General features: G+C 41.8%; 2 protein-coding genes across 2 annotated transcripts; both read right to left on the reverse strand.

Moving 5' to 3' along the window:
• Window positions 1-257: 257 nt before the first annotated feature.
• Window positions 258-8527, reverse strand: TTC1 (tetratricopeptide repeat domain 1). Its single transcript, XM_075859872.1, has 7 exons — window positions 8140-8527; window positions 4299-4359; window positions 3314-3426; window positions 2277-2313; window positions 2038-2186; window positions 797-851; window positions 258-709 (listed from the first exon to the last, which is right to left on the reverse strand). Exons 1-7 carry the CDS (start codon window positions 8428-8430, stop codon window positions 576-578), a joined length of 840 nt encoding a protein of 279 aa, XP_075715987.1. The 5' UTR covers window positions 8431-8527; the 3' UTR covers window positions 258-575.
• Window positions 8528-14355: 5828 nt separating this feature from the next.
• On the reverse strand, window positions 14356-30024 carry ADRA1B (adrenoceptor alpha 1B). The gene is made up of 2 exons (XM_075859873.1): window positions 28939-30024; window positions 14356-15680 (listed from the first exon to the last, which is right to left on the reverse strand). Exons 1-2 carry the CDS (start codon window positions 29879-29881, stop codon window positions 15196-15198), a joined length of 1428 nt encoding a protein of 475 aa, XP_075715988.1. The 5' UTR covers window positions 29882-30024; the 3' UTR covers window positions 14356-15195.
• Window positions 30025-72089: the final 42065 nt, after the last annotated feature.

The following is a 72089-nucleotide window of genomic DNA, read 5'->3' on the forward strand; positions in this document are numbered from 1 at the left end:
GATTACAGTACAGGATAGTTGTCCCGCGGCGAGGCAGGGACTCCTAGCGTCGTACATAACTATGATGCTAGGAGCCCGGCTCCCTGCAATGTGTCCGGTCCGGGACTTGCGGCCGAAATACATTCCGTCCATTACTGACCGAACATGCTCGTGTGAACCCAGCCTTAGGAGGTGACGTTTAGTTTCATTCTGGATCTGGCTGCAAAACTCGTCCTCAATAGGTTTAACAATTCCATTATAAAATCGATCAAACAGGATTTCTTAAATAATTTATATAGATCCGAATGGTCCGTACACACAGAAAGGACAAACATGGTGAGATACTGACTGCTACTTGCCCCCGATACTCTTCCCAAATCACAGCCAGGTACAAAATGATACAGCGGTGGTAAAATGAAAAAATAAAAACGTATATGTATTACTGAGAGGGGTGGGAGCCTTCATTTTAGAGGACTTCTAGGATAAATTCAATAAAAACAAATAATGAATGCGGTGGCGTTATCTGATAATATCCTCGGGAGCAGCACAGGGGACTCGAGTCTATTCTGACCGTGTAAAAATCCGCAGGATACAGATCATGTGTTATTGTTTTGATTCTGAACAAAGTTGATAGAATATGAGCCGGTCGTGGCGTCCTGGTTGACTTGGAAGTTCTGTGTGGAAAGCCCAAAAGGCTTAAGGACCAAGTTTCCCAAATCCTTTAATTTACCTGAAAATAAGAAACCACAATGTAAGATTTTGTCTGCTGAGAGGGACGTGCTGTTCATGGCGCAGAATCGGTGTGCGCTTTACTTACTAATCATTTCCTCCTTTAATCTCTCATTTCTTTCTTCAATCTGCCGGGGCAAACGCTTTAAAAAAAAAAACATAAGTAAATTTCACTACAGAAAATCTTCACTCACTTCTGATTTCTGAGTTATTCCGATCTTGAGCATTAAAGGTCATATCCACAGGACGGGTCGGGGTTCCACCTGTGACTCATCTATCGGGAAAACAGGCTTCCCATGATCCCCGTTTTTCCACGTTAAAGCAGCCAAATTTACCATTGAAATCAATGGTGAGGTGGCTGCCGTTGCGCTCGGCTCTCTCCAATGACGTCTATGGGAGTTATAGAAAAAAAAAAAAAAGCTGTAAATGGGAACTCAATTTAAGAGAGGCAGCATATAATGCCACCAGTGTAAGTGAATGAGGTCGAGCAGCAATACCAGATACAGCCAATGGATAAGTCTTTTTCGGGTTTAAAACGCTTAAAGGGGTTTTCCATTCCTAAGAAATCAACGGCATATCCTCAAGATAGGCCATCAATACCTGATCGGTGGGAGTCAGACTTCCAGCACCCCTGCTGATCAGCTGTTTTGAGGGGGCCGCAACCCTCGTACGTTGTAGGGCTAGGTTCACACAAGCGTTTCCGTTTTGCGTCCGCAAAAAAAGCAGTCTTTTTGCTGCGTTGCAATTCTGTGTGGCATCCGTGTGTCATGCTTTTTTTTTTTACTTCTGAAGGAGGTGTTTTTTTTTCCCCCTCATAATTTCTTTAGCAACTGGTGCGTCGGTGTGCTGTCTGTGGTTTTCATGCACCCATTGATTTCAATGGGCCGCGTGGTGCTCAACAACGCACAAAAATAGGACATGCAGTAAGCATCACGCAGCGGACACACGCTGCGTGAAAAACAACGCATGTCTGAATAGTCCCATTGAATTACATAGGTTCGTATGACAGCCGTTGTTTTAACATCCGTAACACGGCCGTCAAATACGCTCCTGTGAATCAGGCCTTACAGCCTTCTCCCATTGCGGCCCCTTCAAAACAGCTAAACCGCAGGGATGCCGGGAGTCAGACCCCACTGATCAGGTATCGATTCCCTATCCGGAGGATAAGCCATCAAATTTTGTAGGACTGGAAAACCCCTCTAGGATGTTTTATGCCCACGTTTGGCATTTCTAAATAAAGAATAGGTGTCATGTCTTTCTACAAGTACTGCTGCCACGGCGACATCGGTGGCGGACATCACTTTCACTATATGTTATTTTTCTCCTCACCATGCATGCCTCTTTGGCTTGGCGACATGACAAGTCTTTTTCCAGGACTGATTGGTAATCTGCCAGAGCCTCATCAAGCTTATCAGTCTTCTCGTATAGTTCAGCCCTCCTCAGTAAGGCGCGAATATAATCAGGATTTAATTCGATTGCTGTGAACAATAAAGATCGGACAGTAATCTTAATTATCTTCATTATGAGATAAGGGCGGAGGGGTGTATATAAAAATAGAGCCTACATACCTTTTGTACAGTCTGTTATTGCAGGCTCCATCTTGTCCTGTGAAATACAGTGAGCGCAGGTTACACTGGAACAAAGGTTTTACACTGGGAGATTATCGGGCAACAAAGAGTGAATATAATTGCCCAGGGCAGCGATCAGCAGATGAACGATCGTATAGTTTAAAAAAAAATATTATCGTTGTTGGCAGCACATCTTGGTGTGTAAACAGGGAGACACGCTGCCGACATGATGATAATGTATGGGGACGAGCGATCGAAGTAACCACCGCTCGTCCCCATCCCTAGCTCCGTGTGACAGGCGCAAACGAGCGCCGATCAATGATGTCTCGTTGATCGGCACTCGCTGCACCGGCCGGTGTAAAAGGCCCTCAATTATACGTTTAGCCCCCAGATTAGGAGGATCCTCCAAAAATAAGCTGACTACAGGGTGTTCCTGCTGCTGGGATCCCCAGGGATCGCTGTAATACCCAGGGGAAAATGCTAAATTGACGCACAGCGCCACCACAGGAGAAATGAAGCATTACATGGTGAAATCAATTGACTATGTGTGGAGTTCAGACGTGCCAGTTCCTCCAGAGCAGCAATAGACGCTTTGTAGCCAAAGGGAAGAGAAAATTGTCTAACATGTCCAGAAAGATGCGCTAAATGTATGATACAGCGTGCGCCACTGTGATAAATTTAGCACAGTTTCTGCAAGTCTCGTCTAGTTTTATCCTGTCTATATTTAAGATTTAATTAAAGGGGTATTCCCATCTCTGAGATTTATGGCATATTTACAGGATACTTCATAAATGTCCGCTAGATGAATGGGGGAAAGCTGCAATACTGTGATCCGCCACTACGAATGTGTCAGCATAGTACAGTACAGAGCGGTGTAAGAAATGAAGGAGAAGCCCTCGCCGGAGCACTGCGGCCTCTTCAAACAGCTGATCGTCGGGAGTGCCGAGATTCCAACCCCAACTGATTAGATATTCGGAGGATACTCGGAGAACCTCTTTCACATCAACTGGCATTTCCATTCATACGGTAACGTTTACCTGTTTTAATCTGGCAGCCGCTCGGTTAGAATATAGAATAGATCTTTCTTTATGGTAATAGGCCGGACATTTCAGAAGTGCCTGAGAGTAAATGTCTTCAGCTTCAACGTAATCTGAGGAAAAGGCAGAAGAATAAAATACTAAATAAGATCGGGTAAAACTGCTGTAAAGAAGAGGTCCGTGATATGGAACTTGAACGGTAAGTATATTACATTTTTGTATTTAGGAGCTAATTGTTACGGGTTGGAAACCATCTTAACAAAGACCTGCCAGATCCTCTGACATATAAAACCAGCACGATGGCTTACCAGCCGCTGGTCTTCTCTTTCCTACTGTCCGTCCTCGTTCCCCTGCAAACGGTCCTGTTTGTTTCAGTGACCTGTAAGAGTAACTTGGCAGTCTATTCTTACAGGTCACTGAAACGAACAGGACCGATTGCAGGGGAACGCGGACGGACAGTAGGAAAGAGAAGACCAGCCTACGGTCAGTGCTGCAGTGGCTGGTAAACTATCCAGCTGGTTTTATTTGTCAGAGGATGTGGCATGTCCGCTTTAAATTAAAAGTTTATTTTTCAATGAAATGGGCCAAACTGGCATGTAAGGATATGCCTAGAAAAACAGTCAAAGGACCGCTGAACTCCAGCGCACGCCACATCCCCTTCATTCTGCTGATCAATAAGGGTCTAGGGTCTGACGTAACCAATCACACATTGATGGACTATGCTAAGGATAGGCCATCAACGTGTATTCCTCCCAACTCTCTATGTGGGTATTTGAAATTGGGCTCTCTAGCGAATCACCAGGGTGGATGCCTTCTGAAAGGGGGTTGTCCAGTTGTGGCAATCCCTTTAACGTCTCCGGATAGATGGCTGGCACATAGACCCAAGACTAAATTCACAAGGCGGATTTTTCATATGGGAAAAAAATCTGTGTGAATTTTCCTCCGTGTGAACAAAGCCTTACAATAAAAGGACAATGGCACTTACTTTCTTTCTTGAAGAGCTCATTTCCTTCTTCTTTTAAATGAGTGCTTTCCTTTTTCCTCTCCTGTAACCAAAATGGATAATATTATCAGGTCATAGCACAGGACAGCCTGGTATCAGTGTTGTCTTATCTCTACTACAATCAGTCAGAAAACTACTAGTTTGAACCTTTAAAGGGGTTTTCCAGGGAGAACTTTTATAGTAATACTCTTACCTACAAATTTAATAAATTTGCTAATATATAGTCTGTATTAAATATGTAAGCTTGACTTTCTATTGACACCACCTCTGCCCGGCCGGAAGATCTGCTTTGCACGCAAGTGTTTTTTTTCTTCTGACAGGCTCATCATGAGCAGTGATATTGTCAGGTCCGTATTTCAGGGTATCTTCCTTTCCCCTGTTATTTCACACCGAATAACCACCTCTGTAAATTGAAAGCTGAAGGCATGCCTGGAAAGAAGTACACCACACAGACAAATGTTGGTAGACATCTTTCCCTCCATCAGACAAGAGGAGAACTGCCCTTTATTCAGAACAAAGAAACACACAGAGAAAAGACACATGCCCCTCCCTAGAGATGTGGGACTTGCTTAAGTCCCATTGGCTCCTCAGCTGTAACTTCTCCTGTACATTCTTCTGCACACTCCTCTTTGCATTCCAGGGGGCGGTGTCTTCCATAGGCGTGTTATGCTTGCTCTTTGTGCTCCATGAATCCAATCTCTTTGTGTAATATACATATATATAAAAGGATAATATTTTTCAAACAATATACATGGTAATGATCCCTGACAATATTGACACAGTCACTTAGTTACGTCGCGCTAGTGGGACATTCTCCACTAATTTTTCCTCCCCCTCGGTGTCTATTCTCCATCCTCCTTCCCCTTGATTATTTTTTTTAGCCGCCCAACAACTTTCTCTGCGTGTGGTCACTGAATCACGTGACCGCACCTCTGTTAGATGCGGAGAGGCTGAAAACATTGATTCAGCATTGCATAGCGAGACACTCACTGCGCTGAATTTTTTTTTTTCGTTTCACGGTCGCGCACGCCGGGATGCAAGACCGGCCAGATACAGGAAAAAGAAAAGGAGTGCAGGTAGTGAACAGATTCTAAGAATAGCAGCGAAGAAAAGTGTCTAATTACAAAAAAGAAAAGAAAATAATGCATTTAAAAAAATTGCCAGAAAACCCATTAAAGGGGGTTTTATTACACTGGGGAATTATCGGGCAAACCATCGTTCATTGGTTGATTGCATAGTTTTAAAAAGTTAAATATTATCGTTGTTGGCAGCACATGCCTGTTTACAGACGAGACGCCGACATGATAATGTATGGGGACGAGTGATTGGAGTAACAAGCGCTCGTCTCCATCCATAGCTCCTTGTGACGGGAGGAAACGAGCGCCGATCACCAATGTAACCAGCCAGTGTAATAGGGCCTTTAGAGGGGTTTTCTGAGATAAAACTTATGTGTCAGCGCTTTTAACCTCGGAATGTTATTACATTTGTAATGCACTTACTGTATCGATATTGGCTCCGTCTCCTGATGCTGCCATAGGGCACATGACTGGTGACGTCACTCTTTGCCCGCTGTTTTTACTAGTCGTCTACTTATCACGTGGTCAAGCTGTTAAGAGTTTCCGCCTCATATACGACATGTCACTAGTGACTTGCCGTGTATTGGGCTGTTTGGTTATACAGCCAGGAACGCACATGCGCGATCCCTGCTGTTCTCTCGCTTGTTCACTTATCTTCTAAATACAGGTCATTAAAAAAATATATATATAATTTAGAATTAAGACATGCGTTCAGTAAGCAAGTGAGCCGACTCCTTGCAGAAGTCAGGTCCAAACTTCCTGGTTACGTGATCCTGGCTTCCCCGGTGTTTTCCTACAACTCCCCTGATTAAGGCAGCTCTGTCTGAAATAGCGCTATCTACCCATTAATATATCAGCATATTATTTTTGGACAGGTCTTCTTTAAAGGGGTTGTGCCACAAAACACATGTATCCCCGATCGACAAGATATAGGATCTGACCGCTGGGACCCCCAGCGATAAAGAGAACAGGGTCCCCCATGAAAAGCATGGGACTTCCGGGTTCTGTGCTCGGCGTGTTTGTCCAGCAGCTCCATAGAAATGAATGGAGCGCCGGTCACGCATGCGCACCAGCGCTCCATTTATTTTTATGGAGCTGCCGGACAGAACCCACAAGTCCCATGCTTCTCATGGAGCACTTCGGGGGACATTCGGTTTCCAGTTCGCCTTATCCTGTAGATCGGGGATACATGTGTTTTGTGGCACAACAAAGGAAACAGCAATTTTTGCTTTTTTTAATCACCGCATTCCAAATGTCACATTTTTTTCCATTGACGTAGCCCTATATGGAGCTTGTTTTTTTGCAGGACCAGTTTTATTTTTTTTGTCACCATTTCTGATTACATATAATGTAATAAATAACTTTAAAAAAAAAATATATATATTTTTTTGGGGTGAGAAATAGAAAAAAAAATGCAATTCCTCCATTCTTTTTGAGATTTGTTTTGATGCCATTTGTTCGTGCGCTAAACATTACATTAACTTTATTTTGTAGCTTGTTACAATTACTGCGATACCAAATTTATATACGATAAATTTGCACGCTAAAAACACTTTTTATTTTAATAATTTGTTTGTGTCGCGGAATTCAATAACTTTATTTTTATGTTGACGCGGCTTTATAGGTTTATAAGGACAAGTTGACGTTTTCATCGTTACGATTGCAGCAATACCAACGTCTCCTTGTTTTGGGGATATTTTTTTCCATCATAAAACACGTTTATTTACCTTTTTACAATTTTTAGTCCCACTAGAGGACATGAACATGCTCTTACATAACACACTGCATTACTTCTGTATTGTAGTGCATTATACCTGCCATGTTGTACCGATAGACCTCGCCTATATAACAGGCTCACCAACATGGCAGAACTAAGGGACTTCATCAGGCCCGTGCCAGACACCGCGACCTGCAGTCGATTTGCGGGGGCTTCCCGTTTAAAAACTACTTGGGTGCCCCGGTTGGTATGGACTGTGGCATCTATAGGGTTAAACAGCCAGGATCAGTTATCTTTGATCACGGTCGTTGCAGTAGGGTGCAAAGGGGGTGTTACACTGGGCGATTATCGGGCAGACAAGCGTTCTTATAATGCTCGTTGCCAATAATTGCCGTGTGTAATCAGGGAAGCGATCAGATGAACGAGCAAACGCTCGATCATCTGCTGGTCGTATATTTTTTAAAAAGTAAAATATTATCATTGTAGGCGGGACATCTCCCTGTGTAAACAGAGACGCGCTGCCGACATGATAATAAGGTATAGGGACGAGCGATCGGAGTAACGACCGCTCATCCCCATTCATAGCTCCGTGTGACAGGAGCAAACGAGCGCCGATCAACGATGTCTCGGCGGGTGTAATAGGGTTAAGTTGTACGGTATGTTACAGCTGCTGACGGCAGAGGTGCAGCTCCTAAACCAATCCCCACACCATACATTTAGGACGTTGTGCTCGAAGGGGTTAATATGGCAGCCTATCTGCGGGTCCAGCTCCTGGGATCGGTGTTAAACGGCTGATGTTTCCAGGGGTGGCTGCAACAGCCCAACTAGACATTTCCTACTACAGAGTTGTATTGTTACATAGCAGCCATTCTAATGGATAACCGATCATTCAATTCATGGATTACATCAACATGCCCCAATAGGAAAAGGGGTTGTCAACCTGCCATACTAATCCTAGTCTTCCCCATCCATCACTGACCCCTTGTTACTCATTCATTCTCCTGGGGGGTTCCCTCATCCCCCTAGTCACCTCTCTCTCCTCCTCGGTAAGGTCCTTCTCCATCTCAAGCAGTGTCTTCTCATCCAGCTCCACATCTTCTCCGACAGGTACAGCTTCTTCCTCCTCAGCGCATACAGCTTCGCCATTCTCTGACTCGCTTCCAGAAACTTCTACCGTCTCCTCATCCGGCACTGCAGTCTCCTCTCCCTCCGGTACAATTTCCGTCTCCTCTAACAACCCGTTCGAGTCCACAAGCTCCTCGGGGCAGTCATGGAAGTCCTCCTCTTCTTCACCGGAGCGTCCAACCTCCGGAGCCTCCATCTCTTCCAGCTCCTGTAGCTTCCGAGTCACTATAGCGATAGCTAAAACGTCACTTCCGCGACTGTAAGATACCTAGAGTGTCACTTCCGGGGTTCATTTCCGGTTACGTGACGTCATGCTGTAAGCTTTAATGGTATTGGTTAGTAACGTTCTATTCTGAAGACGCTGCGGCGGCATATCTTAAATAAACTTTATTGCAAGTAAACAATGAACTCAGGCTTTGTTTCAGCCTATGGAAGGAGTCTTGACAGGTCCTTGTACAGCTGATGACAGGGCTGCTGTGTGCTGAACATCTGGAAATATTTTGTGAAATTAATTTGTAATTATTATTATTTTGCTCCAAGTTTATAAAAGGGGAGATTTTTCGAAACTGGTGCGAAGGGTAAGTGGTGTAGTTGCCCCTGCTTGGCAACCAATCAAGTGTCTGCTTTCTTTTTCCAAAAGACCTCCGCAAAATGAAAGGTGAAATCTGATTGGTTGCTATGGGCAACTTCTCCACTTTTCTTTTGCACATGTCTAGTTATAAGAATTATTTTCATGGTAAATTCCATGTAAACACTGCCCACAAGTACTGGCCACTTCATGATGACAGCCATAGTGCCTCCAGTACCAGCAGAGTGCCCGCAATAAAACAGTGTCAGCAAACTGCCCCCCTTCCCATTGGACTCCATGGCAATATAAAATGAGCCTCCCAAAAAAAGCTGAGACTCCCTTACTCCCAGAAGAGCAGGCAAATCTCCCAAGTGCCTCACGTCCTGACAAAATACTCACCTTTCCCATTCCTGCAGACCTCACTCCCCGACACCTTGTCTGCGGTAGCCCCTGACGTTACTATCCATATATGGAATGTGATGTCGGGCTCCTCCTGAAGTGGGAATCCCCGGCCACAACATGACCGAAGCTCTGGCTACTGATTCCGCTCCCAGAGGGAAACCCAATGGCGCTATCTAGGGGGTAGGTTTGTTTACTGAGGGGGTGGCTGTCGCACTATATAAGGGCACAATGTACAGGGGACTGTGTGTGGCACTATCTGCCTGGTCACTGGCACTTTATATGTGGGCACTGGCACTAGTGGCAGCTAAGGGGGCATTATACTGTATGAAGGCAGCTAAGGTGGCATTATACTGTATGGGGGCAGCTAATGGGGCATTATACTGTATGGGGCAGCTGTGGGGGCATTATACTGTATGGGGCAGCTATGGGGAATTATACTGTATAAGGGTAGCTATGGCGGCATTATACTGTATAGGGGCATTATACTGTATGGGGCAGCTATAGGGGCATTATCTTGTATGGGGCATCAGTGGGGGCATTATACTTTATGGGGGCTGCTATGGGACATTATACTGTAGAAGGGCAGCTATGGGGCATTATACTGTATGGGGCAGCTATGGGGCATTATGCTGTATGGGGGCAGCTATGGGGCATTATTCCGTATGGAGGTATCTATGGGGCATTATACTATATGGGGGAAACTATGGGGCATTATACTTTAGGTATCTGTGTGGGCATTATACTGTATGGTGGCAGCTAAGGGGGCATTATACTGTATGGTGGCAGCTAACGGGGCATTATACTGTATGAGGGCAGCTATGGGGGCATTATACTGTATGGGGGCAGCTATTTGGGCATTATACTTTATGGGGGCAGCTGTAGGGGCATTATGCTGTATGGGGCAGCTGTGGGGGCATTATACTTTATGGGGCAGCTGTGGTGCATTATACTGTATAAGGGCAGGTATGGTGCATTATTATGTATTGGGGCAGCTATTGGGCATTATACTGTATGTGGGCAGCTATGGGACATTATACTGTATGGGGGCAGCTATGGGGCATTATACTGTATGGGGGCACATGTGGGTATTACACTGTATGGGGGCAGCTATGGGGGCTTTATACTGTATGGGGACAGCTATGGGAGCATTATACTGTATAAGGGCAGGTATGGTGCATTATGCTGTATTGGGGCAGCTATGGGGCATTATACTGTATGGGGGCAGCTATGGGGCATTATACTGTATGGGGCATTATACTGTATGGGGGCACATGTTTGGGCATTACACTGTATGGGGGCAGCTATGGGGGCTTTATACTGTATGGGGACAGCTATGGGGGCTTTATACTGTATGGGGACAGCTATGGGGGCAATATGCTGTATGGGGGAATTTGTTTGGGAATTATACTGCATAGGGGCATCTGTGGACATTATACTGTATGGGGGCATCTGTGTTGGCTGTATACTGTATGGGTGCATCTATGGGGGCATTATACTGTATGGTGGCAGCTAGAGGGCATTATACTGTGTGAGGGCAGCTATTTGTAATTACACTGTGTGGGAGGCACTATGGGAGCATGATACTGCGTGGGCTGAACCGGTGTGTATGGGTGGGATTAGAGGCGTGGCTATGCGTGCCGCATTGGTTGTCCCTCTTTGCGATACTTGACAGTTGGGAGATATGGGTCTTGTTTTGGGTCTGTATTTATTTTGGAGTCAGGTCTATTTTGGTGGGACCTGTATAAATTTAGGGAACCTCGCTTGGGGTCTGTAGTAATTTTGGGGTTTGATTAAGGGGCGTCATATGCACTATATGTGATTCAATGCTGTAGGTTGTGGGCTTGTCCTATATAAATCAGGGGGCATAAGAGAAATATTTTGCTCCGTGAACTGCTCCATACAGCGCTTTTCAGAATCCCCCTTCTCAAAAGTTGCAAATATGATATAAAGCCACACGTGAAGCATAGTAAAATCACAACAGGCCTTCAATTGTTCCCTATTGTGAGAAAAGTTGCAAGTGACTGCAGCCTTTGTGGAAGAAGAGATACAATTTTCATGGCGAATAAGGCACAGATGCCCTTATAACAAAGTTCCTAACACGTATACCCCCATAAGGTATGCTAGCCACGGATGCCTCCATAATAATGTGCCACCAGCAAATAGTGTGGTGTGATAGTGAATGCCTTCAACAAATGCCCCCAAAAAGGTTTTGCCACAGATACCCCATAGATTGCCTGCTACTGATGCTCACCTGAGGGCCCCAGCAATGCACTTACCTGCGGCGTTTGCTGAGACAGAATCTTTGATATCTGGATATTGGGCATCCAGGCATCCTGGTGGCGCCAGCATTTGGGACGTCTAGAAGCGGAAACTGTTCTTCCATCGTTTCCGATTTCATACAGGGGTATATGGAGGTTTTTATGTCATACCATGCTCCATAAGATGCCATATTACAGGAGCGCTACCCTGGATGAGTCAGTGATGGCTTAACTTGGACCTGGCTGTCTGTAAGAGTGCACCCTAAGAGTTTGTGGCATGTATGTTTGCACTTTATGGCACTATCCTGGCACTGTATGACAACATTTGCGCACTCTGTTGCACTTTAATGTGCATACTATATGCCAATGTAATTAGAACTTAGTATGATGCTGTCATTTGTGAATTGTCTGGCAGCGTAAACTGGGCACTGTAATAAGATATGGCAGTATAATGTGGGTACTATGTGGCATGAGTATAGTGTATCGTTTTTGCTGCATGGAATAAAAATACACACAATAACTATTACACAATTTACACAAAAATTATAATAATTTTATTATTACATCTCTTATTTTTACAATGTGGTCATCCGGCCAGATCACTGAAAATGATGTATAAATAAATTGTATACTTTTTTATATTGGTTTGTAGAACCAACATCATTGGGATTTAGATAAGGCAACTGCTGATTCCTGTAAATTTCCGAACATCAGCCGACGTCTACTTCTTATTTCTAGCAGGATTGACTTTAGTCATTTCTAGCAAGGTTTCATTTATATATATTTTTATTAGTTGTAATATTCAATAATTGATACACCAGAAAAAAAATAGAATTTTGAAATATATACCAAATGCACACAATAAATATTTATTACACACAACAACTATACAATCATGATATTGTGTATTTATGCCCCTCTTATAAAAAAAACAATCGGATACGCATGTAACCTTATCATTGCATAAGCTATAAATTGCATCCAGTGCCTCATGTTAGGTCTAAAATATAGTAAAACAGTTAAAGGGCTTTGTTTTTGTTGTCCTGTCAGAATGTAAAAATATATTCAACCGTTTTTAGTCGTACGCAGAAGTGAAAGGGCCCCATAGAATAAATTAGAATGGGACCCCTTCTGGTGCTGGATGAAAGCACTACACCCCTAACCACCAAGAATATAGCACTCCATCTGCTTTCCATGATAAGTATCTGATCCTTGGGGGGGCCCACTGCTGGGACCGCATCGATCAATCGAACAGAGGTCCCCCACCCCCCTTTTCTCCTCACTGCACAACCAAAGTAAGAACTTTGAATGTAGCAGTAGATGAGCATGCTCGGTGCCGCTCCATTCAAAGTCTATGGGACTGATGGAGACAGCCGAGTACAGTGCTTGACTATTTCCATCAGTCCCATAGAGTTTAAATGGAGTGGCAGTGTGCATGACCGTCCTCCACTCCATTCAAGCGCCTCCTCTCTGCAGGGGGTATAGTGAGGAGGAACGGTGGATTTGGGACCCCCGTTCTAGTGATCGGTGGGGCTGCCAACAGTAGGGCCCCCAGCGATCAGACAATTATTATCTATCCTGTGAATAGGTGAAATATGTCCATTCTGGAAATACCCCTTTCACCCTGTAGGGACAATCTGGGCCTCGGCTCCCTCTCTTAGGAGCCCCATAGTATCCACATAGTCCGCCTCGTCTATGGTACTTTCTCCCTTGGTCATATATATATATGTATATATATATATATATCTGCTTAGCTATGCGGCCATATTGTAGCTAGACATGTATTACTGTATAACTAGTCAGATATGTAATTCAGGAATATGGAAATGGGACAACCCCTGTGGGATCTACAATGGCGGCCATATTGGTTGTTGTTCACCTGTGACGGTAACAGGTAGAACTAAGAAATGGCTGAGGGGAACGTTTAACACTGAGGATATAAAAGATTTATAGTTACTGGTGATTTTATTGTATTGGAATTTCAGGAGTTTATGGATATTTAGATGTAATTATAATATAAGGGACACAATTCATATTTAGATAAAATAATAGCTAAGCGATCCATTGAACACTGAGGGGGGGGGGGGGGCACTAATTAACCCTTGCAAGTTTGTTCCGCTCCATTTCCTTATTGTACATCTACTAAGGGTAATAGGAGCTCTGCGGAAGAAGGGGGAGGGGAGCTAAAGTTTTTGTATATGTGAAACGTACAGGGAAACGTCTTATTTTTGCAATATAATCTATAATAGACGATTATTAATTATAGTCAACGAAAAATACCAAATGTAGCAATGATCAATTCTTGTTAGTAGGTTAAATGCAGGAACCGCCATAAAATAAAGGTTCCTCATGCATGAGATTGGACATTTGTAAATTCAATGATGGAGGTTATTATCCCACTTATGGGTGTAAACAGGAGTCTTCGTAAACGGAAGCAAAATGCCAAATCGTGATCACTTTGTGTAAATGCACACGGTTATAAAGTCTTAAACATTGAAGGTTTACTGCTAGGATATGCTGTTTAACCCCTCAGATGCCACGGTCAATAGCAACCGCTGCATCTGAGCAATTCTGTCCCCTGATCGCCTTCCCCCCGCAATGAAATAGAAGAGAGACAATTGGTTGCCATGGCAGTCAGAGGTCTATAGAAGGCCTCCAGGTCGGCCATCAGTGCCCTCATTTTCAGTCTTGCCCGAGGCAAGGCTCAATAGTAGAGCACTGATAAAAGATCTAATGATCACATGGTAAAGTCCTCTAGGGGGACTATAAGAAAAAGTAAACAAAAAGTTTTAATAAATGCAAAAAATAAAATAACAATGTAAAAAAAAACTTTACCATTTTTCACAAATAATATATAAGTAATAAAAAAGTTAAAATAATTGGTATTGCCGTGATGAAAAGTGTTTCTACTTTGTAAAAGTAGTAAAAGATTTAAAAAAAACTCTATAAATTTGGTATCGCCGTATTTGTATTGACCCACAGAATAAAGTTAACATGTAGGTTTTACCGCACAGTGAACGCCGTAAAAACAAACCACAAAAACTCTGGCGGAATATGGCTTTGTCGATGAAAAAATTAAAAAGTTATGGCTCTTGGAATGCGAAGATGGAAAACAAAAATGAAAAAACAAAAATTGGCCGTGTCCCCAAGGGGTTAAGGTAACATCACAATTACTTGTTGTTATGACTGTTATCTCCTTAGCTGAATACAACCTGAACAGTGGGACTAACAATGGCAACCTTAAAATATATATGTACCGTTAAACGAAATTAGGCTAAGTAGCCATGTTTTAATAACCCATTGTGAATGATCCACTTGAGTAATTTTAGCACACAGGTCTGTCAATCATATAGAAGTTACATAGTGTACATAGATCAAAGACAAAGCAGCTGCCCTTGTATATACTGCTTTATGCAGAGTCCATCAGAAAGAACACAACAGACGGTCAAGACGGCGCCAACTACTGGCTGTAAGTTACACTGCACATAGAAAGCATTTTCTGCAGTATTCCAAAAAGTTCTCTTCTTGTACCTCAATCAGCCCCTTGGGTTTTGGCAAAATGTAACCATCTACCTTGTTCAGCCACTATTCACCATCGTCTTACTTTCACTTATATGTCCTGTTTTAAGACATCCAACAAACCTCGGACGATAGTATGTCCCTATCAGTCCATGCGAAGTTACAGGACCAATACTTGAAACACATATTTGATCTATAGTCCTTCAAGAAGATCTCAGGTAGCTATGGAGCCTGTGCCGTGAACATTACTGTCCAAAGGACTTGGGAAAGTGAAGATATTGTTTGTTCTGTCCTGCTCCTTGTGTTCTCCCATCTGCCTTTGATCTGAAGCCACTGGAATATAGGAAGGTTTCCAGTCTTGACCGGTGCTCTCCCTTCGAGGAATTTTTCTCATATATCCTGGACTATGAGCAACGGACAACACTGTCTTCTGGCTGCCATTCATAAAGGCCCTGTCATCCATGGATTCTTTCCTTGAATGGGTGTAGGTGCTACTAGTCCGATGGCGAAGCTGGGTTCTCCGTATAGCAGATTGTCTCCTTACTCCCCAATGACATCTCAGGATACGTATGAAGGCTCTCTTAAACTCCTTACTAGAACAAGGGTAAATGACTGGATTGAGGCAGCTGTTGAAATATCCAAGCCAGAAGGTCACTTTGTGGACTGTTAATGGTGGCTCCAACGCTTTGAAGATTGAACCTGGGATGAAATAAACAACAGAATATTAGTTACTATTCCATTTTCCAACTTATTTTTGAGATTCTAGGTAAATCGAGACCCTACTCAAGGTTATTGGGTATCGAGAGCTGCTGATATACCTTACATTGCTGTTGAAGGATCCTATCGTATAGCTTTTGTATGGGAGCTGCTAAAACCTCTTGTACATATGTACACTTCCACCCTTTATTGCCCTAGACCAACACAGATAAAACCATTAACCCCTTTGTCATCCTAAACTACCAAGAATATTAGGAGTTAACCCCCTAAACCATCCAAGACCTCCAGGTATATTACGTATAAACAAAAGACAACCTTAAAGCACCATGAATTTGCATTCACTAATCCCGACCACAAAAAATATTAGGTATTACCCTTAAAGAAATTTAGACCGCTAGAATACTCTCTACTAATACAATTTATATAATACAGCAGTTTCCATCTTGGGCACTAACAAATTTGGAACCCCCCCCTGTTAAAAATGTCATGGTGCCCTTTGAAATAAGCAAATTGATTCACCAAGTTTGAGATTTAGACTTTGTGAATCCACATGAGGGACCTCTATACGTTATTAGATTGATACACCAACTTTTAGGGGTTGTCTCATAAAGACAACACCTTTCCCTATGCCCTATTTAGGCATATGGATATTATAGAGGGGGGGGGGGGTCCCTGCTTGGGACTTGCCTATATGACCCAGGACAGAAAACCACTCTGTAAGAACAGCTCCCGCACTGGAGTACCCGGCCCGTATTTTTGCGGCCGCAATTCACCTGTAAATCTGCGGTCCATGTACACAACTGTGGTTTCCACGGTCCGTGCATTGCCCAGGAGCCTGGACCGCAAAAAGATAGGACATGTCTTATTACGGCCGTGTTTTGTGGTCCAGGCTCATAGAAATTAATGCACGCGGCCATGTGCACGGCCCGCGATTTACGGACGGCCGCGGGTGACACTCTGTGGCCGCCGGATCCGCATATCACGGCCCGTGCACACCACTACGGTCGTGTGCATGAAGACTTTCAGTCGTGTGCATAAGACTTTACAGCAATTTTACTGCACCAATATAGTTTCACTGTGGAGCCCTAACCTAATGCTGACATGTTTGTGTGTCTGGTAAACAGCTGGATCTGAAACTTTTGCAGGATTGAGAAAGACACACAGCAGGCTCCAAAGTGTTTTTGTCCTGAAATGTTTATTGGCTTGAGAAAAAGACAAAATTGGAAATGTAAAAATATCCCAGAAAGTGACACAACAGGTATTTAAATCTGTTTACTGAAAAAACACATAGATAGATAGATAGATAGATAGATATGAGATAGATAGATAGATACGAGATACGAGATACGAGATAGATAGATAGATAGATAGATAGATAGATAGATAGATAGATAGATAGATAGATAGATAGATAGATAGATAGATATGAGATAGATAGATATGAGATAGATAGATAGATAGATAGATAGATAGATAGATAGATAGATAGATAGATAGATAGATAGATAGATAGATATGAGATAGATAGATATGAGATAGATAGATATGAGATAGATAGATAGATAGATAGATAGATAGATAGATACGAGATAGATAGATATGAGATAATAGATAGATAGATAGATAGATAGATATGGGAGGTAGATAGATTAGATAGATAGATAGATAGATATGAGATAGATATGAGATAGATAGATAGATAGATAGATAGATAGATAGATAGATAGATAGATACGAGATAGATAGATAGATATGAGATAGATATGAGATAGAGATGGATAGATAGATAGATAGATAGATAGATAGATAGATAGATAGATACGAGATAGATAGATAGATAGATAGATAGATATGAGATAGATAGATAGATAGATAGATAGGAGATAGATAGATAGATAGATAGATAGATAGATAGATATGAGATAGATAGATAGATAGATAGATAGATAGATACGAGATAGATAGATAGATAGATAGATATGAGATAGATATGAGATAGAGATGGATAGATAGATAGATAGATAGATAGATAGATAGATAGATAGATAGATAGATAGATAGATAGATAGATAGATAGATAGATAGATAGATAGATAGATAGATAGATAGATAGATAGATAGACAGATATGGTATAGATGATAGATAGATTAGATAGATAGATAGATATGAGATAATAGATAGATAGATAGATAGATAGATAGATAGATAGATAGATAGATATGAGATAAATAGAAACATATATAGATATTAAATAAATATACATATTGGTAAAAATATTTACATTTATATACTGTATGAATTAATCAATCAATCAATGGTCAATGAATCAGAAATTTGGCCCAAAAATTAGTCTACAGAAAGACAGATATAGAGAGACAGATGAATAGGTGATATGAGATAGAATATAGATGCAAGATAAAAATAGATAATTAGAAAACAGATATTTTGCCTGTCGAAAGGGACTTTTGTACCTCGAAGGATTGTAAGTGTATTTTTCAGTTTAGTCATTAAGCCTATTCTCTTGAATCCTTCTAATAATTTAGTCTTTTTCTGACACAAAAGTTTCCAACATGAGATTTCAGACAAGTGTTGTACTTTATGGTCTGTTCCTCTAGGTGGCGATGTTGCCATTCTAGGTCTATGTACCTATGATTATTATAGTGAATCCTTCATCTAATTAAGACAGTTGATTGCGGTTAGAGAAAAAAGATGATTTATGTATGACACAATTTTTTTTTATATTCAGAGAACTTGTTCTTTGTTTAATAATTGCCATATTTGGATACGTGATTTTAACCCCTTAGTGACCAGCCCATTTTAGGCCTTAATGACCAAGCTATTTTATTCGTTTTTCTATCGTCGCATTCAAAGAGCTATAACGTTTTTATTTTTTCGTCTACATAGCTGTATGAGGACTTGTTTTTTGCGGGATTAGTTGAGCTTTTTAATAGCACCATTTTTGGGTACATATAATTTTTATATTAACTTTTATTAACCTTTTTGGGGGGGATTATAAAAAAAAACTGAAATTCCGCCATTGTTCTATGCGTTTTTAAATTGACGCCGTTCACTATGCGACGTAAATAACATGTTACCTTTATTCTATGGGTCGGTACGATTACGGCGATACCACATATGTGGAGGTTTTTTTTATGTTTTACGACTTTTGCACAATAAAAACACTTTTGAACTAAAATTATTTGTTTTTGCATCGTCGCTTTCCAAGAGCCGTAACTTTTTTATTTTTCCATCAATGTAGTGATTTTTTGGGCTTGTTTTCTGCGGGACAAGACGTAGTTTTGAATGGTACTGTTTTGGGGTACATGGGACTTATTGATTCATTTTTATTATGACTTTTTTGGGGGGCAATGGAAAAAAATTGCAATTTCGCCATAGTTTTTTGCGTTTTTTTTTTACGGTGTTCACTTTGCGGTTTAAATTACATATTAACTTTATTAATGGAGTCATTACGGTCGCGGCGATACCACATATGTTTACTTTTTTTTTTTTTTTACACTTTTACTAAATAAAACCACTTTTTATGGAAAAAAATTATTTTATTTATTTTTTTACTGTACTTTTTATTAATAATCTTTATTTCACTTTGATGACTGATTTTATTAGTCCCACTAGGGGACTTTACTGTGCGATGTTCCGATCGCTGCTATAATGCTCTGGTATACTTCGTATACCAGAGCATTATTGCCTGTCAGTGTAAATCTGACAGGCAATCTGTTAGGACGTGCCTCCGGCGCGTCCTAACAGGCATATGTCCAGGGCAGACCTGGGGGCTTTTATCAGTCCCCCGGCTGCCATGACACCCCATCGGAGACCCGCGATTGCATTCGCGGGCCGCCGATGGGTGACAGAGGGAGCGCACTCCCTCTGTAAACAAAGTTAAATGCCGCGGTTGCTATTGACGGCGGCATTTAACGGGTTAAACGGCCGCGATCGAAGTAAACTTCGATCGCGGGCGTTGGAGCAGGAGCTCAGCTGTCATCAGACAGCAGAGCCCCGGCTCCTGCCTGCACGGGAGACCCGTGCAGGACTTAGACTAGGCTGACGTGAAAAGGCGTCAGCCTAGCCTAAAGCCCATTAGTGCATCACGTAAAAAGGCGTATTAGTGGTCACTAAGGGGTTAATTTTCAAAAATAGACTATGATAACTGGTACATTAAAGCAGACAGTCTGGAGTCAGCAGGGTAGATATGGCACCCACTGATTGTTGCGTGAAGATTTTTAAGTGTTACCTATGAACAAATTTGTAGTGTTCCAAATGGAAGAGGTTTTCCTAGAATCGGCAATAATCACCTATCCAGAGGATAGATGATCATTTTCTGATCGCTGGGGTCCCCACTGCTTGGAACTCCACTGATCGCAAGAACGGGGGTCCTGAAACCCCTGTTCCTCCTCACTGCTCGACCGCAGTAAAGAGGACATTGAATGGAGTGACGGTCGAGCATTTCAAGCTCCTCTTCACTGCAGGGGGAGCAGTGATGAGGTACGTGGTCCCAGCGGAATGGCCCCCAGTAATTAGAGAATTATCTCCTATCTTGTGGATAGGTGATAATTGTCGATTCTGGGACAACCACTTTAACTGTGGCAACTTTGCAAATAGTTTTACTAAAAATTTGCTACTGTTTGGTGTATATAGCTCCTATGTGTCTCCATAGCAACAGACTACAAACAAGCTTTGTGCAGTCTGATCCCTCTGTCTTCTTGGTAACATACATTTTGTATTATTTAGCAAGAAGTAGGGGACAGATGGAAGGTAATATGATTGCAGGATCAGATTACACCGGATTGGTTTGTAGTCTGTAACCATAGAGGTACATAGATCTGCATAGGAGCTGTAGACACAAAATGTCAGGATATTTTCAATCAAAACTTGATGCAAGGTTGCTTAATTTTTTTTATTTTAGATACATTATAGTAATAAAAAAAAAAAATTTGTTCCAAAGGTGGGAAATTATAGCTGGCCATACACATGAGATAGCTGTCGGCTGGACAGCTATCTCTTCTGATTTCCTAAAAAACAAGCACGTTTGGATCAGCTGACCTTGCATGTCTATTTCAATAGTGAGAGGATGATAAGCTGCTGACAAACATTTCAGGAAGCGCTTATCCCTTGGAGAAAATTTGGCTTAGGCATGTTAAAATCCAACAAGCCCGATTCTTCTTTTATTAAATTTGGGACCATGATGGATTTTAGCACCTGATGTGTTGTGAGATCTATGCTGTGTGCTCAATCAGATATCTAACCACTGCTGCTCGCTCTCCCCTCTCCTCCTTCTTCACTGAAACATTAAAGAGGCTCTGTCACCAGATTTTGCAACCCCTATCTGCTATTGCAGCAGATAGGCACTGCAATGTAGATTACAGTAACGTTTTTATTTTTAAAAAACGAGCATTTTTGGCCAAGTTATGGCCATTTTTGTAGTTATGCAAATGAGGCTTGCAAAAGTCCAAGTGGGTGTGTTTAAAGTAAAAGTCCAACTGGGCGTGTATTATGTGCGTACATCGGGCGTTTTTACTACTTTTACTAGCTGGGCGTTCTGACGAGAAGTATCATCCACTTCTCTTCAGAACGCCCAGCTTCTGCCAGATCACGCTGTGACGTCACTCACAGGTCCTGCATCGTGTCGGCCACATCGGCACCAGAGGCTACAGTTGATTCTGCAGCAGCATCAGCGTTTGCAGGTAAGTAGCTACATCGACTTACCTGCAAACGCCGATGCTGCTGCAGAATCAACTGTAGCCTCTCGTGCCGATGTGTCCTCGCTCATCCGACACGATGCAGGACCTGTGAGTGACGACACAGCGTGATCTCTCGAGAACACGGCTGTGTCTGCACTGCCAGAAGCTGGGCGTTCTGAAGAGAAGTGGATGATACTTCTCATCAGAACGCCCAGCTAGTAAAAGTAGTAAAAACGCCCCGATGTACGCACACAATACACGCTCACTTGAACTTTTACTTTAAACACGCCCACTTGGACTTTTGCAAGCCTCATTTGCATAAATACAAAAATGGTCATAACTTGGCCAAAAATGCTCGTTTTTTAAAAAATAAAAACGTTACTGTAATCTACATTGCAGCGCCGATCTGCTGCAATAGCAGATAGGGGTTGCAAAATCTGGTGACAGAGCTTCTTTAAGTCAGAAACTGCAGCTGCATCCCCCTCCTCCCTGTCTACTATTTATTGTTTTCCTCTAAAGGATTGTATGGTAACTAAAGAGGGGATCTACAAACTGCTGGAGGGAGAGGAAGATGCCGCTTTTCACTTATAATATCACAAAATTATATATATTCCCATGTGCTACTGATTTCTGCAAAAACACTGATAGGTACGCTTTATTACAAACCCATAACAAACTGGAAAGTTCCAACCACAACCAGCAGGGGAGCCCCAGATCCTAACAGTCTGTGTTAGCATTGCATTGATAAAATACAGATGGCCAAAAACAGCAGCCTGCATTCTGCGGACTGGTCTCATTGGTCAGTTATGAGTTAACACTTATTTCCTCAAGTTGTCTAATCTCTTTAGTATGTTGGCACATTTTTCCCACTGCAAGTACTGGTACATTAGGATGGCAAACATTTACATCTATTTTTGCTCAAGTAATGAATCACAAGGAAAGATTCATGTCACCTCTTGGCTTATTAAAGTAAAGCCTTACCCCGGATTTATCTCTGTGTATTTATTTCTAGTTTGTTTATTTACTTAGCTGAAATCCGGACAGTTTTGTTTTAATTGAAGCAATTTTTAATTATACAATTCTAAGCTGCGTGGGATTATCTGGCATATAAAACATATCCGCAGTAACCCATTAACCGGTTCAGGACCAGGCTCCCTTTAGTACATTTTAGCATGCGTTAGTGAAACGACGGCTATAACATTTTTTATTTGTTGGGTTAGCTGCGTGGTTTATGCAATGTTTTTTCGTGATCAACGCAGGTTTCCTTTCTTATTATTTTTATACATATATTTTTTTGCTTTTTTTTTAGCATTTTTAGGCTTATGGTTTAATAAAAAAATAGTGAAACAAAATAGCTTTTTTACTTTTTAGCAATTTTTTTGTTGGGTAATAATATAGTGTTACCCTAAAATAGACTTTTTATTTGTGATCGTCATTGTCTACCATAAATTTTGATATATTACATGTCTATTTTAGGATAATTGGATCGTATTGTTTCTTTTTGGTTTTTTTTTACTTTCATTTTTTTATTATTATGGTCTCTCTCTTAAAGGGTAACTAAACATAGTGACATGTCAGAAGTTTTGATTGGTGGGGATCCGAGCACTGAGACCCCCACCAATCGCTAAAACGAAGCGGTGAAAGCGCTCGTGTGAGCACTCAGCCACTTAGTTTCTGTTCGGCTTTTTCTGGAAAGCCGATGTATTGGAGTACGGGCTCATAGACTTTCTATTGAGCCCGTACTCCGATCCATTGATTTCCGGAAAAAACCGAACAGAAACTAAGCGGCTGAGTGCTCACACGAGGACTTCAGCTGCTAAATTCGAGCGATTGGTGGGGCTCTCAGTGCTCGGACCCCCACCAATCTAAACTTCTGACATGTCACTATGACATGTCAAAAGTTTGTTGAACATTTAGTTACCCTTTAAAGGTCAGAAAAGACCTTTGGGGACTTTATAATTTCATTTACATTTTTGTATACTATACTTTTCCACTGTAACCGGCGATGCACGGCAGGGGTAATCAGTAACTATTGTCACAGATAGGGTTGTGCTGGGTCTAGTTGTACACAGCAGCAGCATCCTACTGCCAGCATCCTGGCGATCATGTGGCCAGTCACATGACCGTCAGGAACAATAAAGACAGCGACCTCTATTCTATACACAGCGCTCATTGAGCCCTGTGTATGTGTCTACAGAGAAAACCGTCTTCTCTGCAGCGTCCCTGGAAGTCTCTGACGGGCCGGGCCACAGGCTTGAACCCCCACAATATATATAGTGTGGGCCATTCTCAACCAGTTAATCCAAAGGTCTGGTCATATGCCAGTAGTAACACTATCTGATCCTTAGGAACCTATCAAAACCTACAAAAATTCTGACGTTTCATTATTGTATTCCTTGAGGTCACCAGGTTGTAGGACATCTGTCAAAAATCAGAAAGATGGTGAACAGAAACATGCACTATGAAGGGAAGGTCCCAATGCTAAAGGAAAATATGGCACCCCCGATTATTCTGAATCCCCTTCCCCATGCTGCAGGGGCCATGTAGTATTACAGACCCTGGAAGAAGCTGGAGAAGATCTAACTGCAGTTTCACTCATTCTCATGTGTTGATTTCAGAAGCTGTGTCTGAGGGTAGGCATGGATTAGTCTGGTTCCTATAGTAGAAAAGCATAAAAAGCGCCACCCCTAGGGGGAGCTCACTGAATACTTGAGTTTATTAGGATCAGTATAAATCCATATATACTAAGCGCCCTCTAGTGGTGGCTGCAGGCAGACTGAATTTGAATTGAAGCCCTCATTTAAGGAGTTAAATAAAACCCCAGAACCCCTTTAAGTAATGTATGTGCTGAAACAAAAATTATTTCTGAGTCAGAGAAAGTTCATAAGCTGAAGTTCATGCCTGTAACACTTTTTCTGTATCTGGCAAAAAAGTAACTTATTCTGTTTACTCCAGAGGATCTCATGCTTACAAATAGAAAAAAGAACTGGAACTTGATTTGGATATTTTGTATATTAATTCTAGAAGCTTCTATGATATGATTAATATGTCTTCACTTTTCACACCGCAGATAGTAACGCCTCTGGAATTAGTTTGGAATCCTAGGGGTTCGCCAGTATCTAAAACATACCTGGCATATGGCCCCTCTCTTTTATATACATCCAAGGGCTCAGGGCATATTCACACACTACCAATGGCAGCACATCTAATAATCTGACATTCTAGCACTTAATGAGTTAATAAGCAGTGGCTGGAATTGAATTCACCGTCAGCTTGGTGGACAATTAATTTTACAAATTGATCTTTTGCTTAATGTGTTCTTTGCTGTCATTGCAACAATTAGTAAAATGCCAGAAGTGCGTGGGAGTCGGAATTCAGTTAACCCTTTCGCTGCCACGACAATTTTCACTTCTGACATACACAAATAAAAGCTGAATTATCAAATAGAAAATCATATTATACCCCCATGCATATATATATAAATATAGAAAAATATATTTTTGAAAGAAGACATCATACACATTGCAGAAATGCCACCCAGCACTTTACACTCATGGGCGCCTTCATTCAATTTTAACACAAAGCATAAAGTTGCATAACAAATGCATAAAAAGTCATGTTTGTGGCTAAAAGTCTGACCCAAGCACAGCCTGAGACACACAACACCTCCCAAAGATAAAAGTTGAAGATGTGCAGCGTTCATCCATGACACTTATGTCTACATGTTTAGATCTTCACATAATCCCCATAACTGAAGACACCGAAAATCTCCATGTTCCAGATGCCGATAAATATCCGAGTCCAGAGTCAGCAAATGGTCTTAAAGGGGCAGGGGGCAGAGGGCGGGGGGAGTGATAACATTTGTAACTGCTCCTGTTCTCGTCCCTGTAGTGGGAAAAAAAGAAAGAAACCCCTAAATGTGACGTATTCTCTCTCATTGGTAATAGGGGCAAAGCGTTTAAAGTCATGATGTATTACATGCATCCTTGGCAGTGAAAGGGTTAAAGGGATTGTCCGTGACTGGGACATAACACTGAGTGGTGATCCAGCTAAATATGGCCTTGTCTTTAATTCTGTGCAGGCTTTTGATATTGACTTATAAATGGCTTTTATAAACTATTAAAGGGGAACTCCAGTAATTATTCAGACTCCTTAATAAGTGATTGAGTAATTGTAATCAAAAGTAGCCACAGCTTGGTAAGCTAGGCTGCTGCTGTGGAGATCCAGGAGTGTCACAAATAATAAAGGGGCTCCCAGACAATAGAAAATATAGTATTTTTTTTCCTCTTCTAGAAATAGCGCCATTATTATCCTCAGGTTGTATCTGGTATTGCAGCATTCTCTTGAATGGGGCTGAGCTGCAATACTAGACACAGCCCATGGACAAGAGTGGCACTGTTTCTGTGAAAAAAAAATACCCTTTTTTCTAAATTCATATGGCCTCTTTAATTATTTCTTTTTATTATTTTGTGGTTTTGCAGGGCACGTACTACAGTATTTAAGGCCGCCCACTTTCAGTAAAATTTGAGCAGACCATCAGGAAGCCAGCCAGTTAGCCTTCTCCATGTCACAAGCTGTTGATGACGTGTAGTATATGGATAGTCACACGATTTTAATGAAATAAGGTTTGCCGAAATTCATGCACACGTTGCAGAAACTACCCCATTCAAAGGTATGCAATGGTTTTCCAGTTGCAGAAATTTCTGCAACAAATCTGCCGCATGTGAACATACCCTCACCCTTCCAGTGACAGCAGGAGCATTGCTTTAGAAAGGGAAACTGTCAGCAAGAGCTAAATCAATTGTTGATGGTGTCCACCTGAAGACCAGAATTGTTTTGTTTCCAGACCATGATAATCCATAACTAAAACTGCTCTACAGGAACAGAACAAATAGAAATAGAATACAGAAAAGTAAGACTTTGATTTAAACTTCATGAACCCATAGATCACTAAATTTACCTTCCTAATTCCCTACATTCGGTCCATAAAGTTGCCATCACCCAAAGAACATCTTAAAATTGTCAAACTGAAACTTAATTCGCTTTTCAATTAAAAAAAATATCTTCCTTTCCCTATCTTAGGGTAGCATAGTGACTGTATGAAGCCACCACGACGACCGTCCCAGTGTGTGAATGTGCTCCTGCGATGATCCATGTGATTATAGCTAGAAGTGATTGTATATGCTAAAGATTTTGCATGTTTTGGGAAAATCATTAAATGGAAATTTGATTTTATAAGTGTATTAAATTATATAAGTACGATGCAAAAAAATATCTATTGATCGAAAGATCGCTGCATGTAAATATTCGCTAATCTATCGTAAGATGAGATGTATTTTTGGCTGGTAACCTAATGTGTATAGGGGCTGTCTGATAGACCCTTGATGGTGGACATCAGGGGAAATAGGGATTGGGCTTGTTGGATTTCACTTGTTTCCATGGGAAATAAGCCACTGCCAAAAGTGGCTGGTGGAATATTATTTCCCTCTGCCTATTGAGATAAACATGAATGTGTGTCCGATACAAGCATGGATGTTTATGGGGAAGTAGGGAGAGATAGAAGATGGCCGAAAGAGCATTCAGCTGGCAGCTATCTAATGTGCATGGCCGGCTTAAAGGTCCTCTTACACGGCCTGTCCTGGGCCATGTAAACAAGTGACGATCAACGAGACAGCTCGTTGATCGGCGCTCGTTTGCTCCTTTCACAAGCCAGTGTGGGGACGAGCGCTCGTTACTCCGATTGTTCGTCCCCATACATTATTATCATGTCGGTAGCGAGGGAGATGTGCTGCCGACAACGATGATATTTTTCATTTTTAAAATTATACGATGAGCAGATGATCAAGCATTTGCTCGTTCATCTGCTGATCGCTGCCCTGTTTACACAAGGCAATTATCGGCAACGAGCGTTATATGAATGAGCGTTTGCCCGATAATTGACCCGTGTAAAAGGGCCTTAAGTGTCAGTGAGTGTTAAGGAAAGTTGATCAAAAGATTAGTTAAGATTAATGTACATTAGCAATTACCCTTCAAGACCCCAGAATATAGGGATAATCTAAAATCCCTATGGAGACCCAGAAGATATGGCTAGGAAAATGTCGTTTGCTTCAGGTCCTACCAGGACTTCAAACTAGAGCCCAAGACTGACCCCTTAGAGGACAGGTATAAGGAGCCGGTCACTTGCTTATCCTGAGCCAAAATGTCTAGGGATTTTTCTTCTCCAGATTGGGACATTATGGAGGATGGGACATTGCAATTTACTGCAGAAGGGGTCAACTGCAACTCAATCCATCCGTGACCCACGTGACTGTTCTGTCATCCCCAACCATTGGAGTAACTTCGGCACTCCATAACTATCTATAACCATGGTCTTTAACCTGTGGCTCTCCATCTGTTGTGAAATTAGAAGTTCTAGCATATCCTGATGGACACTGGGATTTAAGTTTCAAGAGTCCTGCTGTCCATGTGAAAATTTAGACCAGTAATCGCCAACCTGTGGCTCTCCAGTTGTTGCAAAACTACAACTCCCAGGACATGAGTAATACATTCGTCACCAAATACACATTTCTATGTACTGAGTGGACTTTGTGTTGCATGATGTCCCGGAACTCTGCATCAAAAATGATGGGAAGCTTTCTCTAGAAATACTCTTGTACGTAAGCATTTAGAATGCATGACATCTGAACTTCTACCTTTATTTGGTAAATGTGAGGAGAATATTTCCAGACCGTATGTCTGGAACTGATCAAAAACAAGGGGCATTGCTCTCTGCAAATCTCTACAAAGGTCAGTTAATCGTTAGCCAATAGCAGCTACAGGAGAACATGGACAGAACCAAAATATTTTCCTAAAATTGTCTACAAAGATTCTAGGATGCTCTCAGTGTCGAGTACTCAAAAACTCTTGGAATGCTACTCTTAATATCTTTTATAGGTACTTAAAAATTCTTGAGAAGTCCTCCTCGAATCAAGCATTAAATATACTGAAAAGGACCTTGTCATGCCTTAAATGATCTCCAGAAGATCCTGGAAGAGTACTCCCAACATCTTATAGAGGTTCCCCTGCTTTCATTGAAGACTACTTCTAATGTTCTCAAATAGTTTATAAATAAATCTTCTATTATCGTGGGAGAGTACCCCAATATTGTAAATTGATTGTCACAATGTCCTTGAGGAATGTTCTGAATGTTCTCGAGAAATGGTCTAAATCTTTTGGAAAAATACTCTCCGTTTCTTGGAGATGTCTCTTAATACTTAAGGACAGTCAAGCAGTCAATTAAAGCCAGTCATCAATTTGACAAGTATTATATCCGGTCATTTGGCTCAAGGAGTTATTTGACCCCACAGATGATTCCAGAACATGATAATCATTTATTATCTCAAAATCCTTATTACCAAAATGCTAAATGACCAAATTACATACAAGATATTTATAAGAGGTAAGTTTTTAATACACAAATGAATAACATTGTAGATATTTCTGAAATCAAGTCTTCTCACTAATACTAATAATTATTGGGTGAAAAATTAGCAAAGGAACTTACCTAGAGGTAACGCTGTGAAGAACGGTAACCAGCATAAGATGAACAAGCCCACCACAATCCCCAGAGTCTTGGCTGCCTTCTTCTCCCTGGAGAACTTGAGTATTTTCAGAGCTAAGGAGCTGCGAGGCTGTTGGTTATTACTTTTGCTGTTTGGAGATCCATCATTCATGTTCCTGCAGTGAATTCTCAGAGTCAGCTCTTTGGAGTCCATTCTTTCTTTCATGACACCTGCTTCTAGGTTTTTAGTGATCCTCTTGGCCACCACATAGACTCTGCAATACATCACTAGGATGACAATCAATGGGATATAGAAAGAAGTCAAGGATGAAAATATGGCATAAAAAGGTTCTGTGGTTATATCACAGACCGCCTCATCAGTAACAGTCTGCTGTTTCCACCCTAGTAATGGTCCAATGGAGATCACTATGGACAGGATCCAGACTCCCAGCAGAGCTAGTAGTACCCTTTTCCTGGTCACTATGGTGGGATACTGAAGAGAATAACGTACCCCAATGTACCTGTCAATAGAAATGGCACAAAGACTGAAAATGGATGCTGTACAGCATAAGACATCCATGGCAGCCCAGACATCACAAAATATTCTCCCAAAGACCCAGTAGTTGGCAATCTCAAGAGTAGCAGAGAAGGGTAGCACCGTGGTGCTCAGAAACAAGTCAGCAATGGCCAAGTTGACTATCAAGTAGTTAGTTGGGATCCTCAGCTGCCTGTTGGTGACCACAGAGATGATGACCATAATGTTGCCCACTATAGCAACACTAATGAAGGCTCCAAGAGTGAATCCAAGGAGCATAGCCCTGGTAAAGTCAATAGGTAAAGTCCCATTGGTATCAGTGTGGTTATTAGATATTGAACTTGTATTGTTCCATGCGAAAGTCTCATTAAGTGATGAGTTCTCACCAGGCATTTCAAATAGGTCTTCCATATCTGGATGGTGGGTACTTGGGAGCAGGCAATACTACCTTAAAGTGATACAAGAATAGCTAAGAGCATTGTGAAGTGACCCCGTCAGGGTAGAAAGACATGCCCAGCTTCTTCTTCTGAGGAATCTTCTAGGTCCTTTGGAGGATTGCGGCTGGAGCTGAGTGACATATGCAAGTCATTGATGGGGAGCCTTGTTGCAGATGGTCAGGAAGGCTGTACTGTAGGTGGGATGACATGCTGCTCCGCTAACTAACTGCAAGACTCAGGGATTTTTTAGCAGCTGCCTTTCTCTGAAGTGACATCACTGCAAAATGCCAGATTCTATTTTGTGACCACTAGAGGGCGCAGTGAGTCAAACAAAAAAGTCATTACTGGCTGCTGCGAAGATTAGTGACAGCTGCAGTCAAAGTTGGATCATGTATTTTAATTATTATCTTCCTCGCCAGAGGGGACAGCGCTATATTACACAATAAAACACTAAGGTCACCTGAGTAATTTAGCCGTTTATATATATATATATATATATATATATATATCTATATATATATCTCAATAAACCTACAGTATATGTGAGACAATCAATTGTAGCATGAATAGTGCAGTTCCCATATAAACTAGGTGCTGATTCCACTCTGGGAGGTATAGTCATTACGCCAGACACTGTACAGTCTGTACAGTAATCTGGTGCATGTAAAAATTAACTGTGCCCATGCATTAATAGGAGCCCAACTAAGCTATTTTGGGGTGTGTCTGACATCAAGCTTGTCGACTGTTTCCAATGACGACCAGAAGAATTGAGAATCCAGCCCTGAGTTATAATACAAGCTGTGACGCAGCAATGAAATGTATTTATAACGTTTTTTAGGTTTTTATACAGATTATATCTATAAATTGTTACATGTGCTCACCTGAGATGATGGAAAACCACAGTTGGCTTGGTGCAGGGTAGACTAGGGTGCGGAGTCTAAGGGATTCCCAGGGGCTCTGGCACTACCTATGAATTTGATGATATCTGTATACACTCAGTGACTATTTACTAATGTGGTTTTGTGGGTGGATATCACCCCAGGGTGATTTCATGTTTTTATCTTGTTTGTCTTTTGGTGTAACTTATTGCATTTATACGTATTGTATTTTTTAATAAAGAGAAACTGTTTTATGTGAAATAAATTTGCACTTTGTGTCTATTTTTTTTAAGCCTGGATATTATTGGTTTATGATGTTAATATTTTCATCCTGAGCACACTGAATATCCCTGTAGTGCCCATCGCTCTGATTGACCAGGTGCTCGTGGACTTTGATTGGCCTAGAGGACATGTGTTGTGATTGGCCAGACAGCTGTGTATACTGATTAATCAAGCGACAGCGCGACTTGCGCCTGCGATGCCAGACATCTCTATCCATCCTGCAGCAACACTTTACTTTAGGCACCCACTAAGTACTGATCACTAGATGGTTGTAGTGGGAATCAGCTCCTGGTGGAAGAGTCATTTAATGCCACCCCTGTGCAATGGTTAGAATCGCCTACAAGAAGATCTTCTGATGGACCCAGGTTGTGACAAAAAGGCTATAACATGAGGTTCAGCAGAGGACAACCCCTCACTTTGGGTTATTTCACCCCAAACAAAATGTATGTGGATTCATAACAGCAAAGTGTATGAAGTAAATAGTTTTTGATATAACTGGAGGGTTGGCTCTCAGACCAATCGGATCTAGTGTGTCCGGTGCCCCCAGTCCGACACTGCCTTGTTCTTCAGTTGGCCCAGGATCCGCAAAGTTCACATATTCCTGGAAGTGGGCAGTCCCTACTGTTTACGCCTTTTAGTGGGAATATATGAAATACACTCAAATTCCTCATACCAGGTCTATCCGGTACAAAAACCTTTACTGCTGCTGCCCCATGGTGGCAAAAGATGGAAATGGAGAAATTTGTTGCTCTTCTCACCCCGCTCCAGCACAGCCTCTCTCCTCTCTCCTCCTGTTTTTGGTAGGCATCTCAATGGCAATATGATACCGTCTCTCCCAGTCACTGCCAAGTCTTCGCCTCCCCACTAATTCACCCTGGCCATATCAAAGCAACGCTCAACGACCGTGCATATCTGATGAGGTCATCGGGAGCTCTGTGGCTGGATAGGATATTGTTGACTTAGTGTCCTTGGTCATTTCTGTCCATTCCCTGTTCCTTTGTCATTATTCTGGTCTTCCTGACATCTAGCTTCGTCTCTAGTTCCTGCCTCATCTCATCCACTCCGCTTTCTCTCTTGGCTAGACTTATGCCTCCGTTCTCCAACTACGTTTTTGTCTGCCCCCTGGTACCATACCCTACACCTGTAGGTTGACTTTATTGCCTTCATCAGACTATGTCCTTTGTCTGCAACCATCACTGATCGGAAGCTTCTCTGAGGACCACAACCTAGAGATTCTACTGTGGTGGGGTCCAAACCCCCAAGAGAGGGTCAAGAATAAAGGCCTGGGAATCTCTTAGACTGTACCTCAAATTATCTAGTGTTAATCCGATCATCATATAGAGGGTTAACTTCCAGCTTTCCTGGAATCATTATTGAATCCACCAATAGTGGACAGGTCCTTCTAAACATGATAGTACACATACATGTATATTGTCTTAGCATAATAACAGGTGTGTAGCTAGGGGGGCAGGAGGGGACACCGGCCGCAGAATCGGGATCTTGGTCCAGTTCCCCCTGCACTCAATTGTATCCATGTTTTTAGGAGGGGCAAAAAGGAGAAACATTACTACTGTATGGAGGCAGAAAGAGGGACATTACTACTGGGTGTGGGCACAGAGGGTGGCATTACAGTTTAGGAAGCACAAAAGGGGGCACTATTACTCTCTAGGAGCACTATTATTAACGTTATTAAACCTTACTCCTATCCCTTACTGATATAAAATCAGAATAAAATAATTTCCATATATTCCCTTTACCCCGCTGCAGGTAAACCTAGCTACGCCTCTGTAGGCTACTGTATATCAATGACAGTCTTAGGAATACTCCTCTACACAGTTACATTGGATCTTGTAACCATAGCAGACTCTAAGACACCTTAGATAAAAAAAGTAATGTTCACCTTATTCTCGCGCAAGGTCAATGAGGATGGGACCTTTATTAGTAAGAAGGAGCATTAATCCTCAGAGGCGAATTCCTGTGGCAAGACAAACATACAATTTCGGGGACTTTTTATGCTGGAAGCCTCGCGTGTTCATAAATGAGCCACTGTATGAAAATTGCAGCATTATCCTAATATGTAATTTCCTATAATTATACGTGCGTCGTCCATTTAGGTTCTTGTAAGTCTCTGGAATGTCTTAGCAGCTGTGGTAAGGAATACAATATTTCCTCGTATTATACGTGGAGCAGCGGATTATTGTAATATAAATTGTTATGTAAATCCATTATTGATGGACTCTCATAAATGTGACTGCGTTAAGCTATAAATGATCAGAGTCAATGAATTATTGCATTGTTGGAATGTTGAGGTCAATTGAACTGGAAGCATGGATTAAATTCAGGCGTAAATCCTCATAATGGTATTTTACCTCAAGGCATTGGCCCTATACAGATGCTTGAATATTTAATACTTGGCTGTATTTTACCCAATACATTTGTCAATTATATTTCACAGTTATTACTTGATATATGTCACGGATGTAGATGTTAAATTAAAGAGGCTCTGTCACCAGATTTTGCAGCCCCTATCTGCTATTGCAGCAGATAGGCGCTGCAATGTAGATTACAGTAACGTTTTTATTTTTAAAAAACGAGCATTTTTGGCCAAGTTATGACCATTTTTGTAGTTATGCAAATGAGGCTTGCAAAAGTACAACTGGGCGTGTTTAAAAGTAAAAGTCCAAGTGGGCGTGTATTGTGTGCGTACATCGGGGCGTTTTTAATACTTTTACTAGCTGGGTGTTCTGATGAGAAGTATCATCCACTTCTCTTCAGAACGCCCAGCTTCTGGCAGTGCAGATCTGTGACGTCACTCACAGGTCCTGCATCGTGTCGGCCACATCGGCACCAGAGGCTTCAGTTGATTCTGCAGCAGCATCGGCGTTAGCAGGTAAGTCGATGTAGCTACTTACCTGCAAACGCCGATGCTGCTGCAGAATCATCTGTAGCCTCTGGTGCCGATGTGTCCTCGCTCGTCCGACACGATGCAGGACCTGTGAGTGACGTCACAGATCTGCACTGCCAGAAGCTGGGCGTTCTGAAGAGAAGTGGATGATACTTCTCGTCAGAACGCCCAGCTAGTAAAAGTATTAAAAACGCCCCGATGTACGCACATAATACACGCCCAGTTGTACTTTTACTTTTCAACACGCCCAGTTGGACTTTTGCAAGCCTCATTTGCATAACTACAAAAATGGTCATAACTTGGCCAAAAATGCTCGTTTTTTAAAAATAAAAACGTTACTGTAATCTACATTGCAGCGCCGATCTGCTGCAATAGCAAATAGGGGTTGCAAAATCTGGTGACAGAGCCTCTTTAAGCTTCCTTTATCTATGTTTTTATTTTATTTTTTTGGTATTTAGAAATTTCATCTACTTAGTATGGACAGGGGACGCTATTGCTTAGGATGATGTAGCATGATGCTTCCATGCTTGATGCACTCATACAGCACTCTTGTAGATCATGGAAAATAAAGTGGCTATCAGGTGACAGCTGCTCCATTTTGTATTTGATGTAGAAATATCTGATCCGCCTGTTAAAAATTAGATCAGCTTGTAGGAGGGTCAGTTTTTAGTCTGCGGCCCTCGACCCTGACAAGGTACCCCCTCGAGGATGGCACAGTAATAGAAGCAGACACAGTACAGTTCAATGGAGCAGAACTTTACTCTGAGTGGAGCACAATAATGGTTACAAACAGCGGCACTTTGCTTAGCGGTTACAGTCTCTAATGGGTACACAGCTTGGTGGTTACAAGTATTGTCAGTAGCGTACACAGAAAAGAGGGGGCCCCACAGTAAAGATTAAATTGCTCCCGCTAATTAGGTGCCAATCTTTCCCATCCAGGACAGAAAAGCCCCTTTCATGACCCATGGCCAATTTCCTACCCCCTCTGGAGAGAGGGCTCCAGCACAGGTTCTTTCCACCCGGTAACACACGGTATAGGACCAACCAGAACGGGGCCCCTCTTTCCAAGGGCCCTATAGCAGTCGCATGGTCTGTCTCTTTAGCATTGGCACTTAGCTTGGCGGTACAATGTCTGATCCCTCGTCACACTTGCAGGCAGAAATTACAAGGCACTTACCCGCTCTTGGCACAAGAAGCACTTGCAGGATACACTGGGCCTCCTTCAATCACTGAACCCAAGTAATTCAGTAGTCCAGCTAAGGTCAAGGAAGTAGTCCACAACGCTTCGCAGGATACCCAGGGTCACTGCCTTTTTAGCAACAAATGCTGGTAGGGCACAATCCTCCCTAAAGTCCTCCTCCGGATCTCAGCTACAATGTCAGTCCCGGGCGCTTCTCTCTCGCACCTGACAGGCTCTCTGTACACTCTCCAATCACACTCAACTTCTACCACGAGGCGGATCAAAACATCTCCTTGTCTAATCTGGCTCCATCCTAGCATGGAACCCACATCCCCAAAAACCTAGCCAGCCCACTGTGCCAGCCTATAACTGTATATACCTACAAGCAAAAGCATGTTAGTAAGATCTTAGCACAGCAGAAAAACATAACATGAATGTCCAGTTAGTTTTACTGGTGCAACACAGTTCACGTGCACAGCAACAAGAGTCAGATTGAGTGCCCTATTGTGAAAGGGGTGCTGGTCAGTCCTCAACTCCGTTTTTGCTGGAGCACCTACTTACAAGTTATAGATAAGTCCAGTCTAGTCGGCTAGGCCCACCAGAGTACCAGAAGGTCTGACACCACAATGGGACTTTGATGGTCCAGACAAAAGACAACCCCATTTAGAGGTGAGTTTGGAGTCAATCACGTGCTACTTGCGTCTATGTTCCTGAGTTGTGTCAAAAAATAACCTTTTAGATCTTATTGATGATTTATCCGGTGTGCACAATGATAATAATTAGGTTCAAGATAACATTAAAAGTGGACGCGTACATGTTCTGTATAGATTAGAAGTGGACCCTCAGGAACATTTCCTCTGGTGGACCCAAGGAACCCCAGATAGACATCAAGCACTAAAACAATTAACGACAGGACAACAGGACGTGGGACACTGCTCATCTAGGACTGGGCCAGAAAACTTCTGGAGACCGGAGCGCTTAAAGGAGTTATCTGGGTTTTTAAAATTCATAACCTATCCCTAGGATAGATGATCGATATAAGAGCGGTGGGAATTAGACTCTCAGCACCCTCGTCGTTCAGATGTTTGAAGGGACCGTGGCGCTCGTAAATGTAATGGCGCCTGCAAGTACGTACCAGGAGAAGAACCATGTAAACAATCAAGGGGCTGTGGCGCTTGTACGAAACAGCTGATCGGCGGGGTTGTCGAGAGTCGGATCCCCACCGATCTTATATCGATCGCCTATCCTAAGAATACGTTATCCAGATAATCACTTTAACTTCTGCACATCAATAACTAGAGCGTTACACTTCTACACATCAAGAACAGGGCTAGTAGTCACCCGGATATCAGGACCTGGTAGCCCAAAAAGTCTGGAATCATGATTTAGGACACAAGAATTACAATTATTAAGTCAATAAAATGAGTCAATAAAATATAGGACAACAGCTCCGACTCCACCATTGACATGCTATTTAAAAAGATTTGAGAGGGTAAGGGATTGAGGGAAAATCTAATAATCTGTCACTGGAGACCTCACAGATAATGATTATTAGATTTTTTAACTATATAATTTATATAAAATCAGACACTTAATTATCCTCTATATATTATGCAAGGCCAATCATTTTTAATGATCCTTTTCAGACCTTCGTCGGCTTCCCACATTCCTTCGATTTCAGCCTTTGGACTCTCACAATATCCTTTGACAATACGTCTTTCACAATGCAATATTCTTATTATCTCACTTATTTTGTCATATGCTCTCCTGACATGTCTGTTTTAGTAAGTACGTACGTACGTACGTACGTACGTACGTACGTACGTACGTACGTACGTGTATTCCCCATAATATGAAAATCTTGGAGCATCCTTTCTTAGAACACTGTGTTGTGTCGTTCCTCTGTTATTCCTCCTGGAAATGTATAAATACATTTACAAATGGGTGTCACCATTCCCTTTGTCAAAGAGGGGTGTCCTTACACAGTCTTACTCTGTCAGCACTGATTAGCCAATGCCAGACTGTGTAGAGACACACCCCTACCTGATAATGCTTAGTTGTCAATTTTTTTTCATAAATTTCTAGGAGGAATATTTTATGAATAAATTGACATCTCTCCTGACATGTCTGTTGTAGTAAATGTTTGCATTCCCTAAGAAATATACATTTCAGTGTATCCTTTCTTTGAACGCTGCATGATGGTATTCCTCTGTTATTCCGCCTGTAAATGTTTAAATAAATTAATAACTGGGTGTTGCCATTTCCCTTGTCCTATTCCCCTGACATTGTTCAATCAGTGCAGATAGTGTCAGACTGTGTAGGGACACACCCTATTGACATGGGGAATGGTAACGCCCAGTTGTCAGGTTAGCAATACATTTCCAGGAGGAATAACAGAGGAATTACACCATGCAGAGTTCTAAAAAAAGATCCAGAACTGTTATTTCATGGGAAATATAAGTATTTACTAAAACGAACATGTTGGGTCAGCTGACAGATCCTCTTTAAAGATTTCTATATTATCTGTACTTGCACAAACCTGCGGGAATATGTCTCAAGTCATTCAACAAGGTTAGAAGTTGGATTCGCCTTGTAATAAACTTTACAGACCTTTACTGAATCACTTCCTATGTACCTTAAAGACTTTTCACTAATACATCTTCATGTAAGGAATATGAGATTAAGAAAGACACCTGCGCCGGTACCTACGGAACTTGTGGGCAGAGCACCGTGCAGGTTTTATGAATATTCCCTAAAGGCTTTGCCTTGTTATGAAAATCTGAGTCAGTGTTTAAATAGAAGACAATTGGCAAGGGTGTACAGACAAGTGCCATGGGCGTGTGCTGGTATAGGGCAGGTCTCGCTGTTCCGGACGTACATGTTTGCTGTTTCTCTAAATATCATCATGATTATTTACATATAATACATGACGGCAAGTCAGAAAAAGTCAGTCTTCATTTTTTCATCTAAACTAGGGTCAATCTCCCGTACGTGGAGGAGGAGGCCATATTGCAAGTTCTGCAAATAGTCACTACTATGGAGCCTACCCTAAGGACTCCTTCACATACAAAAGGCATGTAAAAAAACGAATGTGAACGCTATGAGTTTCGTGCATTCTTTTTTTCTTTATCGAAATTTATTAGAGTTTCAATACAAATATACAATAAAAATACAATTGCATATAAAACAAGTGACAGTTTAACTGAAACACATCAGTATAACACAGGTGAATACAATACAAATAGAGTATATATAATGTCAAAAACAAAAAGTTTACATTGGCATATGAAGCATAAAATGAAAATGAAAATGTAAAAGGGGATTGGAAAAGGAAGGAGGACAGGTAAGGTGAGGAGGGAGGACCTCGACCGAAAACGCGTTAATGGCCAAAGAGATTCAGGTGTTATCTTCCAGCCAACGAGAAAGTGCATCACTCTCTGTAAACAGAATCCAACCCTTCCAGGTATTTAGGAACCTGTCATGCTTTCCATTATCCTTTGCCAGGAGACTCTCCATTCTCATCATATGATTCAATTCGGTTACCCATTCACGTAGAGAAGAGCGTCCTGTAGATTTCCAGTGTCTAGGAATCACACATCTGGCTGCTGTAAGAAAATGTCTGAAAATGTCTTTTTTCAGAACTGCGACATTGCCTGGTAAAAGGGACAATAGTCCTATAGCTGGTGCAATAGGCAATTGAGAGTCAAAAATTATATAGTGTGAATATGTTAGTCCAAAAAGGAGACAGAATGGGACACTAGTTTCGTGCATTTTTAATGGCGTTTTAGAGAAGCCTGTGGAAAAAAAACAACAGAAAAAGCCTAAATACAGATACCTAAAGCATACTGCAGTTTGATAAAATGACAACTGACCCCAAAAACGTTACAAAAATACTACAAACCAAAGGGCGTTCTCATATTTTACTATAGACTCTAACTCTATAAAAGTTGTGTTCCCATCTAAATAAAACTATGCATGAAACAGCTAAAATTCTTTGAAAACTTATTTTTTTCTTTTATATTATGTATAAAAAAGCAGTATATATAACATTTTAAATCAGTTATACATTTTTCCCCGATGGTATCATAGTCAATGGAACATCCAACGTTGATTATTCCATGGGAACTTAACTACGGGTAAATAGTATATAACTGAAATGCTGTAATTACGGAATTTTTTTATACTAAACATAAAAAAAGTTTGCAGCAGAATTTTTGCTGTTTTGTGCATACTTTTATTGTACTGGCCTATAGAGGCGTGCTGCACGATACAACATAGTTTCCGTATACACATCTGGTCCCCATTACTACTACATTGGATTTCTCCCACATTAAACATTTTTGGCGCATTTACTTCGGGAACTTTGGGATCCCGAGAACAGGGTTTCCCCTGACCCCGTCCCCACCTGTTTTCTGTGGGACGAGTTGTAGTTTTCATTGGCACCATTTTGGGGTATGTATAATTTATTGATTAACTGTTATTATTTTTTGGGGCGGGGGCAAGGAAAACAAGTTGCAATTCCATATAAATAATATATTAACTTTATTATATGGGTCGATACGATGTCGGTGATATCAAATTTCTATAATTTTTATTACGTTTTAGTACTTTTGCTGAATTAAAGCATGTTTTATGGGAAAAAATTATTTTTTGTGTCACCATTACTTTTTCTTTCCCATCAACATAGCCCTATGAGGGCTTGTTTTTTGCGGGACTGTTTGGTCATGCCCTGATCGCATTGCAGGGAACCGATGGGCTGACAAAAGAAGGCCGCTCCCCCGTCAAACTCCTTAGATGCCGCGGACACTGTTGACAAGAGCATCTAAAGGATTAAATGGCCGGAATTGGAGGTTACTTGTAATCTAATTTTGATTGATGAAATGGGCACAGCCAGGCGTACATCCAGTTGACGTACCATTATGTCCTATTGCAGTAAGAACACCGCACTTAGGACGTAATGGTCTGTCCATTTGTAGGAAGAGATTGAAGTAGCATGTAATTGCAGCGTTTTAAAAAAAAATATTTAAAAATCGCAGAGAAAACGCATCAAAACGCTGTGTGTGAATCCAGCCTAATAGTGGGTCAGGTCCAGTGATATTTTATTAATTAGTGCAAAAGTTTCTTGTAAATCGCTGGCAAATTATGGGGCCCTTAGCTCTGCCAAAAGTTGGCCATGGAGGTGACATAGTCAGGGCCGGCCTTATGTTGGATGATGCCCTGTGATATACTTTCTGTCATGCAAAAACCATATCATACAGTGCCTAATTGTAAGTGCCATAGCATATAATGGCAAAATACCAGTGCCATTCGTAGGCCAAATTCCATATTGTTGTCCATTGCTACACAGTTGAGTCTCTGCTTAGATATTAGACACGAGTCTGATACGTTATTTATGAAATCGTTATTAGATATGATTTGGAAAGGTTACTAAACTATGATGCAACCAATAACAACAATATAGGAAGGATGGTATTTGATGTTCGAATAAGAACTTGATCATGTTTGGTGCAGAACAATGGAGCACTCTGTTCTTTATTAACCTCTAAATTGCTGTAAGTTGTCCAGGTTAAGCCAGGCCAATCCACTGACAAGTGAAATGAATAACATTGATTATTTTGTTATAATGACGGCAAGTGGGGGGATAGGGGCAAGGGGTTAGACAGCAAGTGAACAGTTCTTGAAGTTGATGTGTTGAAAGAAGGAAAAATGGGCAAATGTAAGGATCTGAGCGACTTTGACAAGGGCCAAATTGTGATGGCTAGTGTAAGAGCAGCTCTTGTGGGGTGTTCCCGATATGCAGTGGTTACTTATTAATGAAAGTTGTCCAAGAAAGGACAACCGGCCAACCGGCATCAAGGTCATGGGCACCGACGGCTCATTGAGGTGCTAACTCGTCTGGTCTGATCCCACAGAAGACCTACTGTAGCACAAATTTCTTAAAAAGTTGCTGCTGGCTGTGATAAAAAGGTGTGAGAACACACTGAGTCTCGCAGTTTGCTGCGTTTGGGGCTACCTAACCGCAGACTTGTCAGAGTGGCCATGCTGACCCCTGTCCAATGCCGAAAGTACCTACAATGGGCACGTGAGCATCAGAACTGAACCATGGAGCAAAATGAGAAGTTGACCTGGTCTGATGAATCACGTTTTCTTTTACATCATGTGGACAGCTGGGTATGTGTGGGAGACTTACCTGAAGAAGAGATAACACCAGGATGCACTATTGGAAGAAGGCAAGCTGACAGATGTAGTGTGATGATCTGGGCAATGTTCTGCTGTTAAACCTTGGGTCCTGTCATCCATGTTACTTTGACATGTATCACCTTCCTAAAAATTGTTGCAGACTAAGTGCACCTATTCATGGTATCTCTATTCCCCAATGAGTTTAAGGTGTTGACTTAACCTTCAAATTTCCCAGATCTCAATACGATCGAGCATGTGACATGTACTCGAAAACTAGTCAATTCCATGAAGGACGGGTCAGAGCTGTTTTAGTGGCGCGAGGGATGACCTACACAATATTAGGCAGGTGGTTTTAATATTATGGCTGTGTGACAACCATGGCCGTGGACCGTCGGGATTACTCACCCCCTGGCGGTCGCAGCCACGGATCAGTGAGCGCTGGCCCGCATCTTCTCCTTAGGAGATGCCAGCGCTCACTTCCGCTTCACTCTGCTGTGTCCCGTACTGAAAAGTATGTAAAATTAGCCCATGATCAGCCTGGACTATAAGAAGGGCCCTGCCCCTTCCTTCATTGTCTGAGCGTTGTTGTGTTTACCCGTGTTAGTCTTTACAAATGGTCCCTTATTGTTTTCCAGTTCCCAGACCTGCTACCTGTATCCTGTATCCCATTCTACCTTGTTTCTGTGCCATAGAGAGTTGGAGTCGTGTTGTACCATATACTACGCCTGCTGCGTCACACCGCGCCTGGTGTCTGCCTGCTGCCAAGGTCCCATCCGAGCCTAACCATCTCTACTATCTGAATTCCCCTCAGGTACCCTTATTCGAACTATAGACATTGACTTGGTATCCTGTTGGCCAGCTGCTATCCCACTACAGTGGTAAGACCCAGTGGGTCCACACACCCATCGTGACAGGCTGATTGGTGTGTATAGAAATATAGAGCTAATGTTGTAAGATAATGTACCGAAAACCAGATCTTTCATCTTTACTCTATATAATGAAGCAAGAAAAGGTTGCGGCGCCATCTCTATTACATGAAACGTTATTTCCTTGAATATAAGTCACAAAGCTGAATCGTCACCTATATATGGATAAATAAAGATAAAATTAATTTCAATTTATACAAAAAAGATCTGTTATATCATGTGTTACATGTCTTTAGGTTTCAGTACATTGGGCTCTCAGCTGGGCCACAGAAAGGTTGCTTCCACCTGAGCTCGTTTTATAATGACGGAAAATTAAGAAATTCTCAACATTTCTGTTTTCGATGGTAAAACACCACTGTGGAAAACCAGTGAGGTTTCCATAGAGAAGAGCCGTCCTTGAAGGGGTATTTCTGTCTTGAACATTTATGGATATGCCATAAATGTCCGATAGATGGGGGTCCCAGCTCTGGACATGATTCTTAATTAGGTTTCTGGACTTTGACTGGTTACGTCTACAGCTCAAGAATCTTTTGTCTACCTATTAGAAACTGTCTCTACTCGTCCTACTTTTAATGACCCTGGTCAAGGCCTTTGAATGTCTTCTGTCTGGATGTTCCTGTGTCCTGGAAAAATCCCTCCAAGTTTGATGACCAACGGGTTCCTTAGACTGTGTCTGAGTCTATCCTACACCAACACAACTGTGGCACAGAGGCTGGTCTACTATCCAGGCCTATCACAGTTTTGTATACATTTTTATGTGTCTAGAATTAAGAATTGTGTATGCAGGTACATGAGATAAAAAGACAAATAAAGCATACAAGTATATTGTAAAGTAAATATTACATTGGTTTTAATACACCATGACATTTCCTGTGGCCTGAACGCTTGTAAGGAATAACTGTTGAGCATTTCATTCGCTTGTTACGTGGAAGTCACCTCTTCCTCAGATCGTTGTTGCAGAGCCAACAAGTTAAACATTTCTGATTGGTGCTTGGAACTGTCAAACCACTTCATATTGGGCTGGCAAATGTCCCAGAGTCTCGGAATACATAGATAAGAACTTGTGGAAAAAGTATAAAGGTTATATTTATTTATCCCCCCCAAAAAATGACTTCAGATTTTTTTTTTTTTTATATAACAGCAGTAGATCTCTTACTTGCAGTAGCTGTGTGAACATCTTCAGGGTTAAAAATCTTGGTCTTCTGGGTAAAAGCCTAAGTTCAGTAAAAAAAACAAAAAAACATATGACCTTTGTAACAGATATAACTGTTACATATTATGAATTTAGTCATTTTACCATGTGACGCTCCTTTCTTCTCTAAATGATATCCTCCTGTCCGCGTCTGCCAATCTGATGACATCACTTCCTGTCTCAGTGACAATGGAGTACAGCCGCGTAACAGACTGTGGTGGTCACAGACAATAATTCACCCATGAAGCCAGAAGTAGTACTAGAAGATTGCTCCTAATCCTGGGGTAAGTTGGTAGGACTCATGCTTGAAGTAGGGTAAAAACTGTACATAAGCAGAAAAGGGGTAGAGGGGAGTTTTTGTGGAGAAACTAGGCTTTACGGTAGGCACATATAATAATAGCGCCATCCATGGGGATATCAAGCACAAATATATTTTCTAACATGGTGAAACATGATTAACTGATCATTCCCTTTAAATATAGCCGTTGTTGACACAAAGGAAGGTGGGTGCCTGACAAAAGGAAGATGTCTCAATGAACATTGGTGTTGGTGAGACATTTAACTTTGTTTGCCCGACTTTACAGATTCACATTGACCATTGACTGATGGGACTGTGGGCTACATGAGCTGATATGTTTCTCTAGCCTAATAGAGTTTTATATGATCAATTCTAGTGATCCAGTCATTGAAATGGTTTTGTTTTATGTCTTTATAAAGTAGATTTGTATTATGTTCACCTCCAGTGATCAGGTCATATTGACTAACTGTAATGTTAGTCAATGTAAGTCTATTTGTATTATGGTCACGTCCACTGGTCATATCATGCTGTGAGGTGTTATAAGGCCTCATGCCCACTTCAGTGTTTTCCGTCAGGGTGTTATCCGTTTTTTTGACTGATAGCACCCTGACACATTCATTTAAATGGGGCCATGCACACTTCTGTTGTTTTAACGGAACCTTGCGGCCATTCCATCAAAAATAGAACAGGTACTACTCCTGCCCGTTTTTGACGGACCAGTCTCGCCCTTTTCATTGATTTGGTCCGTGAAACAACTGACTGCACAAGGAAGCCATCCGTGTGCGGTCCGTGTTTCACAGATCCGTCATTAGCGGCTGTACAACGGCCAACGGAAGTGTGCATGAGGCCTTAGGGTAACAGATCTTTAAAGGATAAACAGAATTTTTATGAGACAACCTCTTTAATAGAGGGCAATATAATGGGACAATCTTGGTCCATGGTTCATATTAGGTCCAAGGTTTTTAAACCTTCTTAAATTCTAGCAATTTCTCCCCTAATATTCTCCTCTCTATTGATCCTATTCTGTATTATATTGGAATCAAAACAGTAAAAATATAAAGAATTCTATATGTTTCCCACATCCATTCCCTTTTCTCCTCCACATGGTTGTCTATGGCTGTAAGGCAACTGGCTGCAGTAGAAGCCCTCCCCAATGCTCAATTTACATAAGGAGATTAAGATTGATAAGCAACCCCCCTTGTCTAAGACACGCCTTCACCTGTCTGTCATCTGAAAATGGAATGGATCAGAAGAAAATGTACTCGTTTTCTTTGTAAGATTTCTTCAAGAAAATTGTGGAGAAAAACCCTTATGGCTTTAAGCCTTTTTTGCAAATATCAACCTTCACTATCATTTTACCAACTATATTTCTTATTTTATTAATTTATGTCATGTATTGAACATTCGTGTTTCCTCTGAGTTGAGGAATTTGGCGATACAAGGTTCATTGCAATTAGTGTATCATGTTTGAGAGCTGCTTCTCCGTTGCTGTGTCTTTTATAAACTCAGTGTAATACATCATGGTCTTTTGTGTTTGCCTTTGATTATTTGTATTTGTTTTAGTTTGAAATGTTCCATAAGGAAGTTGTGGCTTGTGTGATCGTTTCCCTGTTTCTGCCCAGGCTGTAGTACTGTACATCTCTAATGGGATTATATGAGTGCCAAGAAAGACAACAAGTTCCATCTCTATAGGCTTATAATTCGTTTTGCGAATCTAGAGAATGATTATCGACCAGAAATAACAAGGAAATGAATGCGGTAAGAATTCCCATTGCTATTTTGGGCATGGGTTACTTTAGGATCTCACAGCGATATTTCATCTAAGAAAATTCCCCATGAGCAGCTGATATTGATCATTTAATAAAAATTTATAGGAGACAATTAATGTCAGTTTATTTCTCGTTTATATTTTATAAGATGGGGTTCATTTGTCCACTTTCGACAATACTTCTTTTGTTAGATCAGTCCCCTGAAAATGACCTGATCACAAAGTGTCAGCGATCAGGTGTAATCTTGAACAAGACAGTAAGGCCTCATTTACACGAGCGTAATATACGCGCGTGCGATGCGCGTGCTTTTCACGCGTGTCGTACGCACCTATATTACTCTATGGGGCAGTGCAGACGATGTGTGAATTTTGCGCAGTGTGAGTGCGTTGCGTAAAACTCACGACATGTTCTATAATCGTGCGTTTTTCGCGCAACACGCACCTATTGACTTCAACAACGCATGCCACACGGACGCTCCTGCGTTGCATGCGCGAAAATCACGCAAGAGCTGTTATGTCCATGCAAAAGAGTCTATAAAGCTAGACAAAGCAAACCCAAACCAGGAAGTGCCTGCGTTTCCAGTGCGAGGGGGCAAGCCTAGTCAGTGCCTGGAGACTCTGTCAAGGTTGCTTGCTGTTTGTGAACTAGTCTACTGCCATGCCGTGCGGGATGGACGTAGAGCGCCTCATCCTCTTTGTCCAGGACCATCCTGCAATCTGGGACATGCGCTCAGAGGAGTACCACAACAGGACGGTCAAAGAGGACGCCTGGGAGGTCGTCGCCCAGAACCTTTTTGAGCAGGAGTGGGAGAGTGGCCGAACCCGGGACCGCACTCGGTTGGGTGAGTACCACGCATTTTCTGTCAATGCCTGTCATCCCTATAGGAGACCTGGGGCCCTGTATGTGTATTCCGCGCATTAGCACGAGGAACTTTGGTGGAGCAGGCGCATCACCGTGTCCCACGTCATTGGCACTGCAGGGCCCTTCAGTTAGAAGTGAAAGGTGATAGTTCTGATGGCGTGTTATGTGTTTGTTAAATCCAACAGTCCAAGATATCAAAACACGGTGGCGGAGCTGCCGTGATCAATTTCGCAGAGAGATGGGTGACAGGGGACGCAGCGGAGATGGCGCTTCTCACAAACGCCCCTATATCTACACAAAGTAGCTGATGTTCTTGAAGGACATCATGGAGATGCGCACGTAAGAGTTTATGCCTTTGCATGTGTCTAATGTGTGTATGCCCATGTCCTGTTTGCCAACGTGTTGGTGTGGGCATTGTTCAATATTCTATTCTTACGTTTTTTTCTCCTTGTAGAACCACCGACAATTTGGAGGACACCGCCGAGGAGACTGACGTCGGCAAGTCTCAGCAAGAACCTCCTGCTCCCAATGTCCTGCCGCCCAGCCCAGAGCCGACACCCCAGGAGCCGGCACCTGGCCAGTCTGCAGGGACCGTCGCCTCTCCAACAGAGGAGCGCCCCGTGCGTGCCCGCAATCGCCGTGTCCGTGCTCCACAGCCCTCCACAGCTGCCCAGGTAGATACTCGTGTCCTCGAGTATCTAAGGCGAGCCGCTGAAGAGGACGGGAATGACGCGTTTGGGCGAAGCATAGTTCCCCTCCTACGGCTGGTGCCCATGGACCGTATGGGCCGTCTGCAGGCGACGATAGTCACATTGATCGACGCTTCCAGACCGCCCCACAATCCTAACATCTGCTTCACGGCCATAGAGCAATGGCGCAGTTCATACATGCCGGCCACCACGCCCCAGGTGCCTGCCCCATTCCACCCTGTCCCCCAGATGCCACGCCCGCATCCCTATATGCGCCCTATGGCTCCCCACTTCTCTGGCCCAACATTCCACCCCCAACATCAGCACCACTATGCTGGCGAGGAACAACCTAGCCAGCTCCAGGTCCAGCATAGTGGTGCTGAAATGCAGTCGTATGCCTCCCCGGGACAACAATACCCACACCTATGAGTGTGTTGGTGCCAAGAGTTTAGGACGTCACAGTTGTGTGTGGTGCAGGCCTGCCAACGTTTATTTCGGTATCATTTGTTGGATGTGTATTAATATACACCATGTTGGTGTTTTTCTTTTGATGCAAAAAGTTTGTGTTGTGCCCAAACACAGCATTAAAACATTTCATGGTTAATGGTTGGATTTCGTGTTGTTATTCATTAATACCACACAACACAAGGTTTGACACTCATTTCCTTTGCCTACACTCTTACACACTTCTGGCCTTTTGGTCCAATGCATACACACGTGATATGAGGTTTTAGTTAATCTCTCGGGGTTTGACATGGATTGCAAGCGGTGGCAACGTTTAGGTGCTGCCATGGGCCCCGAAGCAACCTAAGTACACTTGCAATTGGACTTTCCGAACTTTAGGCCGCACAACATGATATCTCGGGAAAGTAAGTCGCCAACTGTCTAAAGTCCTGCTCAAACCCCGACAGATGTAAGCTCGCAACCCGCGTCAGGGGTCCTCATGTTTTGCGAGTCCCTAACCCAACACCAACCCCAAAAAAACACGAAATAACTGGTCACATGTGACGTGTGTAGTGAAGCCGCCAAACAACAGGCACCCCTTCAAAGGTCATCAACCCCCCACGGTGCGGTTCCAGATGGGCACTCAAAATATGCCGCCAAAGTATCCCGCACTCGAAGGCCGGAAGAGACAGATCGGCCGAGAGGAATCACAGGGCCAATGTCACTGGTGCCTGCATGTGTTAGGATATATTCTGCATAAAAGGTAGCATCATTAATGCGGCAGAAGTTATGCAGAACTACACACGCTTCTATAACACGTGTGACATTCTGCATGGACAATTGCATTGTTGACAGAAAGACACGCCACCTGTTCGACATAATGCCAAAGGCACATTCCACACATCGCCGAGCTCGGCCAAGGCGGAGATTGAACATGCGCCGACGGTCATCCAAGCCCCTTCTTGCAAAGGGACGCATGACTTGCCTTGTGAGTGCAAACCCCTCATCCGCCACAATGACATACGGGATTGGGGGGCCGCTGGAGCCCGGGAGGATGGAAGGTTCCGGCACCGCCAGTCGATTATTCACAAGTCGCTTCCCCATTCTTGATGAACGGAATATGCGTGCATCTGCCGAGCTTCCATACGAGCCAATGTCAACAATAGTGAAACAATAATTAGTGTCCGCCAAGGCTAACAATACCATAGAAAAATACTGCTTGTAGTTATAGTATTGCGAGCCACTGCATGGGGGCTTTCTCACACGAATGTGTTTGCCGTCTAGGGCACCAATGCAATTTGGAAATTCAGTAGCTCTAAGAAATCCCTCTGAAATACTTAGCCACTGTTCTGTCGTGGGCTGAGGCATGACCGTGCTCTTTAACCTCTGCCACAACACGACACAGGTGGATATGACAATTAAGGAAATGGTGGTGACTCCCAAAAGAAATTCAAAATGTAACGAATGATAACTATTGCCTGTGGCCAGAAATCTAGAAAACAACGAGAAAGAAAAAGAAAGCCACAACACATGTTAGGGGGGCTGGTGAAGCAGACAGCGTCATGGACTAAGTAATAGCAGCTGCACACATACCTCAAGGTCACAAGCAGCCGTTCCTCGGCCGAAATGCAGCGTCTCATGTTGGTATTCTGGTAGGTGAGACCAGAGCGCGTTTGCTCAAGCAGAAGGTCAAATGTGGCCACAGACATGCGGCAGAAGGCTCGAAATTTTTCTGGATGCCGGCGTAAGTCCTCATACAGGGTATGGAAATGGCCTTTTATTGTACGTTGGGCCACAAGTGGATGAACCCAAATGCGACTTCTTACAGGCGTCTGGTGCTGCAGCATGTGTCGGCGCTCCCCAAACCGACGTGAGATCATCCAGACAAGAAGCACACGCGCCAGCGATGGCGAAGGCATAATTGTGGCGTGTCAAGGCGATTCCAACGTGAAGGGAGAAACACACACTGTGGTTTCTGCAGAGGCGGAAATAAGGTGCAAAACAGGCTTCTCCCAGCAAGCAGGGGTTGGGCCAGCTGGCCTATTTGTAGGCTGGCGTCCCAGTAATCCCCTCTGCGTTTTTTACGCGCGATGCAAACGCTCGTGTAAATCAGAACTAACTGTCTGATTTCCCTGCAGCGCCACTAGAGTAAAAAGGAAGCATTACACATTTCCCATTTAATTTTATGTACTGTTTGTATACTACACAGGGAAAACATGAAGTCTCTAGATACAGAGATCCTCTTTGTGACTGTTCTCAGCTCCTGGTTAATGGATCTAGGTCCTAAATTAGGGTCTCCCTTCAATTAATTAGTAGGGTATTTGAAAATGGGTTATCTAATCCAGACAACCCCACTTAATGATTAAAAATGTAAGTTTTTTTACTGGTTATCCTATTAAGTAGTGGTTTACATATGTAACTTACTTAAGGGTTGTGTGGCTAGACAATTTCAATATAAATAGAGTTACTTAAACAGATCCTATTAACGGAAAAATTAAAGGAAAACTCCAGTAGAAAACATATTATCCCATTTTCATACATGAGAAAAATATAACTTTATCCAGAAAGCATTTACTACATGTTCTGCCATTCGTTTGAAAACACATACTGAATCATGAGTTACTTGCGTTCACACATCTAGTGTTATGTACGTAATTACATTTCGAATGCGTTCCTTTAGGCAATTCAAGATTCTTATCTTTTTCAGGTACACCATGGCCTTCCTCACTCCCAGGTTCCTCTTCATCTTCGGGCACCGCGTCACTGGGTCCCAACGCCAGGGGTCTGGTCTGGGGACTGAATTAATATAGGGGTCTGGGGTCTACCTTTATTTTGGAGTTTGATCTAAAAACTGTATTAATCTAGGGGTCTGGTCTGGGGTCTAAATTAATTTAGGGGTCTGATCTGGTGTCTGAGTTAATTTAGTGGTCTGGTCTAGGGTCTGAATTAATTAAGGGGCCTGGTCTAGGGTCTGAATTCATTTAGGGGTCTGGTCTGGGATCTGAATTAATCTAGGGGTCTGGTCTGGGATCTGAATTAATTTAGGGGTCTGGTCTGGGGTCTGAATTAATTAAGGGGCCTGGTCTAGGGTCTAAATTTATTTGTGTTGCTATAGAGGCTGTAGTTTAACAAGGAGCAGAACCAGAGGGAGAAAAGTAACACTTGACTGCAGGATAAGACTACACAGGGTTTGTTTGTGGTCTGTAACCATAGAGACACATAGGTCTGCATTGGAGCTGTAGACACAAAAAAAAACATTTTGCAGAGTTCTTTCCTTTTATTTATTTTAGGTGCATTAAAACAGTAACAAACATGGTTCCAAGGGTGGACACAGCCTTCAAGTATGCTAATTCACTTACCTCAAAGTTATATAAAGAGACAATATAAAGAGCTGTATAATTATCTTACCCTCTGTCCCTGGTTGGATGGCTGTCAAGGTTATGTAGTCTAGTCAGCAGAAGATTTGGAGATGTACTTCGAGAGCAGCTGTTCTGGTCAAGAACCTCACAGAATTCCATCTTTTATGAAATTATAATCCTAGTCTGTGCCAAAAAGCTTTTATGCTATCTATTCGTTTTATAATGAGCCACTCGTATTATTTTTGTATATTGTCTATAGAAGATAAGTCTGATTTCTGGCATTATAAACTGTTAATCATATTTGGGGCAGTATTACAACAATTCTTGCAGAGCCTTTGAGAAGGACATGGACATCTATGTCAGGAAGATTGACGGGTCAGTGAGGTTAGTTGACAGGAGAACATTGTGACTCTTCTATTTTCCACCGCCATCTGGGAGCAACAAACCTTAAAAATTAGGGATTTCTAAGGATAATCAGTACACTAAGAAACATACTGTCCCGGGGACATAGCCATTAAACCCTTTGTTGACCTGTTGCTAGAAGCACAACATCTGCTGGAAAGTGTTGGGGACATTGTTTTTATTTCTACTATGTTAGTAGCAAAAACAATATGTGTGGTCCTGTTTTTTCTTACAACTTTTTGAAGTTATTTTTTGGAGGGTTGAGAGTTATGTATGGTTTTTTTTGCATAATGGCGTCGAGTTGTAATGAGAACTTTAGGTGTCTATACACATCAGATGACAGTCAGTAGAAACCACAAATTTAGGTGGGACCGACCAACTATGTGATGTGTATGGGGCTGTTACGACTTTCCTGAGAAGGTAGATGTCAGGAGAAAGAAGGGATCGGGCATGTTGGATTTCAACATGCCCCATCCTTTTTACCTGCAGGATATTAGCTGCTGCCAGAGGATTCTGGCAGAGTCTTATTCCCCTCTCCCCATTGAATACACATGCCTACTTGGCCTGGAGACTGGAAGAATAACAAACGAGCGTTCGGCAGACAGCTATCTTAAGTGTATGGGCAGATTTAGCACAGAACTTCATTATGGTGATTGTTATCAAGATTTTAGATAGGATGTCTTTAAGATGTCCACAAGGGAGAAAAGAAAACCTGGACCACACATCCACTTGCTGTACTTGATCTATTGTGGCTCAGCAAAATTTAAATAATGTACAATGAAACAATTTGATCAAATTGTATAAGCCCACTTGCCACTTCACGGCAACCTCTTTCAAGTGGGTCCCTACCCTACCAAGAGCACTATCGAATGGCAACCAGTGCCGCTGCAACACAGCACCTGCTGAGCAACCCAGGAGACCAGCAGCACCCATTCTGCCCAGTATAAGCCACCTTGGCTCTGGACCTCGTACTCCCACAGATACAGCACCTATTGGGTTTCAGCTTAGCCCCTGAGACTACAAGGAATGGTGAGCTTTCACCTTCTGTTATTTTTTTTGTGGTGTTGTGTGGGGATCTTTGTTGCTGTGGTGCTGTATCGGTGGGGGGGGGGGCGTGCAAGGTGGCTTAGACTGGCAGCAAGGGTGCTGTTGGTCTCCGGGGTTGCTCCCTCTGCAGGTGCTGTGTTGCAGCAGTACTAGTTGCCAACACTTGGTAGAGTAGGGACCCACTTGAAAGAGGTCGCCGTGAAGTGGCAAGTGGGCTTATACAATTTGATCAAAATATTTATTAAGAATCTCATGTTCGTACATTTATAAAATGTTGCTGGGCCGCAATAGATCATGTATAGCAAGTGGATGTGCGGTCCAGGTTTTCTGTTCTCCCTTGTGGATGTCTTTAAGATGTGTCTTCAAGTGAAATAAAAAAGTGGAAAGAATAGATTCAGGGGCAAACACTGAATTTACAGGAAATATATAGTGTAGAGTAGTGGTCTCCAACTGGACGGTGTATGTCAGGGCTTGTTGAGAGCCTCAGGTTGGAGACCATTGGTGTAGAATAAAAATTTAATATATGTAATATAATATAATATATGTTTAAAACTATATACTGACATGTATAGTGTAAAGATTTCCATCTTTGATCATAAATGATACGGCAATTTTCTACGCGCAAATATGAAAGCTTCGCTTAAAGAGGCTCTGTCACCAGATTTTGCAACCCCTATCTGCTATTGCAGCAGATCGGCGCTGCAATGTAGATTACAGTAACGTTTTTATTTTTAAAAAACGAGCATTTTTGGCCAAGTTATGACCATTTTCGTATTTATGCAAATGAGGCTTGCAAAAGTACAACTGGGCGTGTTGAAAAGTAAAAGTACAACTGGGCGTGTATTATGTGCGTACATCGGGGCGTGTTTACTACTTTTACTAGCTGGGCGTTCTGATGAGAAGTATCATCCACTTCTCTTCACAACGCCCAGCTTCTGGCAGTGCAGACACAGCGTGTTCTCGAGAGATCACGCTGTGTCGTCACTCTCAGGTCCTGCATCGTGTCAGACGAGCGAGGACACATCGGCACCAGAGGCTACAGATGATTCTGCAGCAGCATCGGCGTTTGCAGGTAAGTCGATGTAGCTACTTACCTGCAAACGCTGATGCTGCTGCAGAATCAACTGTAGCCTCTGGTGCCGACACGATGCAGGACCTGTGAGTGACGTCACAGATCTGCACTGCCAGAAGCTGGGCGTTCTGAAGAGAAGTGGATGATACTTCTCATCAGAACGCCCAGCTAGTACAAGTAATAAACACGTCCCGATGTACGCACATAATACACGCCCACTTGGACTTTTACTTTTAAACACGCCCACTTGGACTTTTGCAAGCCTCATTTGCATAAATATACGAAAATGGTCATAACTTGGCCAAAAATGCTCGTTTTTTAAAAATAAAAACGTTACTGTAATCTACATTGCAGCGCCGATCTGCTGCAATAGCAGATAGGGGTTGCAAAATCTGGTGACAGAGCCTCTTTAAGGTAAAACAAGTTTATTTAATGCATGTATTCAAACTGGACAACTCCATAGGACAGCGCAGCTATAGGGGAGGGAGATTTCTTACCGACTCTTACTTTTCAACAAACTGCATAGAGAAGACAGTGTCCTATAGCAAAATATACCATATGGCCCCTACCATGTGTTCCCAAGAGTGCATAATGGTTTTTCACCACCCAACTACCCATCTTTCCTTTTGAAGGAAAGAATTGGTGGAAGCGTCCTCCGGTCTGGTTTTCTCTTCCTTTATAATGTTACAGAGCCTGTAAAGACTGACAGCTCCGTTTTCTTTGCTCCACTCATTGGGGAAAACCTGAGTTGGGCCCCTCATGGGGCCCCATAGCAGCTGCATAGCCTGCCTCTATGGTACGTACGACCTTGGACACAGGTAATGGTCATCCGTCTGACCTCACATCTAGCGATCAAGTTTTTCATCAAATCCGCAGTTGACCTCGGATAACTGTTGTGGATTGGCAAGTGGATCTGGACGCTGATTAGCCCCATTTTAATTCAAGCTTTTCAGCGCAGAATAATGAACATGCCGCAGATTTTAAAATTCACAGTGAGTTTATTATTTTGCGTATATACTGTGTTGTCCTGGTCGTGTGAATAGGATATAAATATTAGATCCATATGCATTGCCAGAAAAATGTGAGCGAATTATGTCAGGATTTAGGTGCAGGATTTTTGTTTTTTTTTCTACTAAGATCAATAGGAAGAAGGGTAAGGGTATGTTCACACGCACTGTTTTCAGACGTAATTCAGGCGTTTTACGCCTCGAATTATGCCTGAAAAAACGGCTCCATTACGCCTACAAACATCTGCCCATTGCTTTCAATGGGTTTTACGATGTTCTGTTTCCACAAGGTGTCATTTTACGTGTCGCTGTCAAAAGACAGCACGTAAAAAGACGCCCGCGTCAAAGAAGTGCATGTCAATTCTTGGGCCGTTTTTGGAGCCGTTTTTCATTGACTCCAAATACGCAGGGAAAAACACAAGTTGTTAAAAAAACTTCTGAAAATCAGGAGCTGTTTTCAGGCGGAAACAGCTCCGTAATTTCAGACGTATTTTGCTACTGCGTGTGAACATACCCTAAAAAGGGCCAGCATTAAGAGATGGTGGGGAGGGGTAATAGTGGTCCGAACCAGCACTTGGACAGACTTCACTATGGCTTTTTGCTACCCCCTCTCTTCTATGTACACCCCTGACTGTCCATATAGCTTCTGAGCATCACGAGCCATCCTTGTCCCTAATATTACGGGTTACTGATTTTGTTACTTTTGTTTTTGAGATTTTTTTGGTACAACAATTCCAACATGCTATTCACTGTGTCCACCATTTATAGAAAAAAAACCAAAAAACTAAACTAGTTATGTAATAAAAAAAAAAGAAAAATAATATAAAATATGAAAATAAAATAATGGAATACTAGACAGTTCCCATGAAACGAATCTCAGAGGAACTATGTAAAGAAATCAATCTGTAAACCAATGGCGTAAATACTAATTAATGTAACACGGAAGGAATGGCTGGATGTTTAGGAATGGCAGCTTCTTAATGTATGGATAGCTCATTATTTCCAAATATACTGCAGAATGAATATCGGCCTATATTTCCCCAGAGGACTCTGAGAAATGACAGCGGTAAGAAAACCATAGAATTTGTAAAAAGATCCAGGAAAAATAAATGTTTTCTGTAATTCGATATTTTCACTATATAAAAAAAAAAAGAATTGTGTATTCCATTTATTGTACTAAAATACCCAGCCATGCAAAGTTATCATCCCAGATTCCAGTTTCATCTAGATTAAATCTTAATTTATACTGTACCAAGTACCGAGGTACCTCATGGGGTCCAGGTCAGTAATACAGTCGCTAAAATGAAGCCATATTAATGCCATGTGAGCCAGCGTAACTCTCCCAGAATGCAGTGCTGCACAGAGCATTGTATTATCGATACCAATCTCAGCTGTGAGGGGTGAGTCTGTCTGCACAATGCCCACTGATTCCAGCAGCAGCCATTGCAATTATGTGCAGCTGACAACCATAAAACCCGATCATGCCAGATTCACAATAACTAAGAGTAAATTTACACAAGCCAGAAAAAAAAAGGTGTTTTTGCGTAACCGTGTTGCTTTTTCCGCACATTTTACAATAATTGCAGCAAAAACTATACAAAGCCGGAACATGTAAATACATGCTAAAGCCGAATAGGTGCAAAGTTGCAAACTTCTGCACCGTTAGTCTAATTGTTATAAATTTTTGGATGAACGCCATTTATTTCTTAATTGTTTGCATTTAAATTAGTAAGAAATTTACTCTGTTAGACTCTGTTAGGCCGAGTTCATACGGTGCCTTTTTGTTGCATTTTTAGCATTTAGAGTTTTTTTGTTTTGGTAGATAAACTCCCATTGCTCTTAATGGAATGCTCCCATTGAATATACTAAACGTGTCCATAGGGCTCAATTTGTGTCCTTTTGACCTCTGCGGGGTTTGTATACATCGGAATTCCTTCCTTTTTTTTTTAGTTATGAAATAGTGTAGTAGAATACGATATTCCATCCAACAGGATCCCGGGGGAAAAACAACAACATATACTGTGCGGTATATGTTTTTTCAACATGGGAGCCTATAGGTAACGTATGCCCCTGTTCTACAGCAGTAGCAGATTGGCCGACGGAAGAGAATAACATATGACTACATAATCAGAATACTGTTCAGTGGCGCAGTTATAGAGGCAGCAGTCACACTTAGGCCCTGGTGCCTTGAGTACAAAGGCCCCTATGCCATATGTAAGGGCACCAATATTATAAATGGTACACGGTAGGTCCTGTTACATATTTTGCATGGTGGCAAAGAAGCTTAAAGTTACGCCTCTGAATTTGTTTGCAGTGTGTAACCATAGAGACTCATAGCTCTGTGCAGGAGCTGTATACAGAAAACGGTAGGAGACTTTCAATCACTATTTTTCAAATTTTTTTTGTCATTATTTTTTTGTGCATTAGAGCTGGAAAATGTATTGCAAAAGTATACATACCCTTTACCAAAAGTTGTCATTACTGGGATCACATTACTTTTGTATAGACTGCTGTACCAGTGATACTGTAAAGAAGACATAGAACAAAACGAGCTTCTCCGCCCATGGAGGATAAATCTCATGCTGAGAAAACGTGGAAACTGTTAACATTCCTGAGGATTTGGTCAGCATCACAACGAAGAATTTATAAATATCACACCAGCCCCAGATAAAAAAAAAATCTGTCATATTTTCTGTACTTCACAGTAAGCGATAAAGTTACGGTGTATTATACAGATAAATCTACTTGCGCAGCGCATATGGGTCTCTAAATCAATGGAGATCTGATAAGGTGGTCTAAGTTCACTGGATCACCTTCCGTTCTATGGTTACTGGAACATACGATGAACACAAGGAGAACATATGAACTTCATGCTGATGTTGCAATGGTTCGAGTAAACATTTTTTATCCCAGGGCTGCAAAGCACCAGCTTTCACCACTGAGCACCATATCATGTTAATGGATTTACCAAGGTGTAACCGGCGCCTGTTGTGGGAGGGCAGTGGTGAGATTGGGCCTACCCCCCTTTCCCGTGGGCATTGTGAACATGACACATCAGTGTTGGCAAACATATCGAACATCATTTGCACTTCTTTCCTAATAAGAATGGGAAGGGCAAGGCAAAATTCACTTCTATTTTGACATGGTAAGTAGATGTACCCCTGCATGTGGGGATGTGTGTAAGGCCCTGACCGCTGGCATTCCCCACTTACCGACCACAGGACTCTGAAGCCTTGCCGGCATCTCCTTCCCCTGAGATACCGGCACACATTGCTGTCTCCTCAGGCCGATACCCGTAGGGTGCGTGCGTGCTCGTCCCTGGTCAGCGCGCGCAGCAGGAAAATCACCCCTATGCAATCCCAGCACACCCAGGACTTTAAAAGGAACTCTGCCCACTTCCTCACTGCCTGAGAAATGTTGGGTCTAACCCTGTGTTGGTCTGCAAAGGTTACAAAGCGTTATCCTGTATCCCGTCTCCTGTATCCCGTCTCCTGTATCTTGTATCCTATATCCAGTGTCCGTGTTCGGTGTCAAGTCCGGTGGCCGTGTCAAGTCCAGTGTCAGTGCCAGGTTCAGCGTCCGTGCCAGGTCCAGTGTCCGTGCCAGGTCCAGTGTCCGTGCCAGGTCCAGTGTCCGTGCCAGGTCCAGTGTCTGTGATGACTTCAGTATCCGTGTTCGGTGTCCATGCTAAATCCAGTGTCCAAGATTACTTCAGTATCCTTGTCCTGTATCAGAGACAAGTCCTGTTGTCCAGCACAAGCCAGCTTCCGATAGTCTGGCACAAGCCAGCTGCCAATAGTCTGTTTCAAGCCTGCTTCTGATAGTCTGGCACAAGTTGTCTACCCAGGTACTCTTGTCCTAGAGACTAATATTGACTCTCGTCTGACCAGCTGCTACTCTGCTACGGTGAAGCCGCCAAGTGGGTCCACATACCCCACAGCCGTGACAATGCAACTGTGATTTACAGCTAAACCCCCTCACCACCACCACCAACATCATGCTTTAAAGGCTTAGATGACATGATCAATACTGATCATGGCACCTATGAGGAGTAAGGACATGGATGGACCCCAGTCAGCCCAGCACAGTCATCGTCAGGGTTTATGGTTAACAAAGACCCCCAGGGCTGTCCTGTGAAATTTCCTGTTAGAGCATATCTTACATATGCCATAACAGATGCCTTTGCATTTTATATGCACAGGTAATAATGCACTTCAAATTCTCAGGTATTCCAATACATTATGGTAAAATAAAGTAGTATTCAAAACAAGAATTTCTCTAATTCGAGCAAAAAATTTATAAAAATAATGTTTAATAAAGTTAAAGTAAAAAAAAAGTATCAAAAGTAAAAATAACAATAAATATGATTTAAAATAGTATTTATAGAAAAAAAAACATGCACATGTTTTGTATCCCAAGTTAATGTGCTATCTAAAGTACACAGAGAACACAATGCTGAAATTGCTTTTTTTTTTGCACAGACTCCAAAAAAGAAATATGAATTAAATTATACGTACCCGTAATTTATGCCATAAAAACAAGACTTCATACAGCTACGTCAACAAATAAAAAAAGTATGGCTGATGCAGTGAGGCAAGAACAATGATATTTGCTGATTCCGTAAACCCATAAGGATGTGGCCTTGTTTGGGCCTTAAGGACGTAGAATTTTTTTGCCTTTTTTTTTTAACCCCGAAAGCCATAACTTTTTAATGTTTCTGTCAACTTGAGGGCTTGTTTTTTGCAGAATAAATTGCATTATATAATGGAACCATTTTGGGGTACATATAATGTAATGAATAACTTTTATTACTTTTTTGAGGGGGGATTGAAATAAAATATCACTTTCGCCCTTTTTGGGGATTTATTTTTACGGTGTTCACCATGCAGTATTTTTTTCACGTTTTATTGCTTTTGAACCATTTTGGAGTACATTCAATTTTTATTACATTTTTATCTGTTTTTGGGAGGCGGGATGAACAAATATCAGCAATTCTTGCATGGTTTCTTAGTTAAATATTTTTCATGTAATTCACTGTGCAGGATAAATAACATTTTAATTTCATAGTATAGGTCGTTACGTGTGGTGATACAATTTAGTTTTTTTTAAATTAATTTTATGTTCTTTTCAATAAAAAAACATTGTTTAGGAGGAAAAAAAAGGTATTTTTTTTTCTACTTAGGAAACTTTATTTTAATTCTTTTACACTTTGTTTTAGTCCCTCTAGGGGACTTGACCCTGCAATCCTTTGATCGCTCAGATAATACACTGCAATATTTCTGTGTTACACTGTTAGATTCATGACGGCTATTAAGATACATTAAGAATTTAATCACTACAATTTTGGCCAACTTTTTTTTATTTTAGAGTAGCACAGTGGAAAATAATATAATAATATAATATAGTAGTGAATAATATAAAATGCTTCAGGCTTTCAGTCTCAGTAACTAAAAACTTGACGACTTGGAGTATTGTTACCTTAAAGGGATCCTGTTATCAACATCTTACCTGTTAAACTCGCCGGACCCCTCAATGGCCGCAGCTGTCCAGAGTTCATTCCTGTTCTCTTCTTTCCTGAAGTCCTCCTCTGTCAGTAAATATAGTCGTTTAAACTTTTCCCGCCTTTTATGGTAATTATTTTTCCCTCTGGGATGCAGCTTCTTAACCACGCCCACTGCCACCACCTGTCCGGCCCTGACTGGCTAAGGAGCTGTCAATCAAAAAGAAGGAGGTGGAGTCCACTCTGAGATGCTGGAGGAATGAAAATCTGACTCTTTTCAGATGAAGATTTGACTCTTTTCTGCTCATTTGCATACGGCGTGGGACCACTGAAAAACGGAATACTAAAGCTACAGAGCTTACTTAGAACATATTTATAGCTTAGATGACAATGATTTTTCACCCACTTTCACCAGGTATTGCTGGTTTTATAGCTAAAATGCTGGTGACAGGTTCCCTTTAAAAGACCCTATGATGGGATTACTTATTGTGGCATAATAATAAAAAAATTAAAGGACGTATCATCTTATACGACAGGGGTCTATAAACGAAAACGCTTCTTCTCTCTTCCATCAACCTAACCGCAATACCAAGTATTATAAAAAAAAATAAGTTTGGTATACTTGAGCCTGTCATGTCACACCGCAGGCTGGTCTAGGCTTTGAATAAAATTTGGATAAAAAAGCTACAGATACAATTTCTAGAGGCTACAGAATGGTTTATTTACTCAGGGCTGAATGGGTTAAGCTGTCGAGTAGATTAAATGTGGTAACTTGAAGCTCCTGGGCCTCAATGCAAAATCGGTGATGAAGCCCAAAGTGTGTCATTTGTCGTTCCGGCGTATACTTATGTGGAAGAGAGGCCCCCCTCAAACACCAGGGTCACATTACGACATGACTGTAATACAGGCTACATATTACGGAACCCTAGTGACCCCGCGTGCCACTGTACAGGGTCTATGCCTGTGGCAACGTGTACGAGGTACATCCCAAAAGTAATGAGAATGATTTAGAAAAAAACAAAAACATTTTATTCAAAAACATACAATTAGGCTCGATCACCTTCAAACACAACGATTCCGGCGACACTGCCATTCTTCATAGCAGTGCTGAAAGTCTTGATGTGACAGGTTGTTCCTCAAGGGCTTCCTTTCCATTCTTAAAGGCTTTGTGCCATCTGAAAACTTGACAAAGCAGCTTCCCCATACGCTATTTTCAGCATCTCTAAGGTTTCTGAAGCTGTTTTTCCAAGTTTCACGCAAAATTTGATTGCGTAACGCTGCTTCATGCTCCGTGACAAGAGGGGAAAACAAGGGTGCACTTTTGTAACCTACCGATGCTTCGAAAGGCTCAGACTCAACTGAGGATGGTCCGGCCGTATAAAGGAGATACCCCCGCAACAACCTCCATCCCCACTTTCCTCACGCAGCCCTCGTGGGGAGAGTAAAAAATAATTCTCATTACTTTTGGGACACACCTCGTAAGTTGAACAGGTTAACTGACCTGAATAGCGCTGTCTCCCTGATTCCAGCGCTGTTTCGGTTTTTGTTTTCCTACAACCCCCCCGTTCCAGAGATATGGCCTACTGTTGTGTTGGCTCCCTATGTGCTAATTTGCTATAGTTAGCTAACAAGGAGGAGCTAGCTTTCCTGCCTCTGATGCTGACCAATGAGCACGAGGCAGCTTAAGGGTAGTTCACGCCCCGTTGGCTAACTATAGAAAATTCAGCATAGAGGGAGCCAACACTACAGTGTGTCATGTCTATGAAACAGGGTGTGCAGCAAAAAAAGAAAAACATCGCTGGAATCAAGAAGACAGCGCTATTCAGGTAAGTAAACCAGTTCAACTTATATGACCTAATGACAGGTTCTCTTTAAGGGGGACATCTCCTAAATGCGTGCAGTATGTTGACCGTTCTGTAACTGAGGGATATGACAGTACAGTATTATTAAAAAATATCAGGGACACACTTGTGGGATAGGGAAACGATTTCCTAATCCTAATAACTTCTGGCCACAGCCACACAGTCTTAAACAATATGATTCTTTCTGCCTGCAGCCACCACTTGGGGGAGCTCTTTATGTACTCATTCATACAGTTAGTATTGAGTTTAATAGGGGCAGTAAAAATCTGTACGCAGTAGGCTCCCCCTAATGGCAGCTGCCTAATGGCAGCATTAGGGTATTAGGCGCTCCGATGTACTGTATGTGACTCAAACCACCTGCAAGAAGAGGATAACAATGATAATAGATTGGACTACATATTGATATAGAAATTGTGGAAAAAGTGAAATTAGGCGGTACAAGTGTAGGCTGTGAAAAATGTTCAAATAAGTGAAAGGCAGAGCCGGTTGTAGGTGGTGGCAGACAGGGAAATTGTCCAGGGACCAATTTCCTTGGGTCTCTTGAGAATGGGAACCCTATGAGGAAATTAAAACCACCAATAATTATTTAGTGGTGTATGGTGGCATTATTTGTTAATTTAATTAATTATTATGTGGGAATGATATGGCAGTATTATATGGCTCTTTAAGGAAGTATTATTTAGATACTGTATATTATTTGGGCACTATATGATGGTATTATGTGGTCTGTATGTGGCACTATTATCTTGCCACTGAGTAGCAGTTTGGCAGTATTATATAGGCTAAAATAAAGAGAAAAACTGTCCAAAAATGGCAAGCAGAGAGTCCTACTTTGGTATTGCCACGTGCCCCATTTTCTATAAAGCTGGCCTTGGTGAAAGAAATAATAAAAGTACATGAAACCTGCTATATACTGTGTGTGTAGAGTCCATGGGTGACCAGGGTTCTTCAGAACATGTGATTAACTCAGATTTATCCAATAATATCTGAAAATACGTTTTATATCTACTGGACATCCCCTTTAAGCCTTCACCAGGAACAGTAACATCTCCTGAGCATACCGCTCACTCCTGGGGAGGCAGCAGCTATCGGAAGGAATGTCTCTAGTGTTAAACATAACTAATGGGTGTTGATGTCACTGAAAGTCCGTTCCTGCCCGTAAACAGAGTTTGGTCAAAGCTACTAATAGATGCACTTGACAGCTGCTTCCCTATGTGTTTCAAAACACCATTAACATTAATATTTACACATATTCACCACTATTTAACCTCTTCCAGGGCTGCACGCAACTATACGTCCTGGAGAGGGTTTGCTTCCCTCACCAGGACGTACAGTTGCGGAGCGGTTCCCGGCACACACTGTTCTAACGGACAGTGTCCGGGAACCGGGAGGTCAGCTGTCCCCGACAGCTGACACTCCAGTCTTGCCGGCCAGCGGTTCATCGACGCTGATTTGGGCAATTAACCCCTTAAATGCGGCGACCGATTGCGATCACCACATTTAGGGGGGTTGAAGCAGATCGGCAGCCCCCACGAAGTGATTGCCAATGCTTGTCATGGCAAACGGAGGCCAGACAATAGCCTCCGGGTTGCCATGTACGGAAGCCTAGGAGGAGCAGTCACAATGACAGTTATAATACATTACACTACATAGGTATATAGCGGTGATCAGAGTTGCAAGTCTTCAAGTCCCCTAGTGGGACAGAAAAAAAGTTAATAAAAGTGTAAAAATAAAAGTGTGAAGACAAAAGTTATGTTAAAAGAACTGCTTTTTTCCTATAATAAGTCTTTTATTATAGGAAAAAAATGAAAACGTTAAAAAACGTACACATATTTGGTATCATCGCGTTCGTAACGACCCAATCTATAAAACTATTATGTTATTTTTCCCGCACGGTTGATATTCATTTTTGCTTTCTAATTCCACTAAATTCTGCAAAAAAACTGTGGGGTCAAGATGCTAACTGTACCCCTAGAAAAATTCCTTGAGCGGTGTAGTTTCCAAAATGGGTCCAATCAGCAGTTTATTACCACATATGGGGCATTGCTGTAATCAGGAGAAATTGCTTTACAAATGTTGGGGTGCATTTTCTTCTTTATTCCTTATTGTAAACATAAAAAATTTCAGTTTTTTCATCAATAGATTTTCATTTTTACAGACTAATTCCAATATATTTAGCAAAAAACCTGTGTGGTCAAAATGCTAACTATAGCCCTTGAGGGGTGTAGTTTCCAAAATGGAGTCACTTTTGGGGTGTTTCCTCTGTTTTGGCACCACAAGACCTCTTCAACCTGACATGGTGCCTAAAATATATTCTAAAAAAAAGAGGCCCCAAAATCCACCAGGTGCTTCTGAGGCCTGTGTTTCGGTCCATTACCGCACTAGGACCATATGTGGGATATTTCTAAAAACTGCAGAATCTGGGCAATAAATATTGAGTTGCGTTTCTCGGGTAAAACCTTCTATGTTACAGAAAATAATGTATTACAAATGCATTTTGGCAAAAAAAATTATGTTTGTAAATTTCACCTCTACTTTGCTTTAATTCCTGTGAAACGTCTAAAGGGTTAAAACACTTTCTGAATGCTGTTTAGAATACTTTGAGGGGTGCAGTTTTCAAAATGGGGTGATTTATGGGGACTTTCTAAAATATAAGGCCCTCAAAGCCACTTCAGAACTGAACTCGTCCTTGAAAATATAGGTTTTTGACATTTTCTTTAAAATATGAGAAATTGCTGCTAAAGTTCTAAGCCTCGTAACGTCCCAGAAAAATGAAAGGATGTTCAAAAAACGATGCAAAGATAAAATGATGACGTCACGCATGGCTGCATTAAAAGTAGAGGATCAGCATGGATAGTGCTGTCTGTAGAGTACGGTATATTCTGTTTACTAGTACTTGTATCTAACTCTGACTCAGATCTTGACACTGAATCTTGCCATTGGACTTCACCTTCGTCTTGCTCTTTTGGATTTGTCGCCTGGTGCTTGTAGTTCGACTTTCTGGTTTTAACCCCTGGCCGTCTTCTGGTAACGTCTTGGTCTGCTCCTATGACTTTGTCGCACCTTCTTCTGCTCATCTGCTATCAACTCCCGGCTCTATTCCAGCTATTCCCACAGCGCTCACCTACTGCCAATTGGCGACTAGTTTGGGGACCGCGACCTCAGAATCCGACCGGGAAAGTCTTCAGGGATTCTACAGTTCTAGAGTGAAGATTGGGGAGATTCTTTAGACTCCGCACCGCATTTTATCCAGCGCCAAACCAATGGTGGTACAAGGATCCACTTCGCCGTTAATCCCATTCCAAATTATTTTTTTGGTAGGGTGGGTGGATCTCTCTAATGTGTAATGTATTAGGAACCACTATACTGCACCAAGGTCCGTATGTAAAGCTAAATTATGAATTCACACGGCATTCGACAAACGTGGCAGCTTCTAAACCTGTTGTTGCAGAATGACGCTGGTAGAGTAAATATAAGCGTGTTTGCATTAAGCGCTTCTCTTGCTGTATTACATTAGACTGTGAGGTTTTACAGGTGGAATACATCCGGCACGTTCTTCTGGTTCATATTTGGTGTTTTTTTATTCAGGTTTTTTTTCCAGTTTTTTTACTTGCATATTTTGCATATACAAGACGCAAAAAAAAAGAGCATTTTCTAAAATTGTTTCTTAAAAACAAAACAAAAAACCATACGGGCTATACAAGGGCAGATTTATCTACTCTTTTGCAATCATTTTAATTTTTACTGCTCCAGCATATAATTGCATTATGATCATTTTATTTCATCTCAACTAAATTTCTTCCACCTAAAATTAATAAATTAGAGATTCTGTTACTTGAAATGATAAAAAAAAATTTGCTGCTGAAAGAGGATAATAAAAAGGGAAATAAATAAAGTGAACATAATCCCATTTGGGGGCAGACTTTTGATTTAGAACAGCACAGCGACTAAGGCAGTAACAACTGTAAATACCGCCCTAGTTTTATTGAATGGCATTAAAAGGCTATTAATAAAAGTGGAATTTTTTTTTGTTATTTTTGGCTTTTTGAAAAGCATTTTATCAGCCTTAAAGTGACAGTGTTCACTTCTGCTTGGATATTTAGCCTTTCTCCTGTGTCAAACAGTGCGTAAAAACGGGCATATTGTGCTCATGATTAACTATCCATATACTTACAGCACTATACATCCATATGGTGCTGTAAGTTCTGTTCAGCAGAACTGCGCAGAGTGGGGGAGGGTGGCTTGCTATGGGTCCAAGGGTAGCTTCCAGAATACAAATAGTTAGACAAAGATACTATATGCCTGTCTGAATGAGGCCTGAGAATCAAAGTATATTGAGAAAAAACGGCAAAAACTTTCTGGGCAATAAAAAATTCTCAAAGTATTTGTCACTTGACTACAGCATTAACATACACAAGATTAACAAATATGGAAAGAGAAGAGGGAGCAAGAAAGTGACTGTGCATGCTTGCACACAGGTTGGGTGACCAGGTGACCAAAGACAGCACTTCATAGACACCAAAAATGGCTGACTATAGATATCACATTATGTAACCAGTAGGGTTAAATACAGTGGCGTAACTATAGGGGTCGCAGCGGTCGCAATTGCGACCGGGCCCAGAAGCCAGGGGGGCCCAAGGCCCCCCGCACCCCATCAATGAAAAGTTACTATAGTAACTGGGGCCTATGTAATAAACTACACGGGCCCCTGTTACTATATTAACTGACAGTACTTACCTCTCCTCTTCCTGGAGCGTATCAGAGGTTCTGACGTCACAGCGCTGTGCGCAGCGCATAACGTCACGACACTATGCACTGTGCACCTGAGCATCCCAACACTTGATGGAGTGAGGTAAGTTTAATTTTAGCGTCTTGCTGATGGGTTGGGGTTCGACACGCGGGACCCCCGCCAATCAGCTGTTTTGTAGGGGTTGCAGCTGCTCGTACTGGCTGCTAGTGCTTCATTGTTGGATCACTTAGAAGACCCAGCGATGCAGCTGAAAGCTGCGGGCCATCGGCCCTGAGACGTTTGTGGGGGGGGGGGGGGGCAAGAAGAACTTTTGCATCGGGGCCCATGAGTCTTTAGCTACGCCCCTGGTTAAATACAGTTGCATGTGGGTCCTTGGGCAACAGAGTCACAGTCGTCCCCCTGTGTTCTTCACCCTTGGCTTGTCACAGAGACATAACTTTAAGTTCCTGGATCCCAATGCTAAATCTGTACCTGTGCCCCCCAACTTTACATGCGATTTCTTATAGTGGCATCCTCTTATATATCAGAGGGATCTTTAGTTCTTGGGTGCGACTGAAACCTGAACAGTGAAATAATCCTTTTTACAGAACATAGACAATGTAAACATTGATATTACACCACAGGGACAATAATATTGTGATGTCACAGGGAAGACTATTTCTACACTACAGTACATAATGGTCCCAGTATATCAAAATACAGAGATAATAAGGGATGTCACGAAACAGGAATGACAAACAATAATGTCAAAGAACATGGATCTTGTGATATCACAGCTAATTGTTAAGGACCACAGTGATATCACAGCACAAGGATAATAAACTAAGAATAATGCACACAGTGATGTCACAATACAGGATGTAATAAACAGTGATAAAGGATAATACACATAGTGACATCACATCAAAGAGATAATAAACAATGATAGCCTGTTATGTGGCAGAGTGGCCATTGGACCCCTTCAGGCCGAGGTGCAACTGCAACCTCTGCACCTCCTACAGTTACACACCGGGTTTGACAAGTGTACAGCATGTTTACCAATATTTCCATGGGCCCAACGCTTCAGTCCAGGTCTGATGCGCTGGTACTTGTGCAGACGAAGGGCTTACTCACATGAATGAAGAATACATCCGTGTGACGGCCATTAAAACAACGGCCATCACATGGACTCACGTGTTTCAATGGGGCCGTTCAAACGCCCGTTGTTTCAATGGGCTGTGTAAGGGGTCCATTAAGAAATAGAACAAGTCCTATTTTCGTCCATTTTCACGGATCCCTCAATAGACAAGTCTATGGAGATCCATGAAAACAGGACCCGCACGGATGCAATTGTTTGTGTGAATCTGGCCTAAGAGAATGGGAACATTCATAGGCATCAGTACATTTACATTTTTAGCTGCTGTATTTTGCTTGGTACTTTTCTCCGTACCGAAACAAAAACTTCAGTAAGACAGACAAAATTCAAATTGGAAAACATAAAAATAGGATTTATATTCCCATAAAAGTTAAAAACTTTTTATTACAGATCATTTTCTTATGCAAGATATAAAAATATGGATTCAAGATTACAGTTTTGTCTGCATTTGAGGAAAAACTTGCTGGCAGGTTTACTAGATGATTATTTCTGCTATAATCTAATATATCTACAATTGCACAAAACATTAAATGACCAAAAATTGATCATAACAAAACAGCAATGTGCCTAAAAACCCTTAAGGCACAAATGTGTGCAGGGGTGTAGGGCTGGAGGGTAAATTGCTGCCCCCTGCAATCCTGGCAGAGTACCACCTGAATCAAGATGGTCATCTCTACTCATGGACGGTGGGGCCCTGGGCCCGTGGACAAAGTGGTGATGCTTCTGAAAGGATGTAGTCATGTTTTTTCAATCTCATACAACTCCTTAAATATAAGCCATAGGTCAATGCCATCTGCTAACCATATTTTAACTCTGAAGTTACACATTTCTTTTGATATAGACAGGCTCAGGATCACACATGCACTTGATTTGCAGTCATCTAATGCAGGATTGCACCATTAACAATACCGAAATGTGGAAAATGTTTAACATGGTTTTAAAGTTGACATTTATGTTATATAATATATCATGTGATTTATCTTATGAATAAAATAATAGAACTGTAAAATGTTCATGTAATTTATTGCTACATTGGTAACTTGCAGTACCACTTTTCACCATTGTGCTTAGCCAAAAAATTCTATAAAAACTAATGTAACAGCGCCCCCAGCTCTTTTTTTTTTAATCGAGGCTTAATATTTAACAGTCCCTTACAATTTATGTGAAGTACCTCCAAAGCAGGGGTATTTAAATACACAAAAAATCTGGACTTGTTAGAAATATATTTTTTTAATTTTTATTAAATGTATAGGCTTGTCTTTTATAGTTACACTTATCGTAAACATTTTTGCTAAAATTGTAGCTGCCCAAGCTCATAGCAATAGTTTTACGGATGGTCAAAAACCACGCAGCATAACAGCACCCACGTGGTTTCAATGTGTTTTATCTGTACCAGCCACACGGCCGAAAAACAGTTCCTGGCCATGTGGTACACTATATCACTACGTGTACAGGTACCCTGAGTGTCTATAATAGCAACAGTAATGTATTTTTTAATTCTCACATTTATATATCTTAAAAAATATTTTGCAGCACTGAAAATATATATCCATCTCATCTAGTTCATAGTCAGACTCACAGTCATATTCCCATGTCAGAGACACAGAAATACACATTTTATAGGAAATACATTGACCTGATCAGTAGGTTTTTGGTTTGTAATAGAAAACTGGAGAACTTGTAGCAAACCCATGTGGCGAACATATGAACCCCATACAGATATTGTCCAGGTCAGGCGTGGTGTTGGCCCAACAAAGTACCATAGGATCCTCCGGTGGGACCGGGCTCTTACACAATTATGGGCCACAATGGTCCAGCAGAAGACAACCCCATTTGGAGCTTACTTTAGCGCCAATGTCTTTGCCACTAGGGTCTGTTTCTTAAGAGTTTATTCTCAAATAACCATATTAACGATCTGTCCTGGGTGTGCAATGTTGCAATTAAAAGTGGCCGTGTACATGTTCTGTACAGGTGAAGGGTAGAATCTCCTCTGGTGGGCCCAAGTCTGTATTTAATATGTATACGTACAAGGATAGACAAATGATAAATGATACAGATAAACATAATTATGCCATGAGGAGGAGGAGGAGGAGCCACAAGTTCTAAAATAGGTGCAGTGCCCCTTTAAGAACATTTACTAAGGAGGCAAAAAGGATGTTTTAATTTGGCTTGAAAAGACCTTGTTAATTGCTTTGTTCTCCGTGTGCACAGAACAGCATTGTTTTGTCTTTCTGCCTTGAGGAAACTTGGAGCTTTTGTAGTTTTTGAAAATTGAAGAATGTTGTAATTGCGAAGTGATTTTGCTGCAATCTTCCACTCTCATTGTATTGTCCTGGATAAAATCCAGTCGGCTCTAACAATTGTTTTTCCCAGATGAACCTGATATCATTGTGTGCGTTATATTTACTTTTCACAGACAAGATTCTGCGTTACATTGTGTCACAACATTTTCCTTGTATTTCCACTTCCTCCTCGTTCGGTCCCGCCAATATTATATATTCCACCCTCTACCAGATACTCTGCTACAAGAATTCCCAAATCTTCCTCTCCTGTACGAAGTCTCCTTAATTAACCCCTTAAGCCCCGAGCTATTTTTGCTCTGTAGAACCGGAAGAAATTTGTGTTTTTTGCTGCCTGCATTCCGACAGTCATAGAATATTTTTATTTTTTTAGGTTTAGGATGATGTATGGGGCATTGGGTTTGGTAGCACCAGTTATAATTTTTTAGGCTGGCCATTTTGGAGTTTTTTTCTTTTACTATACAGAATACATTATAACTTTATTGTACGATCGTTACGATTACTGGAATACTGTGTGTTTTTTATGTTTTATTACTTTTATTTGGTTAAAACTTATTTTTAAAAAGAAATTGCTTTTATTTGTTTTTTTTACTTTTTTTACCTTTGTTTTTAAATGTAATAAATGTAATTACATTTTTTCCTTTTTTTTTTGTTTGCGACTTTTGATTTAAAATGTTCTATCTTTAGTGCATTACTTTACTAATGTATTTAAATGCATTATTTTCTGAGCAGAAAAAAATGTCAGGCACCTGTTTGGCCATACCTAAGGTATGTCCAAAAAGGTAGATTTCTTGGACAGCTCTGGTCAAATGTCCCTTAGCAGGGTGGAGCTAAAGCAGTTTGGGGAGTGGCCTCTCCTTGGACAGCGGTGACCTCATTTTGAGGCCCTCTAGTACCTAATACCTGTAGTATTATACCAATGTTCTCTTGTTGTTTTCATGCATGATTCTCCTGTTTTATGTCTTTCTATTTTTACCCATTTACATCCTATAATTAGTTTTTTGGGGTTCTTCGACTATGTTACACTCCCCTCCCCCACCACTAGGGTAAAGGAAACTACATTCTACTAAATGTTTTTCAGCACCTCCTCTTAGTACTCTTCTCATAAGACCCTCTAGGGTTCTGAGATTGCTAGTTCTCCATTGTAGACCTTGCAACACTGCTACAATAACTGACCATGGTCATCACCAAGCCCCCACTACCGAAAGACAAATGGCACATGGATTTAAATCCTTCCATGTGAACTACAGAATTCTAGCTATGCTTTGGACAATGTTTTCTTCTCCTGTGGCTTATGTGACTTTATAAAAAGTATTCTGGAAAGGTCCAAAATAAAACAAAAAAAAAAGTTTGCTCCATAAAATGTTATCATATAGTATAGTGGGTGAGGATAGAACACCCTTTAGGCTGGGTTCACACGACCTATTTTCAGGCGTAAACGAGGCGTATTATGCCTCGTTTTTCGTCTGAAAATAGGGCTACAATACATCGGCAAACATCTGCCCATTCATTTGAATGGGTTTGCCGACGTACTGTGCAGACGACCTGTAATTTACGCGTCGTCGTTTGACAGCTGTCAAACGACGACGCGTAAATTGACTGCCTCGGCAAAGAAGTGCAGGGCACTTCTTTGCAACGTAATTTGAGCCGTTCTTCATTGAACTCAATGAAGAACAGCTCAAGATATACGAGCGTCACAGACGCCTCGTATATTACGAGGAGGAGCATTTACGGCTGAAACGACGCAGCTGTTTTCTTCTGAAAACAGGCTGTCATTTCAGCCGTAAAAGCCAGCTAGCGTGTGAACATACCCTTAGAACAACACAGTAGTATGAGATGAGGGTGTTGATTATGTGTTAGGCAGTGACCTGATTGATGTGATTTTGTTATTGGGGACAGAACTGTGTTGGGATGAAGGGAATTTCTAAGTCACAGACATGTCAGGTGCATGTGCAAATGTTTGTGGACGGACAATCGTATTAATGGTCGTTTGTCCCCATATATTACTAAACAACGCCGATCGATGTGCTTTATCGTCGATTGGTGCTTGATTACCAGCCAGAAAATCTGCCCGTGTAAAAGCACCCTTAGTCTCCATGCTTTTGTGAAGATCAAGTTGTGTTATAAAAAAAAACGAAGCAGCT

The sequence above is a fragment of the Rhinoderma darwinii genome, chromosome 3, assembly GCF_050947455.1.
Source record: "Rhinoderma darwinii isolate aRhiDar2 chromosome 3, aRhiDar2.hap1, whole genome shotgun sequence".
Taxonomy (NCBI): Eukaryota; Metazoa; Chordata; class Amphibia; order Anura; family Rhinodermatidae; genus Rhinoderma; species Rhinoderma darwinii.

Excerpts from the sequence above, each read along its gene's own strand:
- ADRA1B (XM_075859873.1), bottom strand. The coding sequence starts at position 29,881 with ATGGAAGACCTATTTGAAATGCCTGGTGAGAACTCATCACTTAATGAG. Across the intron at positions 15,681-28,938 it reads CTTCACAGCGTTACCTCTAG|GTTCAATCTTCAAAGCGTTG; the intron begins GTAAGTTCCTTT and ends ATTTCATCCCAG.
- TTC1 (XM_075859872.1), bottom strand. The coding sequence starts at position 8,430 with ATGGAGGCTCCGGAGGTTGGACGCTCCGGTGAAGAAGAGGAGGACTTC. Across the intron at positions 4,360-8,139 it reads TTACCGAGGAGGAGAGAGAG|GAGAGGAAAAAGGAAAGCAC; the intron begins GTGACTAGGGGG and ends TTTTGGTTACAG. Across the intron at positions 852-2,037 it reads AAGCCAAAGAGGCATGCATG|CGTTTGCCCCGGCAGATTGA; the intron begins GTGAGGAGAAAA and ends TTTTTTTTAAAG.